Source organism: Mytilus galloprovincialis, chromosome 13 (genome assembly GCF_965363235.1).
Source record: "Mytilus galloprovincialis chromosome 13, xbMytGall1.hap1.1, whole genome shotgun sequence".
Taxonomy (NCBI): Eukaryota; Metazoa; Mollusca; class Bivalvia; order Mytilida; family Mytilidae; genus Mytilus; species Mytilus galloprovincialis.
Window position 1 is genome coordinate 6,048,720 of NC_134850.1, and position 72,089 is coordinate 6,120,808.

The following is a 72,089-nucleotide window of genomic DNA, read 5'->3' on the forward strand; positions in this document are numbered from 1 at the left end:
AGGTTTGGCTAGCCATACAATCAGGTTCAACCCTCCATTTGTTTCTTTAAATGTCTTGTATCAAGTCAGGGATATGGCAGTTATTATCAAATAGTCTATGATTGGTGGCGTTTGTTTTTGTTCAATTCAGTGTTTCTGTTGTTCCGTTGTTTTCCTGTTACAGTTGACGTGTTTCCCTCAGTTTTGGTTTGCTTCCCAGATTTATTTCCCGCTTAATCGAATCAAAGAACCTTAGTGAGCGCGCTCACATACCCCACTTTCCCACATTGTCACTGGAGAAATAAAATTACTGTAAGAAAAAAAAATTGTACAAGAAAAAAAAAATTTAATCATAATTTCCTGTCGATATGCACATCTACATAGTATGTCCTTATTATCTACAACATTTCATGAAATTCTGTTGTGTGGTTTCAGAGGAGTTGCGATGACAAACTGTTGAAGATGTATATTGAAGCAAATAGGTTCAACGGGGCGTAACTCCTAGAAAAAAAAGTGAATCGTAATTTCCTGTCGATATGCACATCTACATAGGCAGTATATTTCCTTATTATCTAAAAGGATTTCATGAAATTCTGTTGAGTGGTTTCAGAGGAGTTGAGATGACAAACTGTTGCAGAAGAATATTGTAACGTTTGTTAGTCACTTTATTTGGTTCATTTATTTCATTATTAGTATTTTTATTTTCCCAGAAAGATTGCTTCAAGTTATTATTATTTTATTACTTTCTGATTTTTTTTCATTCATTAAATTTTAGTGACGTAGCGAACCTCGCATTACCATTAAACATTTTTTTCACTTCTCAACCAATCAGAGAGCTCGATTGAATTCGCGGGGAAAATTTAGCTCGTGTAGATATTGTCTGCTAGAAATCATTCTCAGCCCAGACTACCAGGTGTATAGATGTAAGGTAAAATGGGGAATTTTCAACCATGTGCGTGATATTTTTGGAAGTGGTCTCGGTAGGAATCACGGGCTATTTTATATACTATAATTAGTGTATTGAAGAAAATACAATATTTATAAGTTAAGAAGTCCCCTTTTCCTATGATTTTCATGTATATATTTTAAGTGACTAAAACTGGCTGGTTTTTGATCACGGTTTGCATTGGAGATTTAGCAGAAAACTTTGAATATTTACGTGTTGAGACGTAATTTATTTAGAAAGCGGCTCGCTGGTTAAATTATGAGTTGAGTTTTTGAAATGTTCTTTGAACTGAATAAAAGTTGTCAGTTGGCGAATAACGAGATTCGGTTTCACTGTTCAGCTGTTCAGTTGTTGATAAGGTTAAAGCTATAAATTTTATAACTTGCGGATTAAAGCAAGTAAAAGTTCGGAGTCATTATTTGTTGACATTCACATGAGTGATTCAAATCTATGACTTGAACATAAGGACGGTAAATTTAAGTATTTAAGCGTTAACAAGCGAAATCCACATGCAAGCCCTGATCAGGACGACAGAGTGAGTCGTTAAAGAAAGTTAGATACTGAAAGAATTTATTTTTGGTCTAAGAAATCTATTTATAGACTGCAGAAATAGACCATTGACTCGCAAAACTGTAACTAATTAAATGTGCACCTGATTCAGATGCGTGTTGTTTAATAAAAGTTGTATCTTACTGAATTGTTGTATTACAGAGAAGGTTACAAGAGCGCAATTATTTGCAAGTTTTTTTACCCCAAGATGGTACTCAGAATAGAATCATATAGCTTCTGATTGGATTATACAGGATTGGAAATACATTTAAACGAAAGCATATCCAATTAGGTGTAAAAATTGCCGAAAATCATATTCACAATTTACGAAGTATAGAAAATATCTTCCATTTTTGCACGTCGGAGCCATTAAAAAATATGCCTCTTTCATCATGTTCATAAAGCGAAAAAAATAGACGATCTTTTTCAACTGCATTTTAAGTCAATTTGAGCCGCATGATCCTATATTTTTTTGGGGTTGTAATGCAATACTGGCATTTCTAGTAAGAGGAACGGCTACTCGTTTTTCCCTAGTTTGGGTAGTCTTCGAGAAAAAAAATACGGAACACCAGTGGTACCCTATGGAAAATGCATTACGAATAAATGAGCTCTTGTAACCAGAAACGCCTTGTCCATGGCCTGAATTGATCCTTCGATTAAAACTCATCCTGACTACTCCCCTTGGTATTGGAAACAACCTAGATTTTGACCCTTCCGTGAGTCTGCATTTCATGGTTACCTGATTACAGACTATTTAGTGAAAGCATATTCAAGACAGAACGAGTCTTATGTTGTTTTAGCTTCCCTTTAGGTGTTTATTTTCTGGGTTTATTGCTTGTGTATTTGGTATATAAATCTAATTAAGTGTTTGGAAATCCTGAACTAGTTTTGTTTGAAAAGTCTGTTATATGTGTGGTGTCGTACTTGAAATGACCAAATTTGTTGGGTTGGGCTTTCAACATTTGGTCGGTCGTCCGTCGTCCGTAAACTTTTACAAAAAAATTTCCTCTGAAACTACTGGGCCAAATTTAACCAAACTTAGCCACAATCATTCTTGGGATATCTAGTTTAAAAGTGTGTCCGATGACCTGGCCATCAAACCAAGATGGCCGTCATGGCTAAAAATAGAACACACGGGTAAAATGTATATTTTGGCTTATATCTTTAAAACCAAAGCATTTAGAGAAAATCTGACATGGGGGTAAAATTGTTGATCAGGTCAAGATCTATCTGCCCAGACGAATCGGACAACCTGTTGTTGGGTTGCTGTCCCTGAATTGGTAACTTTTAGGAAATTTTGCAGTTTTTGGTTATTATCTTGAATACTATTATAGATAGAGATGAACTGTAAACAGCAATAATGTTCAACAAAATAAGTCCTACAAATAAGTCAACATGACCAAAATTGTCAGTCAACCCCTTAAGGAGTTACTGCCCTTTATAGTCATTTTTTTTCAACTTTTTCGTCATTTTATATAACTTTTACAAAAATCTTCTTCTCTGAAACTACTGGACCAAATTTAAACTATCTTGTCTACAATCATAATTGTGGTATATAGTTTAAAAAATGTTTCTGATTACCCCATCTACCAAACAAAATGGCCGACATGGCTAAAATTAGAACATAGTGGTAAAATGCAGTTTTTGCTTTATATCTTTGAAACTAAGACATTTAGGGCAAATCTTTCAAGATTTAAATGTCCATCAGAATAAGATCTATCCCCTCACAAATTGTCAGATGAGTCCTTCAACCCGTTGTTGGGTTGCTGCCCTAAAATTGGTAATTTTAAGGACATTTTGCAGTTTTTGGTTATTATCTTGAATACTATTATAGATTGAGATAAACTATAAACAGCAAGAATGTTCAGAAAAGTAAGATATACAAATAAGTCAACAATAAGACCAAAATTGTCAGAGAACCCCTTAAGGAATTATTGTCTTTCATAGTCAATATTGAAAAACTTTTCGTCATTTTTGTAACTTGTACAAAAATCTTCTTTTCTAAAACTATGGGCCAAATTTAACCAAACTTGGCCACAATTATTACTAGGGCATCTATTTAAAAAAAAAGTGTCTAATTACCCCACCTACCAACCAAGATGGCCGACATCAGTAAATACAGTAACAGGTGAGCGACACAGGCTCTTGAGAGCCTCTAGTTATGTGTATATTTTTGTGTTTATTTTCTTAGCCACCGCTGCTACACCACTAATTTTTGTAAACTCCACATAATTATAGATGTTAACATAAGATAAGGTTGATGTCTGCTTGGAATGAAAGAAAAATTAAATTCCCCCTATGATCTTGAATTGGAAAATAGTCGAAGGAATTTGTTTGAGATGATGTATCGACTTGCTTCAACTGAAAATTGGTTGTTTGTATTGATGTCGTATGGTCAAAAATTGCCTTATGTCCATGCTAACACCCAAGTGTTTTTTTTCTTTCTAAAATTAAGAAATAAAAAAAAAAAAATTAAAATAAAAAAGTCCATCCCAAGCAAGACAAGTAATAGAAGTATTAGTGTAATGATGATATATTTTTTTTATTTTTGTTAATTAGATAGTACCTAATGAAGGTTTCAACTGGAAATGTTTTTGTTCTTTTTCTTACTTGGATTCTATGACTGAATCCTATTAAAAGCCAATTTTATAATTCAGATTTACTACAGTTTACTTTGACAAATGTTTTAGTTCTGGTTGATAATATTAATTCAAATAGTTGGAACTTTCATTTATTATATATATTTAATTATAAGTAATAAGGGATAAGGGTTCAACATCTGTTCGTGGTTTACAACGCTGGATAAATGGTGGATCGTGGTGTCTCCATAAACATGTCTGTGCGTCTTATCCAACACTTCCATCGTTTAACATCAAATCAATGAAATAGTACAAGTTAGTGCCTACAATTCAACCGATATTCATACAATATTGTTGCTATAAGCTATTGTAAAGGAAATTGTGTTTGAAAATGTCTGAGTCTATGTGAAATCAGAATTAATATTACTGTAAAATTTATGGTAGAAATTCACTCAATTGGTATGACTGATATTTAAGCATCGCAAGAAAACTACCCAACATTTTGGTGTTCAGTGGTGTTGGAGGATGTAATTGGCACAGATAGATTTTATGAGATATTATCCAGCCTACTCCATGCAGCATGTCCTATTTAGAATTGAACTGTATCCAAGTTATTGAAAATTAATTACTTTGTACAACAAAATACATATTATCAATCGTTTCGGTCTGAAACTGAGGCGATTGTATAAAAGACAAAGTATCCAAACTTACAATACCAAAACCTCTAAAAATCTAAAGAAATGGCTTCAGTTATATATCCAGTATAGAGAACACTCAGAATCAGGTTGATAACTTTATTACGGTCTAAAACCGTGGTAATTGCTAAATTTTAGGGTTGTAAAACCATCAATTATCCTGGGACGGAACATACTGTCTTGGAGAAAAACTGTCATTTGCTGATGTTATACAGAACGTTCGATTATCATCAAAGAAAAATATATCTATTGTTTATCCGTTAAACTTGTGTCATTGGTTTGAAAAATTGACCTACAAATCTTGGAAGTGCCTCATATCTTTCTCATTATTCAACGCTTATACTGATATTGTGTTTGGTGGAGATGAACTTTTTGCGCTAGGAATCAGGTGTTGAACAAGGACATTTCGTTTCTTTTATTTTAAGAAAAACATAATTATAAATAGATATTATTTCGGTTAATCATGACTGATTCAATATTAATATCCCGTTACAATTTATTTTCCAGGGTTAAGTTTCAAAAACCAAAAGTAAAGATATATTAAAATTATATTAGGAAAATAGATTTAAAGATTAAAAATGAATCCCACTGTAGTTACTATGGGACATAGTTATATTCAAAGATTATCTAATTATTGTAGAATGAATAGGATGTCAACCAATTTTGGTATAACTTATATTAATGGTATTATGTATGGTAAAGGTGGTACAAAATTGTGCAATATGATACAAGATTATATCTTTCAAAGATTCAAAGTTTCAATGTCTGTATATGCAGGCAGAAGAGCCCAGATTAATCTGGAACTTGTAAATTTGACCAAAGAGGTTGATATTAAAATTTGTATTGACAACAGATGGTTTCCATTTGAATAAAACCAAAATGATGACTTATTACTAATCCCTAAAGAGAGCTGTTAAGCTTTCTCTTAGACAATAAAAATCAATAGGAGGCCATTTGTTGTCATTTAGTATAGATATATATATATATACATGTTAGTATTAATGTGGAGTGGTTGGTGGTGGCTGAGATATATTTTTCGTAATAATGTGGAGTAAATATTTTTTCAGCTTGTATAATTATTTGTATATTTCAGGAGGGGAGATGTTTTAATCTTAATTGAAAATTAAGATTTCTTGCACTCGAAACCACAAGCTTTGCATAGCAGCGCGTGTTTACTTGCACCTGGATTTTGCCAGATATACGGACATATTTGTTCTGTGGGAAAGGGGGTAATGTAACGTTTGTGGGTCACTTTATTTGGTTCATTTATTTATTTCATTATTAGTATTTTTAATTATTTTCCCAGAAAGACTGCTTATTATTATTTTATAACTTTCTGATTTTTTTTTCATGCATTAAATTTTAGTGACGTCACGAACCTCGCATTAGTATTAAAAACATTTTCCCCTTCTCAACCAATCATAGAGCTCGATTGAATTCGCGGGGCAATTTAGCTCGTGCAGATATTGTCTGCTAGAAATCATTCTCAGCCCAGACTACCAGGTGTATAGATGTAAGGTAAAAAGGGGAATTTTCAACCATGTGCGCGATATTTTTGGAAGTGGTCTCGGTAGGATTCACGGGCTATTTTATATACTATAATTAGTGTTTTGAAGAAAATGTGTTTTATAGTATTTTTAGGTAAGAAGTTCCCCCTCCTATGATTTTCATGTATATATTTTGAGTGACTAAAACTGGCATGTTTTTGATCACGGTTTGCATTGGAGATTTAGCGGAAAACTTTGAATATTTACGTGTTGAGGTGTAATTTATTTAGAAAGCGGTTCGCTGGTTAAATTATATATTGAGTTTTTGAAATGTTCTTTGAACTGAATAAAAGTTGTCAGTTGGCGAATAACTGTTCAGCTGTTCAGTTGTTGATAAGGGTAAAGTTATTAATTTTATAATTTGCGGATTAAAGCAAATAAAAGTTCGGAGTCATTATTTGTTGACATTCACGTGAGTGATTCAAATCTATGACTTGAACACGAGGACGGTAAATTTAAGTATTTAAGCGTTAACAAGCGAAATCCATATGCAAGCCCTGATCAGGACGGCAAAGTGAGTCGTTAAAGAAAGTTAGATACTGAAAGAATTTATTTTTGGTCTAAAAAATCTTTTTATAGACTGCAGAAATAGACCATTGACTCGCAAAACTGTAACTAATTAAATGTGCAGCTGATTTATATGCGTGTTGTTTAATAAAAGTGGTATCTTACTGAATTGTTGTATTACAGAGAAGGTTACAAGAGCGCAATTATTTGTTTACATTTTACCGGCAAGTTTTTTACCCAAAGATGGTACTCAGAATAGAATCATATACGGCTTCTGATTGGATGATACAGAATTGGAATTACATTAAATCGAAAGCTTATCCAATTAGGTATAAAAATTGCCGAAAATCATATTCACATTTTACGAAGTATAGAAAATATCCTCCATTTTTGCACGTCGGAGCCATTTTTATAAAAGTCAATTTGAGCCGCATGACCCTATATATTTTTTTGGTTGTAATGCAACACTGACATTTCTAGTAACAGGAACTGCTACCCGTTTTCCCCTAGTTTGGGTAGTCTTTGAGAAAAAAAAATCGGAACATCAGTGGTACCATATGGAAAATGCATTACGAATAATTGCGCTCTTGTAACCAGAAACGCCTTGTCCCTTGCCTGAATTGATCCTTCGATTAAATCTCATCCTGATTACTTCCCTTGGTATTGGTAAAAACCTAGATTTTGACCCTCCCGTGAGTCTGCGTTTCATGGTTACCTGATTACAGACTATTTAGTGAAAGCATATTCAGGACAGAACGAATCTTATGTTGTTTTAGCTTCCCTTTAGGTGTTTATTTTCTTGTTTTATTGCTTGTGTATTTGGTATATAAATCAAATTACATGTTCGGAAATCCTGAACTAGTTTTGTTTGAAAAGTCTGTTATATTTGTGGTGTCGTACTTGAAACGACCACACTTGTTGGGTCGGGCTATTTACATTTAGTCCGTCGGTCTGTCTGTCCCTTTATGTATTGTTTACCTCTAGGTTTATTGGAAAGGTTTTAGTTTTACTCTAACACATACAGATCTATTATATAGAATTAGCGTGGGACGGTACTTCATATTTGAGCAATAAAAATACATAGACATACTTATAGAGGTGCAGTATATTTCTGGACTACTTCCCAAACTATAGGGTTGGGACTGTGATTTCTCTGGTAAACTGGTATTGCCAGATCCTAGTATATTTGATAACAGTCCAGATTGTCATTTCAGTTGTTCATTTAGTCCTACACTAGGATAGCATGACTGCGGTCAAGGTGAAAGGCTAGGATCTGGTTGGCCCTCGGAGTAGTCTAGACCTTCTTCATTTACCATTGGTGATGGAATCCAGAAGTCACTCTTAACTGAGACTTCGAGAATACTGAACGTCAGACATCTTGTTCCAGAACACATATTTAAATAAATTATAAACTGGTGGCATAGACCGGTAAAAAATATACCTAATAAAACTCTAATATATTCTAGTCGGGCATCACTATAATAGAAGTCCTAGAGCGAAAGCATAGGCCGAACCTACCCTCGAGATAGATTAAATGAAAAGTTGGCTTGCTGTCTAGTTTATATAAAGTTTCGGTTAAGGTCGCATAGACAGTACCCCAGTTTCGTTTCAATATTAAAGCAAATAAGTTCAAAGGGGCGTAACTCCTAGAAAAAAAATTGAACCGTTATTTTCTGTCGATATGCACATCTACATAGTATGTCCTTTTTATCTAAAAAGGTTTCATGAAATTCTGTTTTGTGGTTTGAGAGGAGTTGCGATGACAAGGAACAGGACTGACGGACGGACAGACAGACAGACGGACGGGTCAAATGATCTGCAACTTTGCTGTCTGTTCCAAAAGATTCGAAGAAAACTCGGTTTTTACCATTAAAAGGAACCATATGTAAAATTCATAGTATGAAATACATATGTACATTGGTAGTTTACGAAATTATATGAGAATTTGCATACAAATATTTGTAAGATAAGATTTTCTATTATTAAAATACACTTTTCTATAATTGTGTAAATTTAAGGTGCTGCTTATCAATTTGATTATCTATCAAAATCTTTTTTTTTGCTAAGCCTAATGCTCTTTCTTTTTGACCAGGAACGCTCATATATAGAAGTTAAAATATCAGACACATATTTATAGCAATTCACTTTTTTTAATTTCTCATTTATCTGTTTAGTTCTGTAGTTTGCATTCTGTTTTTGTTAGATATTTAGTCGAAAGTCAAGAATGACAAGATGGAGTTAGAAGGCATGATTGTGTTCAAGCTAGTAAGAAATTTTAATAAGAGATATTTTTGTGTATTATGATGCTATTCACTTTCTTATTATCTTCTTTAATTAATGTCGTTAATTTTTCTAGAGTAAAATTTTTGGAACTGATTTTTATATTGGGTTCCTTAATGCAACTTTTTGTTATTCCATTAGTATTCATATTTTATCTTAATTAAGTATGTTAACCAAACCAGCAATCCACCAGTTTTCTTTTTTTCTTACTGATATGATTTTGAGATGTGCAAACCAACCATAAGCTTGAACAAATATTATTACATTATTATGAACTTTTTAGCATCATTATCTTTATTAACTTTTCGGCCTTTTACAAAAGCAATTATGGGATTATATCTTTGTTATATGTATTTTCTACCAACATAATTGATTTTTTATCACTAAATATCAAAATTTTGTACTGGTTTTATGTTAATGTGAGGCAATCTTTTTTTTTGTTAGTGGTAAAAGATATGATATGACACGAAAGAGGTTTTAATGTGTAGAAGAAACCTTTCTAAGAATTTGGTACGCATGGAAGTTCGTTGGTTTGTTCTGCTTTCTTTTGTAAGTACATGTATAGTACCTTTACAATTCCCTGGTCAAAGTGATTTGTTCAGTAATAAATTTGTTTGAATAAAAAGATAGCTAAATTGGTTTTAAGGGATGAATTAAAAAAGAAAAGAAAAGTGAAACAGATTAGAGAAGCTGTTTTACTTTCCTGTGAACTTTTTTTTTTTTTTATTATTACTTAGTTTATGTTTACTTCCTTTTATGTCTCATATACTTAAATGCCCGTTACATAATTTTTCCTTTATTTTTGTGTAGAGAATACTTTATGTTTCAAAACTATTAAAGTAATTGTTTTGCTTAACCTTGATCTACTTAATGTCTTAATACAATCAAACTCCGAAACAGCGGTGAAATTGCTTTGCTAAAAAGGTCAACGTAGCGAAACAAGAACGACGTTACCAATGGTTCGGAAATTTTAATAGACCGTTCCCTTTCTTTTACATTATGCCACTGTATTAAAATGACTATATGAGTAAAGATACAAAATCTTTATAATTATCTCGTCTGTAGAAAAAAATGGGGGTATTGGTCCTATCTCTTTTACTACACTGATATGAGGCAGGTATTTCATGTGAAGAAGGACGATTCCAGTGATATTTCCATGACCATGTTTGAGGATAGACAATTTTTTGGAATATCATATGCTTATCTATGTGGCAGAACGTTTTGGAATTATTGTTTGATAATTTCTTTTCGGTTTCGTTTTTGATTATGTACTCCAGCTATTTTTATTTGAGTACCACTGATGGGTTTTATGTGCACGACATACGCGTGTATGAATAAGTAAATATATACATTTTTTTAACTTGATTTATCTACTATAATGAGGACGAGTTATATACCCATGGCATTATATATCAGATCTATTCTAAGACATTGTTTCCCAATCCACTATAAATAGATATGTTTAAACTAAACTAAACGGTCATATATATTTTTTCGTTTAAATTAAATCTAACTTTAAATGTGCATCTGGTGCAACAAGATCGGTACCGTGATTTTTTTTCAAACACAAATACGAACTAAATTTAGTTATGCGTTATTTTAGGTGGCATTTTAATACAGTTTGATCTCATTGTCTTTTAGGTCTTCCTTATTAGCGGTGAGTACAAACTTACAGTCATTGTAACATTGTGTGTCTCTAATTATTAGCCGATTTCCAATCTTTTTATTGTCAACATGAGTTCAGTTCAACGGTAGTAAAGTTTACTTGTCGTCATTGGGACAGTCGACATGACTGATAACATCAAATTAAACCCTTAAAAATAAATCTATCTGTTCGCAGAGCAACGAAAAAGAAATATAGAGTTTGCCTACATTTTGCCAAACAAAACAAATAGATAATAATATCCAACCACTGTATTTTGTGCAGATGATATTTGCTCATCCTTGGCAGCTAAATGTCGAAGCGTGACGTTTTACTTGTTTTAAAATTGAAAATTAAATGTCTAGAATAGAGACTTTTATGCCACATTTGATATAATTGTAGAATCCGTTGTTTATTTATAGTTTTGCTATCGCTGAAATACTGATTTGTTAAATTGTGTTAACATCTTAGAGGAACTTAGAGGAAACATCAGAATTCTTTTATTCAAACGCTGATTTTGATTTAGAGAGTAGGGTTATAATTGCGTAACTATTAGTTCATAAATCAAGAAGGTTTTGACTGTTCTCTTTTAAAATGTCTTTGTATTTCGTATATATATATTGTGGCACTCCAAACTTTTGGTCACGAGCGTATCTGATAAAGTTTGTTTAACAACACGTATTATGCGTACCTAAATCATATCACATGTATATGGACGATGTTTATGTTTATATCTGTTTAATCTTTATTCTTGTCATGATTGTCAATTCTTAGTTTCAAATGTAGTGGCAACGGGCAGGTACATATGACCATCAGTGTGTAAGACTAAGTTTCACCATCGATCTTGCATTTGTGATTGACTTCCAAAAGCAAAAACAATTTATAAATAACTTTTACGAGTGCTGGATTTTTTTCGCTACAATTAAAACCTATTGGTGGCATTGGAATGTTTATCTATTCTTTGGTCGGGCTGTTGTGTCTTGAAACATTTCCCGTTTAGCATTCTCAATTTTTTTTGTGATTTTATTGCAAGAAATTTATGTTTATATCTGTATCACTTTTAATTCATCAGGAAAGTACAGACCAGTGTGTAAGACCAAGATCGATCTTGCTTTTCTTATTGACTCCTCCTCAAGTATCGGTTACGACTTCCGAAACCAAATACAATTTGTAAATGACTTTGTCGACTTCCTTGATGTTGGTTCAGGCGCGACTCGTGTTGCTACAGTAACTTTCAGTGATAAGGTGTTCCCCCATTTTGGATTCAATGATTACACAACCAAGATAGATGTGCTTTCTGCTATTAATTATATTGAGATTAATGGTGGGAACACCAGGACAGATCTTGCTTTAAAATACACGCATGAACATATTTACGCTCCTGATAATGGAGAAAGGTCTGATGTGATAGATGTTGTTATTGTCCTGACAGATGGAAAAAGCAACCGGCCAAAAAAGACCCAAAACGAAGCAGCGTTGATCAAAGACAGAGGAGCTTATATATTTGTCATTGGGGTTGGAAGAGAGGTCGATGTCGACGAGCTAAAGAAAATATCCAGCGATCCAGATCAAAAGTTTACCATCCAAGTGTCAAGTTTCTCACAGTTAAATTCAGATGAAGTTAAGGAAATGCTATTAAAACGTGCATGCTTCGGTAAGTAAAGAAAACAAATCCATAAGAAAGACTTTGAAATTAACATGTATAATTTTATTAAAGTTTGAATGATTATAAATAAAAACTGTCAGTACATCCTGTTGTTGTGCGAATATATGTTTTACAATATATGAAAAGAATATTTAATAATTATAGTGCCTATCAATATATTTGTGAGGTAGACGAAATTCATAAAAACGATCGTATCGAATTTTGATGTCCAAAAATAGGCAGATCGGATACATTTTTACTTTATCATGTTTATTTACTGACGGCTTTTGTTTTAGATTAATTGTAATTGTAACAGCATGATGGATCTCAAAAAATGTGATTGTTTGTTGTTAAGATAAACAATAATTTAAGTGTATCTATAAATACTACAATTGCTAACATCTGTAATAACAAAAATCGTGGTTATCGATAAGTGTCATACCAAAAACTGATTCACATGTCCCCGTCTTTCCTCCAACAATACGGCAAGGTCCACGTTTAATGGTCGCACATTTTCCTTAAATTTTGAACTGATATAAATTGAAAAACTAACAGTATCTATTTACTCACATGAAACAAAATGGGATGCGGTATAGAGTACGTAGAGGAAACTTGACGCTATTATATAAGAAGGGCGAAAGATACCAGAGGGACATTCAAACTCATAGATAAAAAAAACCTGACAACACCATGGCTAAAAAAGAAAAGACAAACAATAGTACACAAAGCACAACATAGAAAAATATAGACTAATCAACACGAACCTCACCAAAACGCACCCAAGAACACCGTTATCGTTTTAAAAGACCCCATAAATTCAAAAGTATCATTTTTCAACACCATAAGAAGCACAATCATCCTATTAGATATTTAACAGTTCAACTTTCATAGTAAATAAGCAGCCTGTTGAATCTGATTCAAAGTTTGTACGATCATGGAAAATAATTGAAATAAATTGGATTAAAAAATAACAGACAGTCTATCATTTGGTCTTAATAATAATATCATGGGAATTGGTAATACATTAAGAACCGATTCTGTTAACATTTTGGATATAGTTTTCTAAAACTGTTTATAAAAACCGTTCTCATGGACGTAGAATAAATCACAACAAAAGGGAATTTCGTACCAACAATACAAATATTTCGGACCTAATTTCTATTTCAAAAACCACGACACACATTATCTGTTAACCAAGCTCTGTTTTTCACCTGTTAATAAATTACATCAAATTTTAAAATTGCAGATTTGAAATCTTTCAAATTATAATGGCATATTGTTTTTCTAAACTGTTTCCCAAAATTGATCACAAAAAAACATTTTATTAAAACCAGATATATCAATAAAGGTTTTGATTTTATAAATATTGACGGTATTTTTAATGATCATTCCGTTAAAGAACAAATTGCTGGCTTTTTTTATTCATACTGAATCCCATCTTATTTGTTATGTTTAAAACAGCAACCATAATAACCCTATGTCTCGTATCAAACATAAGCTAAAAGAATTGGCCAAGGAATTTGTTTTTGTCCCTGCTGATAAGGCTGCAAATAGTATCAGTAGTGTTTGTCGTAAGTTTTACATTGAGGAAAGCACGAATTCACCAACATTCCATCTGACTTCATTTTCATAAAATGACATCTGTAACAAACATAAATTAATAGCTACTTCTTAACAGGCAGAACCATATAGAATGATCGTTCCAACCATGAACTGGTTCCCAAAGCTGCACAAAACACCTTACAAATATAGATTTATTTCGGCTTCAAGTCATTGTTCCACTACTAAACTGTCTATTCTACTTACTAGTACACTTGGTACAATAAAAAACGGGTGATAAATTGTTCAAATTAGTTATCAAAGGTACCAAGATTATAATTTAGTACGCCAGACGCACGTTTCGTTTCGTTTAGGCCTTTGAAAATAGTGGAATTAATTTCTTTTGGAGTGTCAAAAATTTGTTGGAAGTACTTGATGAATTACTGCTTATATGGATGATTTCGAATCTGTTCAAAGTTTAATTTTTTCTACCCTATATACAACATTGCATTATAATCTCATTAGGAAAAAAATCTCACACCTAATCAAATAGTCATTTAAAAAGTCAGAATGCGAATATATATGTTTAAACTCCTTTACGTCATTTTAGTGACAACAAACGAAAGAACTATGTCAATTGGACCTGCTTTGATACTAGAACTATCCTTGAGTATTTAGTAGATAACTTTTTTGATTGCTATGGAGATTATGTACATGGTAAAGTTATCGGATTTCCAATGGGGACCAACTGTTCACCACTTATTGTGGACCTGTTTCTATATTGTTATGAGTTACAATTTATTACTAAATTCAACAAAGAGTCATCGAAACAACATCCGATACAAAAATTTAATAACACTTTTAGATATTTGGATGATATATTGGCTCTCAATAATGACGACTTCAGTGAGTACACTAAAGAGATTTATCCGGCTGAACTGACTTTGAATAAAGCTAATACTAACAATGAACACTGTCCTTTCCTAGATCTTGATAATTATATAACGTTAACGGGAAGCATAATACCAAAATGTATGATAAAAGAGATAATTTTTCATTTCCTATTTCTAACTATCCATTTTTAAATGATGACGTTCCCTTGTCACCATCTTATGGTGTTTATGAATCTCAATTTGTTTGATTCGCTCGTGTATGTAACTACGCATTTGAGTTATACGAAAGAAATTTCTGTATTACTGAAAAATTATTACACCAGGGTTATCGATATCACAAACTAGTCAAAACATTTACTAAATTTTTATTTATCATTCGTAAATATAAATTAACATGCAGACATCTTATACGTTCAGGTATTTCACATCAAATCTCTTATGGTAATATTATTTACGAAGCACAGAAATGTCGGCATTCCTATCAAAATCTTACCAAACTTTCAACAGACTTATACAGAAGGGATATAGTTACGATTCTGTTGTCAGGGCATTAAAGATGGTATATTTTGGTATTAATATTGATTAACCCAAAGGGTCTGTGTATCTGAAATAAACACATTTATTCTAAAACCAGTTGTTGGCATGATGAGGGTTATGTTCTTCTCATATATTTTATGATGGTATGATACTAAACCCTAAGGGGAAGGATTGTGCATGATTTTCATATGATGAAGACATAATCTTTCAATCAGTTTAATTGAGGTCTGGAGTTGGCATGTCAGTAACTGCTAGTAGTCCTTTGTTAATTTATGTTTCATTGTCATTTTGCAGGGTTTTCTGTTGTTACCTATTGTGACATCGGACTCGAACTTTTTAAAACTGAGTTTTACTGTGCGTATAGCTGTGTGTTTTTTTTCTTCTACATTGATTAGAGGTATAGGGGGAGGGTTTGAGATCTCATTAAACATTTTAACCCCGCCGCATTTTTGCACCTGTCCAAAGTCAGGAGCCTCTGGCTTTTGTTAGTCTTGTATGATTTTTAATTTTAAAATTGAGAATGGAATTTAGTTCATTTATATGTTTTGTAGTTTAGAATGACGTCCATTGTCCCTGAACTAGTACACAATTTTGTTTAGGGGCCAGCTGGAACCCGTCTCGGGGTGCGGGATATTCTCACTGAGTTGAAGACCCATTAGTGGCCTTCGGCTGTTTTCTTATAATGATTTAATACAATCAAATTGCGTTAGATTCAATAAAAATGACCAGTCCACATACTAATAAGTAATAGAGGTAAACTGGGTAGGGAGAAAATGAAAGATATTTTAAAAGTTTTTGCAGTAACGATTAAAAATGTGTCAACCAAAAGTTTTGCTATAATTTCAAAAACATGTCGTTCTGTATTGGTACATTTTTCGGATATTTCATTTGCGTATTAGTTTCAAAAGTCTACATAATTATTGATTTTATACAGAAAATTCGTCTTTCTAAACATTTAATGTTTCACAAATGATTCATGGATACAAAATAAAATCATTTCCTAAAACACTGCAAAAATCATTATGATTGTGATAGTTGTATTGTCATAAAGTGCTTTGAAATGAACTGTGGTATAACAAACATCGAATTCCCTTACATAATGTTATCATACACCATAAAATGAAATGATGGCGTAAGGACGTAGTGGCTGCCAAATACAAACTTAAACTTTTAAAGGAATTGGTCTCCTGAGTGAAGCCATCTTTTGTTGAATGATACTAAAAAAGTTTGCGTTGTCTAAAGTAATTTTTTTCAGATTCTCTTTTTATATGGGCAATTTTAACAAATACTTAAGCAATGTTAAAACTTGAATGTTATATGTTTTAATATGCGAGGTCCGTACAAGGACATTGGTTTTGAGAATATGGTATGAAAAGTTGGATAAGCGAACACAGCATCCTACATTTGTTTGCAATTGTCATCTAGATCACTATACTTTAAAAAATAATCTTGTGCTAAAAAACCCTTCTTTACAACATTCACCAGCAAATAAACAAGAGATCGCATATCACTTAATCGGTGTTCGATTAACCGCTTTTCTTAATCTTTTTTATTCTATTACCTTTCGTATATATATGATCAAATGAATGAATATGTTTCATTTGACAGTTTACTTAGATGTTACTATCTTAATTTTGATTGAAAGGGTGCTTAAGCACGTAGCATTTAGATGAAAATGCATAGGAGACTAATGGTAGTTAGTAAAATATCATTATTTCCTATGCAACTATGTATATAACTATTTTGTTCATGTTTACAAATAACATTCATTTTCAGTATTAATGAATGATTTATTATGTAAACTGATTTTTATTCAAAATAAAAGAGCAACAACCGAGTTGGTAAGACTAGAAATAGGATGCTAACAACTGTTACTGTACAATACATTAATGTGAAATCATTACTGTTACTGTTCAATACATTAATGTGAAATCATTATTGAGGGGGGGGGGGGGAGGTTTGGACCTTTATCAGGACTCCGGGATCGGGTGTTTTTAAGCTCGGGATTTCGGGATTGATCCTGTCGGGATCCAGGAATTCTTTTTTCGAATTTTGGGATGTCGGGATTTAAATCTTTTTAAATTCTGGACCTCGGGATTTCATGTATTCAAGCCCGGGATTTCGGGATGAGGACCCCTCCGACCCCCCTCCCTCATTATCAATTGGGATTAACACGTGATATTTTCACCAACTGTAAATGATAAGTTTGTTTGGCTTATCATTTTATTTTTATATTTCAGAGACAATGGAATGTCAGACTGGATCAAACTGTCCGCCCGGAAATGGAGCACAAAACGTACATATTTTGGTTTGGACATTTACCCGTACAATTATCGTCAGTTCCGTGTTAATTTATTTCTAAAAAAAAAACCATCCGTCTGAATGCTTTGCTCTTAAACAGATTAGTACACATGCATGTTACATTTCATGTTTGATGTATAAAAATGACGACTTCTTCGATGTCTTGTATTTGTTTAAGGTGGTACCTAACACTACAGGGAGATAACTCTGTAAAGTCAGCTAAACGTTTTAATTACATTGTGTTGTAAAAGAAATATTAAGCTTCTCAATGATCAAAATTGGTGTTTGTCAAATTGCTATATAACCAGTGTATTTTTTCTGACACAACGGTTGGTTCAAAATTTTTTAAATTTTTAAATTTTTATTGAAGTCTCAAAGTAAATACTTTGACAAAATTTTATGAAAATTAAACGAGCCAAATTAATTTTAGTGAAAGTGTTGGGTACCACCTTAACTAACAAAAATAAAACTACTAAACGAAATTGAAAATGTCAATCTTAATGTTCAAGGGCATAAAGGCAATAACAGAGTGTTACACTGAATCATAATAGATTTCTATAGGTTACTAACTTTAAGATATCTTTTTTAAAATAAGGTTTCTATATATACTCAAATAACTTATTAGATACATCCTGTATTATCTAGGGGTAGAACTTTGTATGCATATTAGTATATAATACTTAGAAACACGTGTTGTTTAGGAAGTTTAAAAAATCTTCATCTATGGTGTGAAATTTATTTCTTTATTGTACATGTTATAAATATAAATAGTGGCAGAATATAAAGCATTATACTTTTAATACTTTAAAGTGGTTTGTTTTTGTTGACATTTTACTATAATTGATTTTTATGAAATGAAGTTTTATGACAATATGCTATTATCCATATGCTTATTGGAGGAAATTGAAAATTGTGGCAATTAATGTATCTTCAGTGATGCTGAAGGCCAAGATATGTGAACGTCCATAACCTTATACAAACGTATACGAGCTTATATGATAAAAAAGGAACAAAATTTTTGCAAAACCCGAACAAGGCATGAGATGTAATGTTTCTTTTGATCCCAATTATTTTTTAATTTTCCAACAGCAAATTTCCATGGTACAATATTCCTTTTTTCTTGCTAGTGCAGAAGTATTAGTAATAACATAATTTATACCAATCTCTGTGCCGTTCCATGCTACGCCATACTACACTCAATATCAACCGCAAAAACTGCCTTTATGTTATTTTTTTTTATCTCTAACTTATAGATTGATTTTATTTCGATTCCAATTTTAAATCAAAATAATGAAATCAAAACCAAAAAACCAACATATGTTTTTATAAATTATGATAATTTTCATGAACGCAATCGCCGTTTTTCTGTTCAAGATAAACGTTTATCAAACACGTAAACATTACGGATAGAAACAACTTTGTGGCGTTACGGTCTTTTTCTGTACACACTGACAATTTAATGCTATGCTTATATCATTTTCAACCAATATTAATGCTAAATAATTGGTTGCAAATTTGCCTCTTCTTGAAGGAAGTATAATCTAAAAAGTCATTACGAATACTCGGTCACATATAACATGTATACGTGAAGTATTGCGAAGAACTATGTGCCGAAAATTAACATATTGTGTATAATGTTACTTAGTATAGAACGGAACGGATATAAAATGTGGTCCGGAGATTGTCAAATTTACTGTACCAGATGTGCATTCCGCACTATGAATATAAACATAAATGCATTACATGATGAAGATTTTGAAAATGTACTTGTGTTATAAAAGGGAGGCGTAAGATGCAAAGAGGTCGAGAACACAAGTTGATGGAAGCTGACAACACCATAGCAAACAACGAAAACAAAACTTCTCAAAACGCTACATAAGCAACATGAAACCCACCAAATGGTGGAGACAATCTCAGGTGCTCCGAAAGGGTAAACAGTTCCTGCCAAACTAGTGTTATCATCAGAAGTACAACTGTGGTGAAGAATCTAATTCGGTTATGTCACAATCAAACAAAGAATAACGGGACTGGTTATGTGAATTGAAACATATCCTTAGTAATCTTTGACACTGATATTCATAGCCGTCAACCACCTTATGGCGAAATGATTTCAACATTACCATCATCTTAATCTTTCAGGACTGAGTTGCACAAAACCTTAAATAAACTTATCTTTTGGTTTAATCCCATTATCCTCTGAATTAATATAACCGACCAAAATCAACCGACTTACTTTTTATCCATTTGATAAATACACTTATTGCTGCAAGATTGATCTATAATGTTGACTGACGACCCGACACGACAAGTATGATGACATGGAATTTAGGGATAGATTTAGATTTACAAAAGAAAATGTGGTATGTATAACTGATATTATTGAACTAGACTTGTGCGACCAACTCAATGACCGTATGTAGAAACAAAGTTCAATTGGCCTTGGTTTATTTGCAACTGGTAGCTCGTTGGTGATACAATGGGTTTTCATATATTCTGTGTATCTAGAGCAACCAGAAATGCCTTCAGTTCTCTTTTCAAAATTGTTTTCCATTCCATCCAAAGCGTTCCACTGGTCAGAATAAACAGTATCACGGAGGGTTTTTACGAGGTTTCCAATTTTCCTGGTGTTAAAGGAGCAACTGATGGCACACATATCAATATTCAAGTACCATCCAGTGGAAGTGAATTTGCTAATGTCAATAAGAAATGCACATTCCTTTAACTTTTTGTAAATTGTTTTCACTAGAAATTTTGAAAACGTTATACTGCGTCTGATGAGCATTTATCTTTCCAAAGATACAATGAATTAAAAATGTACATATATATTATTTATTTTGTAATAATATTTCCTTTCTCCATTTAAACTGTATACCTAACAACTAAATTATTTTCATTTACCTGTGTATAATATTATTAGATCTTTCCACTTTTCCGTGGAAAGACCTATTGGATTTCTTCTGATTATTAGGTCTTTCCACTTTTCCGTGGAAAGGCCTATTGATTTTCTTCTGATTATTATTTTTTTTTCTTCCGCCTAATTTTGTTTCCTTTGCTGTTTTTTGTTTCGCAAGATGTCGCTTAGATAAATGAAATATGATATCGAACAGTTTTTGAAACTGACCCTGCTAAACCGAATACTTTCCCATATAAGAGTTATCTCCCCGAACACTGTTTTTCTTGTTATTGGTTAATCTTCGCAACCGTATAAGAAACCGACAAATTCATTTTACCAAATTGCTCGTTAATTCCTCAGGATGATTTGATTTTTTTTGACCGAAGCTATCCGGAGACTCCATATGAGAGTTATTTCCCCTTTTATATTTGATATAAGTGATATGCATTTTAACTGGAAAACCATAAGTGATAGATGCCTAGGGTCTTTTGATTTGAGGTCCTTGGTCCAAGAAAATGAAAATGAGGTCAAGGTCACAGGTCAAGGTTATGATTAAAATTTTACCCTTGTGAACTCTTATTTTCAAAAATCATTTAAAATATCGACAAAATATTTTCACAAAATTGTTAGTTACGACATGTCGTAACACATACATTTTAGTCGAAAGGGTACGTAGACACTTGACCCGAGTTTTCCCCCCTTTTTATATCTAATATCATACGTATGGTAATATAACTCATTAACAATATAAAGTAGAGGACTAGAGTCTTTTGATTTGAGGTCCTTGGTTTATGACCTTGAAATTGAGCTCAAGGTCATATGCTAATTAAACGTTCTAGATTTTGACGTTTGCTTTTACCTCATAATGTACACATCATAAAGCCGTCTTTACTCAAACTGATCAATGCCGCGTTCTCATCGGAGAAACAGCAAATATCAATATAAAAGTCTTTGTTTAGACACGGCCGGGATTCGAGCACATGACCTCACGCACTCGAGGCAAACAACGAGATCATCGAGGCACTATAATTTTCTATGTTCAGTGGACTGTGAGATTGGGGTCATAATCTAATTTGGCAATTAAATTAGAAAGATCATATCATAGGAAACATGTGTACTAAGTTTCAAGCTAATTGAACTTCAACTTCATCAATCACTACCTTGACCAAAAACTTTCACCTGAAGCAGGACGGACGAACGGACGAACTGATCCACAAACTAGAAAACATACTGCCCCTCCACTATCGTAGGTGGGACATAAAAAAGCAACACCAGCCTGCATTTTTAGCACTGAGATATTCAAATATACATATTTAATTATAAATGTTATCTAAAATTTAATCTGTCACTTAGTGAATAAACAATAAATAGCAGTTTTGACACATCGCATTCTATAAAACGATCAATATATAAAATTACAATGGTCATTCAAATTCAGTTCACTTTCAGTCTTGAACGTAGGCATAGCAAAAAGTGGCATTACCAGTCAACAACGAACAAATCAAGAGTCGGACTTATTTCTACTAATTCCAACATTTTGCTTTTACATGTCTGCCTGACAATCTGCAATGAAAACAATAACAGTTTTGAAATATCTTCATTATCAATATAATTCCAAAGGGTGACTGGGGAATAGAAATATGGCGTCTGTTTGGCTGTGCGGGATGTACAAGTACGCAGCCACGTATGGTCAGAATGGGGGCGTTTAAGCCAATGCCTTTTGTGACGAGAGTGCCACACTATCTACACGTCAAGAACCCGTGTAAAACTCTTCGTGGGTCTGCAGATAGCATGATACAAGGCTTTATTTCTGTCCCTTTACAATATACCCAAATTTTTCAGTGGCACTCTAAATTTCTCCGACCTCATCCCGGCCGACTTTTGTTACAGGACATACCTTCTGTATCTATTTTCAATTTGTCCGTAATCTTTGTCACTAGACTTTATGCTACCAACAATATATACATCAACATTATCAATATATAATATATGTATATATGGTTTTCCTGTTTGAATATTTTTCGCATGTCATTTTTGGGGCCCTTTATAGTAGCTGTTCGGTGTGAACCAACTTGAAGACTCCGTATTGAAGACCATACTTTCTGCTATGATGGTTTTCTTTTAAAAAGAGGTACGAAAGATACCAGAGGGACAGTCAAACTCATAGATTGACTTACTTAGATGAAGAGTTGTCTCATTGGCAATCATACCACATCTTCTTATATACACGTAACAACATGAAAAAGCTATACTTTGTAGATCCAACAGAATGATCTATTACATACACTTCGTTTACAATTACACAAACCGGTATTTTTCTGCACAACTAAAACAAACACAAACAAACAGCAACGAACAAGTATGCTCCAGATATCCTGACTGATTATTTGAAAAAATGTGTTTAACCTGATATTCAGATGTTGTCGTTTGTTGATGTGGTTCATAAATGTTTCTCATTTTTTTTATATAGATTAGACCGTTGATTTTACTGTTTTGATAATAACGATTCATAACTATGTTTTTTATGTTTATATTTGTAATTCTTCACTATGTGTATCAGATATGTTTGTATTTTTGTTTGCTTGACCCATATGGGTGTATTTTGCAAATACAAATTATTATCTAATATATATATATATATATAAGAAGATGTGGTATGAATGCCAACGAGACAACTCTCCATCCAAGTAGTAAACCATTATAGGTCAAATTACAGTCTTCAATACGGAGTTTTGTCTCTCCCCAAACGGCATGCTATAAAGGCCACAAATGACCCCAATAAGGCTCCGTATTGAAGACCGTACTTTGACTTATAATGGTTAACTACTTGGATGGAGAGTTGTCTCATTCGCACTCATACCACATCTTCTTATATCTATTAAATACTAATTTTCTTTGCAAAATACACCCATATGGGTCGAGCAAACAAAAATACAAACACATAAAATACAGAATTACAAATACAAACATAAAAATAGTTCTAAATGGTAATTATTAATATTTAAAATGACATACCATAATTGTTCCCTTTGGTGTACACTCTAAAAAGATGGCTGTTCCGTCACCGTTGGCTGTTCCCGTTGTAAACGTAGAGACGGGTGTGTACTTTGGAATTGATTTACAGTTGCTATATATCTGTCACAGAAGAAGAAGAAAAAAAAAAATAAACACGAATATAATGTATGTAAGTTGACTAAATGATATAACCATATCTTTCGGAATTTGTGGTCCTCTATGCACTTCAACTTCGTTCGCTGTGTGGTCTTTATCCATTTTTAGTCGAGAATTACTAATAATAAGAGAGTCTTTTGCAGACGGAACGCTATGAAGAAAGGGTTTTACGTTGATATTGAATCTACGCCTGCTTTCTGAAGTAGGCGATATACAGAGAAGGGATGTCAGTTAGTCTATCTGTCATTGAGTTTCGTTTCGTTAGTCTTTCCATTGTTCCATTGTCAATCTGTTTCACGTTTTTAGCCACAGCTTGCCACAAATTGGTGGACAAAACTTCTATAGACTCTTACTCATATGATGAACTTTAACACACACTATTCAAATAATTTAAGGGGTTAACTTGACGTTTCATGTCGTACAATAAAAATTCTCAAGTGTATATACATATTCTTGTTCGTTTACATTATGAAAAGTCTTTTCTGAACATTTTGTTTTTTCTTACCTGTTTTCCAGGTATCCAGTTCTGAGGCTCCGGGGCAGAACAATATTTAGCTGCTCTCAATCTCCCATACAGACAGAGTTGTCGTCCATATTGAGGAGGAAAGGACGACAACTCTGTTTGTATGGGACATTGATATGTTCGAATTCTTACCTGTTTTCCAGGTATCCAGTTCTTGGGCTCCGGGGCAGAACAATATTTAGCTGCCGTGACTTCATCAGCCGCTACACCATTTGATGAACAGGAGCGAGATAGATGGTAAAATATAGACTGCTTCTTCTGGACGTCGGTTTCAACGTCAGGTCCAAAACACCTTGCTTTAACAAAAACAAAAAATCATCTTATCACTTTTAACATGAATTGATAATTTATTACATTTTTAGACGATCTTATCATTATTTTCTTGTGTAACATTTAATGTAATATGTTTGATGGATTTTATTGAAAAAATTACTTTTTTTTTGAAATGATGGGAAACTCCGAATCCCGACTAACATTCTTATAAAAGGATAGTTGTCTCATTCATTTGTCATAACTCGTTAAATAGACATTTCTGAACTGATTCTTATATTTCGTTCTTGTGTTGTACTGTTACACCTCTGTCCAAGGTTTCGGGAGAGTTGGGATCCCGCTGACATGTTTAACCCCACCACATTCTGTATGTATGTGCCTGTCCCAAGTCAGGAGCCTGTAATTCAGTGGTTGTCGTCTGTTGGTGTGTTGCATATTTGTTTTTCGTTCATTTTTGTACATAAATGAGACCGTCAGTTTCTCGTTTGATTGTTTTACTTTTGTCATTTCGGGCCCTTTTATAGCTGACTATGCGATATGGGCTTTGCTCATTGTTGAAGGCCATACGGTGACCTATAGTTGTTAATTTTTGTGTCATTTGGTCTCTTGTGGAGAATTGTCTCATTGGCAATCATACCACATCTTCATTTATATACTATATGTAAATATTAATTGCTGGTTGCTATCAGTAAATTTGTGCCTCGGGGTACCTATATCCGGTGGTGATGCTTCACAGTGGTGAAGAATTGAGAGTTGACACATTATAATAATGGATAATCTCAAAAGTATTACAAACAGGAGTACCTATATCCGGTGGTGATGCTTCACAGTGGGTAACCAATGAGAGTTGACACATTTAAATAATGGATCATCTCAAAGGTATTACAAACTTGCTTACCACTACTATTACCCTTCCCTCCAACATGTTGCCAGACTGGTGTAGGTCTATGTGGATATGTTATTTTGAGCCATTGTAACTTTGTTGTGGATGGAGCTGGTTGAGTTGGTCGAGGTGTTCTCGGCTTATTAGGAATTTTAATCCAGCTGGTTTTTAGAGGACTAGAAGTAGTTGTAGTTGGTACGGTAACGGGACCAGCATTCTGGTTTCCAGTCACGCTCAATCCTAGAAACCAAAGACAAACATAAATACATGACAGATAGAATCCCGTAAATAATTGTTATACTTCAATATTTATGTAAATCTTTCAGAAATTAAACCACAAAAATACCAACAAAAGAAATTTCTATACTTCTTGTTATAGTTTGGTTACTACCCAAATGACATTTACCTCTAACCCCCACCCGATTTATTTATATCTATTTAAGAACAATGTGTATAAAATGTTCTCTGTTATCTCTCATATATCATGTTATAAAATTAAACAGGATAAATACTCATTAAAACATATACTTTAAAGTATAAAACTATAAGTATGATTTGGCCTAAGATTACATGTCATTTAAGTTTCCATTTGAGATTGGAATACACATACATGTGCGAATCTATAAAATATCGTTCGTTTATAGAATGGCTGACAACGGTAAAATGACGCACAATGTATGTGGCATTGCAGTAAACTGCACCAACCACTTAAAGCCTGCTACAGACTCTTACTGTCAAATACAACCTGTCAAATGCAATACGTCACGTGATTGAACTGGTTACATGAAGGTGGCTAACTTTCTTGGCTGATACGCATAAAACCATTTAAGTGAAGATATCTGATCGTTGAACTAATTTATCGTAGGATATGTAAAAAAATCTGTCCGGTCGGTACAAATCTTAATTTAATTAGTTTTGTCATATTGGCCCAGGTTACTTATGAATCATATAATTATACATTTATACCTATATATCTACACAATAATGTCGTATACGTTTAACACAGAGTATACAACGTACACAATGGAACTTTATCATATGTTTAGTACAAAATACAGCAATTTTGTATATTTAATAAAGGTTCTTTTTTCCAGTCTGTATCATCTACCCTGTATCGCATACCCCGTATCGCATGGCTAAACCCGTATCGCATACCCCGTATCGCATGGCAAACCCCGTATCGCATACCTGGCATCACGTCAACGTTTGACATGTGACGTTCAGTTGCTGCATTTCCTGGCATAGGAAAAAAATGAGTTCCGATTAAAAAAAAATGTCCTATCATTTCCAAAAATCATTACCCAGCAACTTTACGAACGATTTTTACATATAAAAAAGACACAATAAGATATAGAAATATATGAAGTTTTATTGTTTATTTGGTCATAATTTTGGTGAAGTTTGTTTTCATTACCTGATGGATTAAACACAAATGCAAATTATTACGGTTTAAATTTTGATTAGAATACATGTAGATAGCAATTTTTTCAAGAAATATTTGTCTTGCTGTTCAACTCTTCAGCAAATTAAAATGATCATGAATGATATCATCGCCAAATAAACAATAAAACTTTTACAGCAGATTCCAACGAGCATGAAGCTACAGGTAGATTCTTTGGTTAGCTTCCTTGTTAGCTCAACCATGAAATGATTATTACCTCAAAATTGGGCGGAGCATTGCACCAATTCATCATCCAATGAAAACACTCATATCAATGGCCTGTTTATAATATGTATGTTTCATACAAACAGGTTTCCCGAAACAACTTTGCAAATTAAATTTCATTTCTTATAGTTTTTGATTGAATTAAAAAATTCTATGTATTACAATAAATTAGAAACGGTTTATGTTTTGCACTTTCATAGTTTAAACAAATATATATATGGACCAATTCAAGTACATCTTCTAGGGTGCGCTCGAATTTCGTGACTTCAGACGATTTTTTTTAATTTACATTAACGGTTGTCTAGGACTTTTTGATAACAATAAACGCTCGCACATCATAGAAAATCAAGTGGGTAATCTATGCTTAAAATTTTATAACAAAAATATCTGTGGATTTTCTACAAAAATCTTGGTTTATTTGCCACAAAATCCGGTTTAACTTTTAAATGCAATAAAACTACAAATAATAATGCTTGATCGAAGTTTCCTCATTGTAAATGTACAAAATGGCCCATCTCTATTATTCATTATCTTTGCTGTTTTTATATAATGGCAGTTTGAAACATTCGTAATTCAAAGGCTACAGAAGGGGTCATTAACCTTATACATACACGGTCATACACATAACTGAATTTATAAATGAACTGAGTAATTGATTGAAATAAAATTGGCAAATCAAACACACCTACAACATGCTTGTGAATTAGCTTATACTTTAAACTGACTTGTAAAACAAGTTTTACAATGTTTAAATTCTGTCACTAGTTCTGATTGGTTCTCTGTTTAACTATTGATTCCACCCAAAGGCTTGTGTACCTTACCTAATAATGATTTCATGGTTGAGCTAGCAAGGAAACTAACCAAAGAAACTACATTTAGCTTCATACTCGTTGGAATCTGCTCTAACATTTCTACATTTTATATTTATTTGATAAATATTAATTTTAGTTGAAATAATAGGACAGTATCGTCAGTGGATGCCTTTTAATACATGGTCTTCAACATATATTGAGAATGTAATAAGATTATAGGGGGCATTAGGATGTGGGTATTAAGCAAATAAGGATGTCTATAAAAAAAAAACAAGTAAGCTGGAAAAATACAGGAAAATCATAATAGAATTGAGAATGGTAATGAGGAATGTGTCAAATAGACAACAACTCGACCATAGAGCAGACAACAGCTGAGGTCCACCACTGGGTCTTTGCTAACTTATAATTTCAGACGATTTAAAACCAAAAAATAAATATCCCATAAATCTGATTCTATGAAAATATATGATAAACAGAATAATACATGGCAAAATCCGTATCGCATGCTGTATCACCACTCGACCAATATCAGCCCTCGGGACCTTCGGCCCTCGGGACTGATATTGGTTTCTCGTGGTGATACTGCATGCGATACGGATTTTGCCATGTATTATTCTATATATAACGAACCAGTATCACGCTTCGTTGTCAGTATAATGGAATTTGATGCGACTGTCATACAAGTGAGAGGTTTAGCTAGCTATAAAACCTGAATCAATCCACCATACATAAAATATACCGGTACCAAACCAGGAATAAGACAGTTGTAATCCATTCGTTTGATGTGTTTGAGCTTTTGATTTTGCCATTTGATCAGGGACTTTCCATTTTGAATTTTCCTCTGAGATCGGTATTTTTGTAATTTCCTTTTTGAAAACAGAAAACAACAAATTTCAATAATGTCAACGACAAATATCTGATGATGTGTGCAGCATTAAAATTCTTTAAAAGTAAAAACAAATGAATTGAAAACTTCCGACCACCAACGCTTTTGGCAATGCATGTAACGTATTTTATACCAGGGCCTCTGTGGTCGAGTGGTCTAAGTAGTGTACTACTACTGTAATCACTAGCCAGTCAACACTGAGTTTGTGAGTTCTACCTCCGGTTGTGCGTATGCACTGGACTACAATTTTAATAGACTAGGATTGTCAGATTTTCAATTGAAGGTCTGTCAACTGGCCGCCACAAAATTGCCCAAAGGCAGTGCTTAAAAGGAGCGTTAAAAACACAAAAAAAATCAAAATCAAATTCATTCTCTCTACATATATACATACCTGGAGTGTTAATTATGTGGTGTTGACATATAGGAGACTTTATTAGTGAATCTAAGAAAAAGTAAACAAAAACCTTTAATATACATCTACAATAAAAAAAAATAGTCATGTTTTTGTTTGAAATTATAAACTGCTGAAAGATATTGCCAGGCTTTTATTGTTTATGATGTTTTATAGGAAGCAGTAGATTTTGGGTTTGTCTGAGTTTATACGAGTTCTTGCTTGTTCTACTGCTGTATGTACATTTACCTTAGAGAAATGAAGGAAATGGGCCTCACTGTGACTTTGAAATGAAGAACAGCAATAAATGCACTATACCTTTGCTCTTTGTGTGTGTGTGTGTTTTTTTTTTTGCTGTGCACGTACTGATTTTGTGTCATTGATGGATAACCCATATCCTCTTGTTTACTATTTCTTTGGTTAAAAAATGTTGCACTCATTATTTCCCATTTTTAAGTTATAATTATATTATCATAAAGGTTTAACTACCATACTGATTCATCAAGTTAATTTTTGTTAATATCTATAATACTAAAATTACGAGGTCCAATTTGTCAGACGTCATCACGTAAAAACGACGAATCAAAGAATTCAACTTTATATACAACTAATATAGTACAAAGGTGTAGATTAAAAATTACACCACTCCATGCCCTTTTGTTTTCCACGTAATTAATATTGCCAATAATTAGGAAGTTCCGGGTCGAGTCTGATACCGATACCAATAGTATAATCACCTGTTACCTATAACCTTATCTGTACATTCCGCATCTGACAGGCGCACCACCAAACGGTGTATTCAGGATTAATATGCTATATACACGGGTCATAATCACAGGGTTGACACTACTAAATTGTCAAATTGTTACCTATTGTAGTATTTTAATCCGTAAGACTTTCTAAGATAACAATACGAATACTAAAAATCTGGACTAAAAATAAGTTTCAATTTGTTAGCGGGAATGACGTAAAACAGCGAATCAAAGAATTCAACTTTATTTATAACTAATATAGGACATTGCTGTTGATTAAAACATACTCCATTCCAGGACCTTTTGTTTTCCAAATAATTAATATTACCAATAATTGATAAGTTCCAGTTCGACGGGTTCAAACAGAAAGATTTGAAAGCAGAGAAAATTGTGTATCTTATAATCGGCATGACTTTATCAGATGACAGTACTAATACTAAAATAAGGCTTGCTCATAGTTATATACTTTAATTCAGTCACGGACCCGCGATATCACGGGTGTGTTCTAGTATAATTTATAATTATTGGACCGTTTGTTGACCTCTACACGTAGATCTATGAGGAAATACATGTATTGTAAACTGGAGATATGAAGTTGTAAACGGGAGATCTCGGGACTGCCCGGGCCCCCAGGCCCCCCTGGATGTGCCTATGTGTAACATGTCCATTGTTCGTAATATATATTGCGCTTCTTACATAATTTCATTACTTTTTGAAATATATTTTCATAGTCTCCTAGATCCATTGATGTTTTAATTAATAAGATCAAGTTATGTGTAAATTAAATTTCATCATACATTTCAATTAATAAAATTGAGAATGGAAATGGGGAATATGTCAAACAGACAACAACCCGACCAAAGAGCAGATAACTGTCGATGGCCACCAATGGGTCTTCAATATAGCGAGAAAATCCCGTATCTGGAGGTGTGCATCAACTGGTAAGTATATAAGACCATCTGATAAACTCACTTGGACTAAAAGTCAACATTCCAGGACATTTCATTTGTGTAAAACCAGCATCTTTATTCAAATAACCAAGCTGAAATATAATACTTAGAGGTAGGTTATATTCTATAGTATAAATAGTCTGCATACAACTATTTTTAACTCACCAAAATGTCTTAACTACAGAATTTTTAAATATAATCATGGTTTAGAATTTTATTTACTTAATTTACCAGATGATTTGAAAAAAGCCTTATGCAATTTTAGATGTCTAAATCATCGACTCCCTATTGAAAGGGGTCGCTTTTGGGGTATAGAACGTGACGACAGAATTTGTGACATATGTAACAAAAAACAATTAGGTGATGAATATCATTATTTATTTAATTGTACTTTTTCAATAATGAAAGGAAATCTTTATTACCTTGTAATCTTATTACCAATCATAATACTGCCAAATTTTATGAATTATTTAATTCTGACTCTTACAATGTTGTTCTTAAAATTGCAAAACTTTGTAAAATTGTACTAGCTGTTGTTAATTAAACTAATATTGTTTCAACCATTAATATGTCCATTTGAAGTTTACTGTCTTCCTTTAAATGCATTACTTTTTCAAATGTATATATGTTAATGAATGTTTATAATGTTCACTGCATTACTTTGATACTTTGTTATTTGTTATATTATGAATACTTATGTAGTATTTGTTATTGTTCACATACCCCTGTTGGGGTCTTTGAGAAATAAAAAAACTTGAAACTTGAAACTTGCAATTTCCACAATAAATAAACCGTGTGCTATGACCAGAGAGTTGAAGTATTGGTTGTTATTATAAAAAAGAAGATGTGGTATGATTGCCAAAGAGACAATTCGCCACAAGAGATGTCTTCCTATGAAAGGTCATGTTCAATAACATTCCACAGAATCATAATATAGCAAAACGAACTGTGAGCTACGATTTCTCATTAATGATACCAGCAATATAAATGCTCGATAAATTGGAGGGTTTTGATGAGCAATTGATGTGAAAACTTTTTACAGAGTATAGCATACTGCCTTGAAGCATGTTACTAAATTTAAGGTGCTCTGTTAAGTTCCCGAAAAAAAATGCGACGAAAACTTTATTGGATGGTCGAATGTGTACTGACAATAATATGAGGTTTCCTCAAACCAATTTTTACTTTATATACTTTAAACAAATATCATTTTCACCTTCACACACATTTATATCCAAGTGGTGAATATTAAAATTAAAACAAACGACAACACGAATTTTTATGTTTTGTCTTTGAAATACAATTGAAAAATTTGAAAGCTTCCTTAATGTCATATGGTTGCAAAAGTGTTGACCGCGTGCGTCTTCCAACATGTTTTTCTGCCCTTTACTCTTATTAAACTACAAAATAATAACTTATATAAAATTAAGGGAATGTGGTATAAAATTGAGAAAGGAAATGGAGAATGTGTCAAAGCGACAACAACCCGACCATAGAGCAGACAACAGCCGAAGGCCACCAATGGGTCTTCTATGTAGCGAGAAACTCCAGCACCAGGAGGCGTCCTTTAGCTGGCCCCTTAAATATTTTGAATACAAGTACAGTGATAATGGACGTCATACTAAACTCCGAATTATACACAAGAAACTAAAATTAAAAACATGTTTAATATGTATTAAATATGTTTGCATGCCAATGAGACAACTATCACCAAAGTTAAAACGATGTAAGCAATTATAAGCAACTGTACGGCCTTCAACAATGAGAAAATACCATACTATAAAGTTCTTTTGAATATACACTTGCAATTGCATTTTCAAATTATTTGTTACGAGAGAAACAAACTTATCTTACCTTGCCCTTGGTATAAACTGGAACCCATGTTCCTTGTGGTTGTATGTTGACCAGTAAAGGCACACAAAATGGCGACTGTAAATCTACATCCCTGTATATGATATCATGCATTGGTAACCGTAAGGCTGCTATCGGAAATCCTTGTCCATTTGGACAGTTAAATATCAAGGCTTCAGGGTGGTTCAGGTTGCAGTAACAATCAAATCCCGCGTGACATTTTACCAGATTCAAAACACCAAGTATGAAAAATAATTGAAAAATCTGTAAAAAAAGAATATTATTTCAACAAATAAATACAAAAGTTGATTTTTTACAATAATGAGCTAAAATGAATAAATGAATTAAACTACCAGCAATATCTATATGAATTCATTTACATTTTACAAAACTATGAATTTATATAAAGGTACTACTTGTTCTCAAAGTTTTTTAGATGATAAAAGCTTTATAGGTTTCTACGTCTCATCGCGTTTATACAGAAATAAAAATTGATGTTTTGCACTAAAAGCGCTCGATGTTTTGCGCGGTGGATATACTTTTTCGACAGGTGAATATGCTGTTTTATTCAAAATCCAATTCATATATTTAAAAAAAGCTTAAATAAAGTTCTGTCAATACGGAATAATGATGATTATTGATACTAATCTACTAAATTATTGAAATATTTAATTTAACAGTCAACTGAATGATTATTTTTTTCGAGGACGAAATATTTAAAGAAAACTTTTAAATTAATTGCATAATAAAGTTTGTTTATCCGAAGACTTACCATTTTTGTATGCATGACTTCTTTACTAATCAGTCGAAGACTACTTCATAAAGAAAATGACTATGTTCTATATTTCTCAATCTGAACTGTTTGATCGTACAAAAATATAAGCAAACCTCGAAAATGATTTGTTTCAATGTAGTTGAACGACCTAAACCAAAAAGATATTTATTGCATAGTTAAAGTTACATTAACCACAACGATTTTCTTTCAACTTAGTAACGTTTGAAAGTATCAGTAAAAAGATAAACAAATGTCCCGATATACAACAGTTACTACGAGAGAATAAAATTTACCGTCAGATAATTAAAACCTTGGATAACAAAGTGCGAGTAAACATGGAAGAGTTTTGTGACATGTAGATATCACTTTTGTATCCACTTCCTTCTTTGTGAAATTTTCCATGTACCCGCTGTACTTGGTGTTTCGGACCAGTAGGCCCTACGTTAGTGAAAGGACTACCTACAAAATTGACAAAAAGTTAGAGGGCGCCAATGAAGACAACAAAAAACATAAGTTGAAGAGCACAGACAACGCTATGGCAAACATTAAACAAGTTGCTTTTATAAAAAAAATAAAAGAAAAGCAGTACGTGAACCCGAGACCGCTCAATGGTCACAAAAATTGTTGCTGAATTGTTTTTGCTTTAGAATATTTTGAAAAGGATTTCATAATATCGTAACACCTTTATTGAAAATATAAGTCATTAAACTTTTTAGATTCTTGCACAAGTCAGTTTTCAGCACTGTTGGACTTTAACTGTAAATAGAAGAAGCGTAAACAGCTACCGTTGTATTTTACCTTTTAAGGGTTCACTATTTTATTTGTTCATTACTTGGAGTTTATCATCGTTTTCATACGGCCGTTTACGGGACGTATTATGGTATACCGTTGTCCGTCCGTCCGTCGTCAACATGTCGGACAATAACTCAGAAACGCTTAAACCAATTTGCATGAAACTTTGGTGAATTGTTTATATCTATTGACGTGAGCTCCTTTACGATTTTATAAATTTTGGATTTTACGTTTCTGAATTACGGGGTTTTATTCATTGAAAAGGGGGGATTTTCCAGTTTTCGAACAATAACTCAAAAGTTCTTTGAGCAGTTTTCATGAAACTTTGGTGACTGGTTTATATCTATTAAAATAAAATCCCTTTAGTTTTTTTTTTATAAATTTCTGAATTGACATTGAGGAGTTATGAAACTTTATTCTTTGAAAAAGCGACGGGGTATCATGCGCTCAATTATTCCTTCATCTATACATCAATGGGAATTTTAACATTCAAGTGCTAGCTCAACTAATATGTTTGGTAACCTAGTGTAAGGAGCCTGTAATTCAGTAGTTTTCGTTTGATGTGGTATATCATATTTGTTTTTCCTTCATTGGTAGGTTAAGTATTTATGCTTCTATAAAGAAGAGTAATGTGCGTTATGAACTGGTACAATATTTTTAAATTTCACAAGTGACGAAAGTCAAGTTATTACAAGAGAGACTGCGTAGAAATACATTCCCAATGAATAGCAATGACCGATTTGAACTGGTATAATACTAAAACTTCAAATTTGACAAGTAATTACAACAGAGGCTGCATATTTATATACATCCCTAATGAATAGCACTGTTAGATTTGAACTGGTATAATTTTAAAATTTCTTAGTTTGAAAACGGTTAAATAATTACAACGTGGCTGCGTACTTATACACCCCAAACGAATAGCACCGTGCGATTTAAATTGGTATAATTCTAGATTTTAGAGTTAACGAAGGTAAAGGAATTACACCAAAAACTGCGTCGTAATACAATCCAAATGAAAAGCACTGCACGATTAGAACTTCACCTTTTCATTGATCCAATTTGGTGCCAACGTTTTAATTTTCTTATCCAAAATCTTTCCCGAGCGAGTCTGTCCTCCCTAGACCAAGCAGTGATGTGGTCTATGATGGTATAATAGTCAGTCGATTGAGATCTGTTTACATTATTTACACTGTAGAAGATACACAGCATTTGTAGTCTTGCAATTAACATGGCAAAATATGGTAAATTCCGTACCAGTGGAGTGACTGTTAAAAGTCTAGGTATTCAGTATTTGCTTGCAAGTCAGACATTGTTTGTTTCCCTTGCAACATCCCAATGAGGAAGAGCTTGATTTAGAGGATGAATCAGCATTCGTCAGCAAGTCTTTAAGGCCTTTTGGGCCTACGGTAAGCCAGGACGGGTGCCTTGGGGAAGTCGATCTTTTTTTTTTCTGTAGCCCTGATTTTGTAGGACTGGTGACAGCGAAGTTCTTGTAATCGCCTTTTGCAGTATCATTGGTTGAGCAAACCCGATTTATTCGGATGGCCTGGTGCAATGTTTAGGATGACAACTCTTGGGAGAAAGATATTGACATCTGTCTGTTGGCTTGCAATACAGATCTGTTATATGAATTTATCCTTCACATGCATAGCAATGTCAAGAAATGTAATCTTGGAGGCAGATATTTCATAAGTGAATTTTATCGAGGGATGAGCGTTGTTGGCATGTTGAATGAACACATTGAGTTCTTGTTCAGTATTAACCCACTTCATGTCACTATCGTTGATGAATCGGAACCAAAATAGAGAGGTTGATAAAGAGAAAAATTGAGAATTTGCTGTTCTAATGTGACCATAAAAATATTTGCATAAGACGGGACCATCTTTGTTCCCATGGCTGTTCCATTGCTGTTCCAGTAATCTGGAGATAGTGTTCACCATTGACTTTAAAGTTATTGCATTTCAATATCAAAGTTAGAAGCTGGACTAGACATTCAGTTGGAGGGTGTAAGGTGCGATGTGAGTCCAAGATCTTCATCGGGGATATTAGTGTAGAGAGAGGTAACGTCAAGCGAGACAAAGATGTATATTTAAAGTGCCTAGAAAATCAACCTAACAATGTTAGAGTAGATCTGATTTTTAACTTCCTCCCCGACTGGTGCTGGAACCTGTACGTTTCACTTCTCACTTCTACGACAACACCGCCTAGCATTGCACAGACGCAATGAGTCATTGAAACGAGAAATGAATGCTTCCAAGTTTTGAGCTCGAGAATACACATTTTTTGAAATACAACTATGCATTTTACAATATAGAAGTAATTAAATCTTGAACCAGTAAATCGCCTATTAATACAATTATTTACAGCGAGGTTGAGATGTGATGTTAAAACGTTGAACAACAACGCAAGTACGGTTTCTCTGATATTATATGAATATAAACACCTTTATTGGAAGGAAGATATATCCTATATTTATAAACGATTTTATAACCATATTAAACTACAAAAAGAAGCATTCAATTTTAAAACAATGTTTTATATTTAATGTGAATACAGCGGTTACAAATCAAATCAAATCAAATCAAATATTTTATTGTAATATAAACTTTACAGTTTGTGACCAACATATATTAACACAATAAACACAATAAACATACATATTAAACATACACAATAACAACAGCATCAAATTTTTTTTTTAACAACAAACAAGTTGTTAAGAGTCCCCTGTCCTCAGTTCTAATGACTTTTTCAAGAAGGATCCTAACTTATTTGTTTGTAAAGGCGATGATGGATTTAGTAAATATTGAATATTTTCTTCTTCATTTAAATTATTAAAGTTATTATTTTCAGTACATATGTGATGAAAAAAATCATTTCTTAGAGTTTTATTATACTCACAATAGAGTAAAAAATGTTTCTCATCCTCTAGTATTTTATATTTATGGCATAGTCGTTCCTCTCTTGGGATTTGAAAATATCTCCCCTTTTCAATCAAAAGGGAGTGATCACTTATTCTAAATTTAGTGATTAATCTCCTTATCTGAAAATTAGATGTATTAAGATAAGATTCTAGTTTGTAATCTTTTTAAATTTTTTTATAAAGAAAAAATTTACTTTTATCATCAATGTTTTGAAATTTATTTTGAATTAAATCTTCATATCTATTTTTCATTTTTAACTTTATATCGTTTTTTATTTTATTTACATCTTTTATGTCCTTACAAGTAGAAAGAATATTAAGGTCAACATTAGTCTCTTTAACAATATTTTTTGCATATGTATATCATGAGTAAGTTCCTGTCAAATCTAGAGACTGTGCTAGAGAAAAAGCTTCCTTTATCAATGGATTAATATTATTATTATATAGTCTAGCTAAATATAAAAGGGTTTGTGTTTTAATAAAACATTCGATAGGCAATCTCCCTAGTTCAGCTCTTGCTCCTAAATTGGATGCATTTTTTCTTATTCCTAGAGTAGATTTACAAAATTTAAGATGCATATTTTCAATGGGGGTTTTATCTATAAAATCAAGTTGATTAATTTCTTTTCCTGAAGATAAGGCTCTGTTATTGGCTCGATGAAAAGAAATATATGTATCCAAATATGTTACTTCTGAATTATAGGTCATAATTGGTTTTACTAAAGAATCAAAAAGATTATTTGCTACTTTTATAAAGAATTTTAAAACAGACATGACTTGTCTAATTAGAAACACTTTATACATTAGAATACAAACCAGACGCCGAATGACCTGCTTTTGAATATGGATTGGATTTTGTCTTACCTCCTGTACATTTCTAGGAATATGATTCTTGGAGACCGTGTATATTTCATATGGGGTTACAACTAGTAGGCGTGGTTTATTTCATTACACGATTGGTAGTGGTGTTACGACCCTTTGTAAAAAAACAACACGGCGTTGAGAAAAATCTGAATGGTTTTAACAGACGAAGAAATTGATGATGCACGATTGAAATACATGCAGAAAATACATTAAGAGCTGTTATTGTTGGCAATTGTTTTTGTATAGACCAATGGAAGCAGGTTCTTGATATTGAAGACTTGATCACTTTGATAGGCCGCTTGTCTAAATTCCACATGTTGAGATAGTCGGTAAGATAGATTCGTTACACAGTGTACTGGCGACCTAATACGATATATGGGTCATTTTCAAAAAATGTGGATATTTCAGTTGTGAAATAACAATATAAAAAAATATTCAATTTTCAACTTTAATATATGAAATTGAATAGTTTAACAACAATACAACCAGAAATAAAAATATACAATCTTAAATGCTACTACAAAAATATTTTAAAAAATAACATAGAAACAAGTATGGGACATATGTCAACTACATAACGGATTTAGTTTCGGTCCCTAATTTTTTTTTAATAATATTTACATTTTGCTTGATATATATTTCCATAAAAATCATCACACTTTTTTCGAAACAGTTAACATGGTTAAAATAACACTTTTTAGAAACATATTTTAAAGTGAATTTAATTCAGCATTGTCAACTTCATAACGCTTTTTCTCAACTACATAACGATTCACTGCGTTATGTAGTTGACCGTTATGTAGTTGACCTATTTGTGGTTTTTGGATGTTTTTCTTGACCCTAATACTACCAGATAAATGGTTTTTATTGAATTAGAGTCAGTATTATAGACTTTGAATGATTTATGTAAAAAAAAATATTTATGCCAAAATTTATCAATGTTTTTGCCGTTACAAAGTTGACATAGAATAAAATTACGGAGTAATTTGTACTCACCAAAACTAATCTATAATGAAATGAATCAATGATGTCATCCTGTAACTTTAAGGGCATACGATACAGTTACAGGGGAGGTAATGACGTTGCTAACGTAAAATGTTATTTTCGCGACGTCAAACTATGACATATCGGGAAAAGATGCATTTTTCGATTGATTTTTATCATTCAAACTGATTTAATTTGAAAACGAGTGCATGGACCCCTCTTTTTTAAAACGGCAATTTGTTTTATTTTGCAAGGAGATTATGTGACCCAAATTTTATAAAACTGTAAATAGAGGAATTTTTTTAATTTTGATAAACATGCAGCAAAAAATGACGTTTGTTCCTCTATTCATGAACATTTGATAAATATGAGTTATTTCTGAATAAAAATTGCATAATTTTTAATGATACTTATAAAATACAGAAATTACCGATTATTTAACAAAAAAAACATTTGTGTTTATCTTTTAAAACAAAAAAGTTATGTCTTTCTTTCGAAAAAGAAAATAGGGACACAAATCTGAATTTTGAGCAAATATACAAAATTTCGACCTCATTTTACTCAAAAAGTAGCACATGAAGGTATATTTTTTATTCTAATATGACGTGCTTCTTTCGCTTTGTAAACAACACCGTGCTAAAATTCTTGATATATCTATACTTAGCGCAGACTCCAAGATGTACACAAATCGCTGTTTAAATATGCCTCCCACGTAAATCCACATGTATCGTAACCTATGTGTAAACGGTTGTGGATTTCGCTGTGTTAACAATTACAATTGAATAAAACCCTAGAGAACATTTATTCTGATTCTGATGCATAACAAAAAGAATTTACACATTAGAGAACGGAAAAATGGACAAAAACAAAATAAATTAAAATTCTGCGAAATTCCAGTAATGATTTTTGCGCATTAACGTCGTTTCAAAACATGACGTCATACGAATGAAAACGTCAAAGCTGAAGGTTTTTCTATTGCGTTTACCTTCTAAACTCGGATACAATTGCATTTAAATAAAGTATTGAGGTAGGTGTTGCTTGTTTTCTGTTCTATTGCAATATTCGCACATTTACTGATTTCAGCAAGTCAACATGGCGGCTCCTTGGTTACAACATGTCAACAGTGAATTTGACGGTAGCTTACGATAAAAAAAATCTAAAATTGCAAATGTTGGGTTTACTGAGAAGTAAAAAAAGTAATCACATTTTTTTTCTAGCGGTTAGTTAAGAAATCATTCATGCAGGTTTATTAGATTTGTTTCACAATTATCGAACAGTGGGTAAAATAGAACAGCCACACACACGGTATACCCATCATCGCTTCAGTTTTTTAATGATCGTATTTGTCCTATTAGAATCGAAATAATTCATGGAAGCCATAGATTTGTTGTAAATTTACACATGGCCTGGGCCGTGATATTCGTTAATTTTATCCCTCGCTAATGCTCAGGATAAAATTCGAATATCACGGCCCAGGCCATGTGTAAATTTCCAACAAATCTATGGCTTCCATGAATTATTTCTTAATTACATATTTGATTTAATCAGGTAGAAAATAGCCTATATGCAAATTTTCATCAACTTGTAAATACAGGTTCAAAACTGTATCGTATGCCCTTAAGCACGTCATCAGAGGATGAAGAGTAAGTAGAGAGCACTTCTTTAGTTACAAGGGATATAATCAGTTGTTTATTGGCAACATTATTTCATTTGTGTTATGTAGTTGACATTTTTTTAAGTACGAAATGAAAAGTAAAAAAAAATGCTAATAAAATCTAATAATTCCCTGTATTTGTGTATACATACCTGCAGTCATACCTATATATTTATAATAACAAAATAAAAATAAAAATTTCCGCTGGGTATTAAAACCAGCATTTAAAAAAGACTAGTTTTTCAATTTCGTACAAGCAATTTTGGGGTTTTTGGAGCCTTTGAAACCCACTGGAAGCAATTTCTGTAGCTAAATTTCATATTGAATTTGCTGGAACTTGTTACACACACCAAAAACTAAATGGTGTATCTAAAAATTGGATAAAAATATTTACACTTTTTTTTAGAAATATTGATTGTACAAGAAAATCCACATTTTTTGAAAAAGGCCCATATATGGAGTCAGTAAATTCCATATGAGGTTGGGGCTTCGCTCTCACTCCATATGGAATTTACTGACCCCATATATATCGTTTACTGTCACTAGGACACTATGTAACTAATCGTACAATAAAATTGTGAATATATTATATTATGTGTATGGGTTATTTCTCTTTAACCGGCTCGAGAAAAACTTTCAGTCATTGGATGGAAATGTTTAACAGGATTGTAAATTTATAATAAAGGTATATTGCAAAAGACATAAAAATCGGAGAAAAACAGAAATTATAATTTAGTTTACGAAAAATAAATTTTGATATATGTGCTAAAGATATATAACAGTCACCGTTAAAACATTGTTGTGACGTCATTCTATTGTTGTACCCATTCTTTATTTCAGTGTTTGGACTATCGTTTAAACCATTATGTTACCTTTAACTGTCCAATATTTTAAAGAATTATCCTGCTCTTTCTTAAAAGTATTGGACAGCTGGAGGTAGCATAATTGATTCTTACGGGTAAATGATAGATCAAGGACTGAAATAAATCCATCAATTCACACAATTTGTTTCTTTATTTTGAAAAAAATTCAACTAAACAACAAATAACAATTGCACAATTTTTTCTTCATTAAGGCCACCTTCCAATACAATTATTTCGTCACTCATCAAGACGGTTTCTTGAAAAACCACTTTTAAATTAATTTTAACACTGCCAGCGTCAATAGTATTTTTCTCATGTTTTGGGTTGTCTCCTTTAGCACCAATTTGGTTGACAATGCTCGTCGTAAGTTTTGATTTTGGTAATTTTAGGTATTTCATTTTGCACAAGATTTTTGTCCGTCTTTTGGGTATAAAAATTGACATCTGTGTTAGATAGCAATATACAGTGTGGAGTTTAGTTCGCATTTTGGGGAGTTTTTTAAATATGAAAGTTTTTGTGCAATAAAATGGATTTTTAGATAGCTGAAGAATAATATAACCTTCAAAGTGGGTTTATATATTTTTATTTTTGGCATTTCACAAGTCATTTCTTCGACTGTTCATGACGTTAAAATACCTAATCCCTGGGGTGTGTATTAGTTGATTTTAGTCTCTGATGCATGATTTTTTATTATTAATAGTTTTTGGCTTTTAACTAGCTTTTAGTAACTGCGAGTACTCTCAAATCTTGTTAATTTGACCTGTTGATACAATTTGTAATGCTTTTTTTGTTATTTAATGTTTACTTATTTAGGGTTATATCTCGTATCTCTATTTTTAATATATACCAGCTTTGATAAGTGTTTGGTATGACTATAAATTTTCACTTCTGTTCTCGTACTATGAACAAAAAATAATTTTGTAAAAAACATTTCTGTTCTCCATTTATACTGTATACCTTACAACAAAATTATTTTCATTTACCTGTGTACATTTGTATTTGGCGGCATTTTGTTTAAGGTTATGGTTGTTTTTCTGAAATTGTTTAACATATAACCCCTTATTTTATTGAATTTGTATTTACATTGTGTCATAGATCAAATTTATTCGATCAGTGTATTTTCACTTGTGTAAATATGAGTTAAGCCATTTCAATTGATATTTTATAGTGTGTCCTTCTATGTTGTGATGTTACACTATTATTCCAGATAAGGGTGAAGGTTGGTACCTATTAAAACGTTTAAATCCGCTGCATTTGTTTGCACCTGTCCTAAGTCAGGAATCTGATGATCAGTAGTTTTCGTTTGTTGATGTGGTGTCTTGTTTCTCGTTTTTTATATAGATTAGACCGTTGGTTTTCCCGTTTGAAGGGTTTTACACTAGTTATTTTTGGGGCTCTTTATAGCTTGCTGTTCGGTGTGAACCTAGGCTCCGTGTTGAAGACCGTACTTTGACATATAATGGTTTACTTTTACAAATTGTGACTTGGATGGAAAGTTGTCTCATTGGCACTCATACCACATCTTCTTATATATATTATATGAACATCCGTACCGCCCAGAGGTCCAGATATCATTTTAGTGTTTTTCAAGAAATATTTGACCGTCGAACTTTTCAATTCAATTTTATGGAAAAACGAGGTGAAATGCATATGATTGTTTTGGACCTCTTGATAGATAAATGTCAATGGTTTCAGAAAAGATATCACTCTAATGGATTTAAATTCTACTTTAGAACACAATTTTGGGGACTTTTGTGACAATTTCACCTCCCTTTTTGTGATATGTTGTATCAAATAATTGCAGGTTGTTGCCATGGTTACACCAAAAAGAGGTTATATTTCACCATTTTAACTATTGGAAATCAAATCTTTGGAAGATGCTGATTCCATACATATGCACATACATAATACAGACAGTAAGCCTTATTTGTTAGAAAGCAAGGGAAAGAGGTTGGATAACAATTATGAGTGTCAATTTGTGGGTTTTTTTCTAACTGTGTAATGCTACCTTACTCTCATTCTCCCTAACATCAGTTTCGGCTACAATATGAAAAATAAAGCCTCTAACACTTGATAGATGATGCCGCAATACGAGGACCACAAAGAAATAACCTTATTATCTTAATTAGGAGAAATCATTCATCTGATGTAGATGTGTTTTACCAAGTGTTGATGTGCAAGTCCCAGATTTTTCTTTTTGGCAAAATAGCAAATTAAGAATTTGATTAACAACCTAAAACTCAACCTGTGTACTGATTGCAAAATCGAGATTTTGCTTCATGAAATAGGAGCTACAACAGTTTTTTTTTTATACTTTTGAGGTGTCGGCGTTGATTTTCAAGTTTTTGTTTTAAAAATCTGATATTATTGCCTGTACATAGGAATATAATTCAAAACTTCGCTTATCAACGACGATGAATATAAGGATCAGAAAAACGGAACACGTTACCGCAAGTTAAAGAAATCATTCGTGTGTCTGATTCGCACTTTGTTCGTAGTGATAGTTTTTTCCCCCTTTTTTTAAAGTGTGTAGTCTCTTGAAATTAAATATAAACGTAGGTGCTAGATTTAATCATATGTTTGTTAAATATTATAAGTTTTTAGACAGTTTGTAATTATGGCATATGAATTTGAACATAAAACCCTTTCCTGCATTGAATTGATTGAAAAAGGGGAGTTACTAATAAAGGTAGTGTTACTATATATAACGTCAAAATACGAACTTCATTTGTTTCTTTTCAATGTATTTATGAACAGTTTCAAACACTTTAGATCTCAAAAGTAAAATTGATTGAATGCAATAATTATACCTTAATCACAAACACAAGGGTATGTACACTTACATGCTTTGTTTTGAAAGAAAAAAAAGAAGGCGTTGTTTGTAAAGGGAAATCAAGGGACAGAAAATATGTTTCGGTAACATGAAAAACAAAACACCAAAAAGAACAGCAATACGCTAAAAGACTAAAAAATGAAATGAGCGACACGAACCTTGCAGAAAAACCGGTGAAAAGGGGATTTAGGTTGTCTGCTTAGGGTAAACAATAACTATATCTTGCAAGACAACCGCCGAGTCAAGTTTAATTTCTGGAAACGAGGAAGAAAAAAGGGGGCCTTCGTCATACGGAAAAATTGTGAATCAAATATTTTGTTTCCATGTATATAGTAGGTGAATACGTCTGATCGATTTCTTGATCTCCGAATATTTCATGGCGATGAATTTAGATTTGATAACTATATTTATTCATTTTTGCAGGTAAAAGATATAATACACGGCCGACACTCGGCTAACCGAGAGTTTGGTCGGTTAATCTATATTGAGTATGCGGCTATATCGGCGGTTGGTCTGTTAATCGGGTTGGCTAAAGTCTGTTAATCAGGTGTTATCGAGAAAAGCATTGCAAGGTCAGTATGTTTCATTGTATAACTTTTTAATTATATTTATATCATAAAAACTATTCATGACTGACAAAACGATTTGGAGTACTGAATCCAGTGGTGTAATTATTTTTTTTCTAGCTTCAATAAACGATCTATAAAATGAAAAGGCGAGTTACTCATCAGTAAATTTATACACATTTTACACACACAAAATGTACACAAAAATGACAAGTTGGTTGAGTTTACTTGCATGCAATATTTTGAACATCGAAAAAAGACAGGCATTATGTTTGTTTACCATATTAACATCAATATGTAAAAAATCTACACGAAAAACTGTATTTTGGTGACATAAATCAATTTTTGATAAAAATGTGGTCTGTTAATGGGTCGGATGTATAAAACTCGGTCTGTTAATTGGTCTGTTAAGAGTTATGAATGACATTACAAGCATAATTTAATTGCTATATGGGGTGTTATCTGAATAAAAGGATAGACTCAAGATTAGTGGCTAGAATATATGGAAACAACACATGAACAATAAAACATAAGTTTAGACAATGGAATCTGAAAATTGATAGAAATGGTTTCAAAAAGTGTAATATCAAAGTAATATTAATTTCAAAAGACAATACATACCGGAAATAAACTCCTCATAGATACCAGGATTGAAATTTTATATTTACGCCTTATATTTACGCCAGACACGCGTTTCGTCTACGAAAAACTCATCAGTGACGAAAAAAATGTTTAAAAGGCCAAATAAAATACGAAGTTGAAAAGCATTGAGACAGCTAATACCGGCGTCACACATCAGCGTATAGCACTGGCGTGTTCAAAATCATTTACACTGCCAAAACGCTAGTAATTTTGGATGCATTTAACCTGTCAATCATATTTGTAACGTGTGCAAAACGAGCTTTAAGCGTGTATTTGGCGTACTAGAAACGTATGTTGGCGTATGTTGTATGTTTTTTTATGCTGCATACAAATTTCCTGGGATTGTAGCGTTCATCAAGCGTATTTACTTTCCTTCATTGGCTAGAGGAATAGGGGGAGGGTTGATATCTCATAAACATGTTTATCCCCGCCGCAATTTTGCGCCTGTCCCAAGTCAGGAGCCCCTGGCCTTTGTTAGTCCTGTGTGATCTAGTATACATATTTTTTAAGGGGCCAGCTGAAGGACGCCTACGGGTGCGGGAGTTTCTCTCTACATTGAAGACCCATTGGTTGCCTTGGTCTGCTCTATGGTCGGGTTGTTGTTGCTTTGAAACATTCCCCATTTCCTTTCTCAATTTTACCTTTGTATTTCGACGTACTACAAACTTATGCAACGCGCTTTGAACGATTGCTAAGCGTTCCTATGGCATGCAACTAACGTATACCGACTTTGTCAATTTTTCTCTACGTTTGGTGGACGCCGGTCTATACGCCAATGTGTGACGCCGGCATAAGGTAATCTATTCCTGAGGTAGAAAAGCCTTAGTATTTCAAAGAAAACGCATGGAATTTAACCAGCTGTATTGCAACACATGACAGATTCATAGATGTTACAGACTTTGAACAGACAAAAAAAAAAATAAGGCTGATTGATAACTTGGCGTAAATAATAAATTCGTGCGAATTCGAGCGGCCAATCAGTCCATATAACGCTATATTGAAGTGACACACCCTTCAATGAAATGCAAAGAAATAAAATTAAAATAAAAGTTCTCTTTCTATAAGGATACTGTTGCACCGTATTGTAATTTTTTCGTCACAAGGACATCTCATATTTTCAATGTGAAAATATGAACTAAAGGTAGTAAGACTATTGTCGTGGCTAAATAACTCTTAACTGACACGATTTAAATTGTCCAACCCATTAACAGACTGTATTCCCCTAATATTCATTAAAATGTGGTATTACTCAATTTATATAATAATTATGAAATATTTATCAATGACAATTATTTTTTTAGAACCAAAGTACTATTTTGTGTCCTTTAAATCATATATAAAAATGTTTTTTAGCCTTTTATCCAAAATATTGCTATGCGTACAAGCATAAAAACCACATACTTGCGAGACGCCTTTTCGTTTTACTTAAAACTGCGCAGGCTATGCATTTTTTTTACTGGTGGAAAATGTTCTATGATAGATATCATTTTGTCAGACACTTTTCTTTTTTTTTTTTGATGTGGTTCTCATAATATGGCAAAAATCTGTATATTTAACAGAGTTTAACATTAGATTGTGAGTTTTACTCTTAACAGACGTATAACCAACCCGATTAACAGACCAACCGCCGATATAGCCGCATACTCAATATAGATTAACCGACCAAACTCTCGGTTAGCCGAGTGTCGGCCGTGTAATATTTGGATCATAATTCTGTTAAAATTCATTGCTATAATTTACACACTTGATGAAAATAAATCTTAACAAAAGGTTGTATTTGTTTGCTCTTTTCACCTTCTTTGACTAGTTAAACAGTGTTTTAAGTAAGATATAAGCTTGTAACAGTTAATTCTGTAAAATAATGAACAGGTCTGAGGCCGCAAACCTGTCCAATATTTTACAGAATGGACTAGCTATTATCGGCTTATATCCTTTACGTAATAAATGAGTAAAAATAGGTGAAAGAATAACGTATATAGGACAGTATAAGGGAAGTTATAAAATACGTTTTCCCCCGCTAAGATGTAAACAATTTTATTTCTTATGCAGCAAAAATACTGCAATCTGATTGGTTAATTACCCCGGTGTAAATAACACCCCACCCTTGTTTACCCCGGGATAAAAAAAACCAAACCAAATGTAAAAAAAAAAAAATCAAAAAAAAATCAAAAAATATAAAAAAAATCAAAACTTAATAAATTTGAGGATAAAAATTTGAAAAATTTGAAAAAAAAGAAAATTCCCGAAAATTCAAAAGAACAATTTTTTTTCTGAACCCCCCCCCCCCCTCTTAAAAAAAACCCCAACAATTTACAGCAAAAAATTGTTACACTGAAATTTCCATAGGCATTTTTCAATTTTATATCCCGGTTTAAAAATAGTAAAGTAGTAAAGGAATTGTTTCATTCGTCTCAACTCGGCCGATTCCAAGGAGAGTAGCAGATTATACCGAGGAATGGCGTATGGGAATTGTTTATAAGAAATAAATTCGTTATCTTGGTGTAATCAGGGGTGTGCGGAATTTTACACCGTTGTTGAAAATTCATACACCCATTCGGCTGCGCCTCAGGGTGTATGCATTTTCAACAACGGTGTAAAATTCTGTACACCCCTGATTACACCAAGATAACTTATAATATATTGTGTTTTTTTTTTTTAAATAAAAAGCAACCGTGATATGTTGTCAACTCAACTTGACAACATGTTATTTCGAATTTTGTACCAAGCAGGACAACACAAATTTAGGGAAATATAGGCGGCAGATATATTACTAGTACGAATGAAATAGATGTATTCTAATGTATGGTGCTTTCAGGAATATGACAGCTGTTTTCCATTCGTTTGATTTTGCCAATTGTTAAGGGAATTTCCGCTTTGAATTTTCCGTGGAGTTCGGAATTTGTTGTTATACTTTTTTCAGGCTTGCCAGTTTTCCAATCTACCAAGAATCACATGTCCTGAACGGTAAAATTGAAATAGTCAATATCCAACTTGACCTGAATTATATCATCGGTAACTACAAAGTTAAAATTCTAAACGCATGGGTTGCAACGGTTCATTATATAATGCACATAAACGACAACAAAGTGCCAATTTCCAATCTATCAATGGCCATAAGTCTTAAACGGTAGAAGTGGAAATTGTCAATATCAAAATTGGCCTTCATTTTGTCATCAGTAACAGCATAGTTAAAATTTGGAAAGCTGTGATTGAACAGTTCATAAAATATTGCACGGAAAAGACATAAAGCACAGTGTTATTTTCCAATCTATCAAGCCTCTTAGGACCAAAACTTCTGAAAGGTATGAACGAAAATCGTCTATTTCGAACGTGAACCCCATTTTGTCATTAGTAACATCATATTTACATTTGAAAAGCATTGGTTTAACTGTTCATAAGTTATTGCACGGAAAGTGTAGGCAACTGTCCGCCCGTACGTCCACCATACCAAACTCCGTACATTGACCGATTCCGTTCCAAAACTATTTTCATTTAGGTGGCACGGTAGTATTAACAATCCGGAATTTAGGTTGCTCTTTAGTCAATTCAATGTATCTGAACACTGTGATTGGACAAAAGTACAGTATCTACTATACATATTTCCAATGCTGACAGATGAATCAGGTGTAGAAAATACACTGGTGAAAATGAACTTTTGAAAAAAAAGAAAACAAAAATTGTATTCACTGCATGATTAAAGACCTAGGATAAAAGGCACTAATGGTCCTAGGTTTAAAAAAGGTAGCAGAAAGAGTAAACGGTCATCATACATATTCAAATTTATTTCTGAAAATTATAATGAAAGTACTTCAGTCAATTGTGTATGCTTGTTCTTGGGCAGTGTTAGAAAGTGGTGAAAATTCTAAAGAGGCTATCATTATCCCTATGGACCAGGAAATACTACCGTGACACCTTTAATACATCAATTTTAGAGTTGCAAGCGGAGCGGATCTGGAACTGCCGAGGAGGTCGCTCCCATATTTCACCCTTCAAATAACCAGATTTTCCTTCGAAAAAATAAAACCGACTAAAAAGTAACAACTAACGTAAACAAAATTGAGAATGGAAATGGGGAATGTGTCAAAGAGACAGAAAACAGCCAAGTGCCACCAACGGGTCTTCAACACAGCGAGAAAATCCAGGACCCGGAGGCGGGCTTCAGCTGGCCCCTAAACAAAAATGTGTACTAGTTAGTTAAGTGAAAATGAACGTCACACTAGACTCCGAAATATATAAATGAACTTAAATTCAAAAAAATACAAGACTAACAAAGGCCAGAGGCTCCAAACTTGGGACTAGCGCAAACATGCGTCGGGGTTAAAGATGTTTTGTGAGATCTCAATCCTCCCCCTATATCTCTAGCCAATGTAGAATTAAAAAAAAACCCACAACAATACGCACAGAAAAAACTCAGTTTAAAAAAGTCCGAGTCCGATGTCAGAATAGGAAACAGAAGAAACTAAGCAAAATGACAATGATATACATACATTCACAAAGGACTTCTAGCAGTTACTGACATGCCAGCTCCAGACCTCAATTAAACTGATTGAACGTGTATCCTTTGGTGTCTGGTGTAGCCGGTATGTCTTCATTTTGGCATACATTTAACTTTTCCAGCCTAATTTTACTCATTTGTTGGTATAAATTCAGGTCACTGTGAAGGTATACAAATCAGGCAAAATCGTGAAAGGCAAGTTTGATATCTAACGGGATTCAAATACAAGTACTTTCATTTTTATTCGTGGGAGTCCAAATTTCGAGGGAATAGGAAAACAACGAATATAATTGTTCAACGAAGTACATATTTTCTAAAGGCTTACATACAAACTTTGACAAATTCACAAATTCAAATATCCACAAAGTACAAGTATTTCTCAATCCACAAAAGTTGGTATCCACGAAAATAAATGAATCCAAAGTATTTGATATTTACTGATCGGTTAAACAGGTATACATATGACTTCTGATCTCTATTAAAGATTGATATTGACTATGTTTTGTAAGGATTGTTTTATTGTAATGTTATTGTAGAAGATGGATCACATATGCGTTTTAGCGGTACCAGAGTTTCAAAGTTTATTTTTATATAATTGTCAAATATTGGTATTTCTATTTTCCGATCTTACTGTAGTGAGATTTGTTAAAAAAACTGCTCTAATATTAAAAAAAATCACAACTTTTGTTATTCGACTTTTTAATTTATGCGTGTACTACTGTCGTTTCGTTTTCATCTGGAACATTTTTGTATGACAATATCTAATATGTTTTGTGTTTACTTTCATCGTTACAAAATGCGACAGAAACTTGTCAAAAAATATCATTATAAAGGTAGAATACATTTTTGTGGTTTGAAGTTTTTCTTAAAAGTGCACAATTGTAAATATATAACAATGGATTGACTAACAATACCTTTTTTAAATTTTGTACTTGCAATTGCACTTTGATAATCACTTCTTTTGTCGTTTTAACAACATGCAGCTAATTACCAACATAACAGCATTTATTGCCAGCGGAACACGACGTAAATCATTGGTTTAGACCTGCACGAGACTAAAACAATATAAACGTCTATTAATGGTGGTCTAATCGAAATTAAAATCTCTCAATTAGACAGTTTTAGCTTTATAAATTGCACTTTGATTTTGATTATCTTCTAAACACATAATAAATAGAAAGTGCGTGAATTGAACAGCTAAGGGCTAAATCCTACTGAAGCGAAATCACCCATTGTAAATGACTGTATAAAGGTAATGGTGTAGAAATCGTTTTTCTGCCAAGTTAACTCATTAAAAGGTTATAAAAACATGTTAGATATTTGACTAATACTTCAGTAGTTTGACATCAACATATAAAGGTTTGTTACATTCTAATTGAAACAATTAATTTTCTCTAGATAACTCATACACGCATCATGTTACAAGTCAATAACCTTGGAAATGGCAAAGACCTTGTAATAATAAGATTGGTTCAAAATAAAGTCACATTTACTCTGCCATAGAAGAGGGTATGTATGGAGGTCCTTCATGTGTGTATTCTTTACAGCGGATTCCATACACCTTATCGCTATTTAGTCCATTCCGGGAAAAACAGTCATTTATACAACTTCCTGTTTTGGGTCACTGGCCGAAAAATGGAGGTCATCAGTAGTGAGCTGAGGGAGAAAAAACTTTAGAAAGTGATCATCAAGAAACTTTGATATAGTATGATCCACTTTTTTCGAAATTAAAATTAGAGTAAAAAAATATTTTGTTTGAAGTGTTTACGGTAGTTAACACAGGTCTCATTAAAAAGTATCATGCATGGTGCATTGTTTAAACAGGGTCCCAGATAGCTTCAACTGGATGAAAAAGTTGTGTAATTTTAGAACTTATCCGGAATGGAATAAATAGCGATTAGGTGTATTGAGTGTGTAGCTAAAGGTAATATAGTTAGCTTGCTTGTTAATTGAACCGTGAAGTCATTATTAGGTCAGGTATACTACCCTACACTAAGAATAGACAAGTCTGATAGATAACTAATCTATCTGTCTGTTGGACCATGCTACTTTGAAAGGAGGGTAGTATACCTGACCTACTAATGACTTCACGGTTCAACAAATAAGCAAGCTAACCAAAGATATTACCTACACACTCAATGGAATCTGCTGTAATTTTTCGCTCGTTATTCTTCATCTTTAACCGTGATGGTTCTTCTTTTACTTCTTGATAGCTGTATTCTGGACATTGTTCTTGTCTTTAACCGCGATGGCTCTTCTTTTACTTCTTGATAGCTGTATTCTGGACATTGTTCTTGTCTTTAACCGTGATGGTTCTTCTTTTACTTCTTGATAGCTGTTTTCTGGACATTGTTCTTGTCTTTAACCGTGATGGCTCTTCTTTTACTTCTTGATAGCTGTATTCTGGACATTGTTCTTGTCTTTAACCGTGATGGCTCTTCTTTTACTTCTTGATAGCTGTATTCTGGACATTGTTCTTGTCTTTAATCGTGATGGCTCTTCTTTTACTTCTTGATAGCTGTATTCTGGACATTGTTCTTGTCTTTAACCGTGATGGTTCTTCTTTTACTTCTTGATAGCTGTATTCTGGACATTGTTCTTGTCTTTAACCGTGATGGCTCTTCTTTTACTTCTTGATAGCTGTATTCTGGACATTGTTCTTGTCTTTAACCGTGATGGCTCTTCTTTTACTTCTTGATAGCTGTATTCTGGACATTGTTCTTGTCTTTAATCGTGATGGCTTTTTACTTCTTGATAGCTGTATTCTGGACATTGATCTTGTCTTTAATCGTGATGGCTCTTCTTTTACTTCTTGATAGCTGTATTCTGGACATTGTTCTTGTCTTTAACCGTGATGGCTCTTTTTTTACTTCTTGATAGCTGTATTCTGGACATTGTTCTTGTCTTTAACCGTGATGGCTCTTCTTTTACTTCTTGATAGCTGTATTCTGGACATTGTTCTTGTCTTTAATCGTGATGGCTCTTCTTTTACTTCTTGATAGCTGTATTCTGGACATTGTTCTTGTCTTTAACCGTGATGGCTCTTCTTTTACTTCTTGATAGCTGTATTCTGGACATTGTTCTTGTCTTTAACCGTGATGGCTCTTCTTTTACTTCTTGATAGCTGTATTCTGGACATTGTTCTTGTCTTTAACCGTGATGGCTCTTCTTTTACTTCTTGATAGCTGTATTCTGGACATTGTTCTTGTCTTTAACCGTGATGGCTCTTCTTTTACTTCTTGATAGCTGTATTCTGGACATTGTTCTTGTCTTTAACCGTGATGGCTCTTCTTTTACTTCTTGATAGCTGTTTTCTGGACATTGTTCTTGTCTTTAACCGTGATGGCTCTTCTTTTACTTCTTGATAGCTGTATTCTGGACATTGTTCTTGTCTTTAACCGTGATGGCTCTTCTTTTACTTCTTGATAGCTGTATTCTGGACATTGTTCTTGTCTTTAACCGTGATGGTTCTTCTTTTACTTCTTGATAGCTGTATTCTGGACATTGTTCTTGTCTTTAACCGTGATGGCTCTTCTTTTACTTCTTGATAGCTGTATTCTGGACATTGTTCTTGTCTTTAACCGTGATGGCTCTTCTTTTACTTCTTGATAGCTGTATTCTGGACATTGTTCTTGTCTTTAACCGTGATGGCTCTTCTTTTACTTCTTGATAGCTGTATTCTGGACATTGTTCTTGTCTTTAACCGTGATGGCTCTTCTTTTACTTCTTGATAGCTGTATTCTGGACATTGTTCTTGTCTTTAACCGTGATGGCTCTTCTTTTACTTCTTGATAGCTGTATTCTGGACATTGTTCTTGTCTTTAACCGTGATGGCTCTTCTTTTACTTCTTGATAGCTGTATTCTGGACATTGTTCTTGTCTTTAACCGTGATGGCTCTTCTTTTACTTCTTGATAGCTGTATTCTGGACATTGTTCTTGTCTTTAACCGTGATGGCTCTTCTTTTACTTCTTGATAGCTGTATTCTGGACATTGTTCTTGTCTTTAACCGTGATGGCTCTTCTTTTACTTCTTGATAGCTGTATTCTGGACATTGTTCTTGTCTTTAACCGTGATGGCTCTTCTTTTACTTCTTGATAGCTGTATTCTGGACATTGTTCTTGTCTTTAACCGTGATGGCTCTTCTTTTACTTCTTGATAGCTGTATTCTGGACATTGTTCTTGTCTTTAACCGTGATGGCTCTTCTTTTACTTTTTGATAGCTGTATTCTGGACATTGTTCTTGTCTTTAACCGTGATGGCTCTTCTTTTACTTCTTGATAGCTGTATTCTGGACATTGTTCTTGTCTTTAACCGTGATGGCTCTTCTTTTACTTCTTGATAGCTGTTTTCTGGACATTGTTCTTGTCTTTAATCAGTATATTTCTACCAAATTATTTACCTTTTGCAGTTAATATGCCACACATACGATATTAGAGGGGCATTATGTTTCCTGGTATGTGCGTCCGTTCATCAGACCATCTGTCTGTCCCGCTTCAGGTTAAAGATTGTGATCAAAGTAGTTTTGGATGAAGTTGAAGTCCAATCAACTTGAAACTCAGTTCACATGTTCCCGTTGATATGATCTTTCTAATTTATTTTTTACCTAAATTTAATGGTCCACTGAAACATAGAAAATGATAGCGCGAGTGGGGTATCCGTGTACTATGGACACATTCTTGTTCTTTATATTTAGCACCCCTTTATTCTCTATTTTATATTCTATTAAAACACAAAAGGCTTTTTTTGCTTTATTCTCTATTTTATATTTTATTATAACACAATGCTTTTTTTGCTGCTCTTCATCTCAAAGTCAATTTCTACATGTAAGTCAAATAAGAGACAGGTTTGTGCCCTGTATTTCAAGATAAATGATATAGATGTTCATTCACAGCAAAGTAAACAAAAACAAAGAAGTAAGGAAACAGGGCTTTTATTGCTTTTCTTCATGTCAAATTCCCAGTAAGTTTTCAACACAGGGTAACAAACCCAACGTGTTACTTCAATGCAAGTGTGAGACGGCTTTGAACGGAAATCCTGTTTTTTCTCTGTCAGTATAGTGTCCATAAAACGTCCAAGTTAGCCAACTTTACACAGTCTTGTTTATTTCATTTTTTTTTAATTTGTTCTCCTAAATGATAATGAAATGTTTGCCACTGTTCACTATTTAAATAACACTAACGTCATTTAAATGATTTCACGTTGGCGTTAGTTGGAATATACCGATACATTATTGACAAAAGTGTATATATTTTCATTTTATCAAATCAATCGAACATCTAATCTATATAGAAAACTAATGTTCATATGTGACGCCAAGTCCCGACAACCTGACATGTAAATGATTAAACATTGTAACGTGTTGAAAGATCAAGTAATGTTTTTGAATCCAAATTTGAACATATTGAAGTCTGTAAAGAAATTTACTGTAGGAATTTCAGTGGCTAAGGAGAAAAAAACAGTATATTATAGTCTAATAGTATAGTGAGTTAGTGTTTTCTATCAGTTCATATTTGCTTGTCCCCTTGGAACAACAAATAGGCAGTATAAAAAAATATTATAATATTTGAAGCTGTATTCATTTATTTACTTGTAGATTGCAATTGAAATGCTATCACAGTTGTATTTATCCGATATAACTTCTATCAACAAAACAAACAGATACATTATTTATCTCCCAGAACATCCAAGAGCAACTACTACATGTAGTAACAGACTTTCGACCAATATTGGATTAATTAAAAACAACATACGACAATAACTCCGCAACGCAAAGTTGATTTTAAAAAAATAGAAGTCAATACTTGAAAGGTTCATTGTAGATACTGTCTGTTTTCGGGATGTTGTCTCTTTGACATATCCCTCATTTCCATTCTGAATTTTATTTATAATATTATACAATCGGAAAAGGTCAATCATAAACGATTGAAAGAAAAATCAAATTAGATTTCAGTTATGAATAAACATACCGCAGCTATACTTAAATAAGATTGTATTTCTCCCGTGGAGAGTCATTGATCTGATCGAAATAATGTTATGATTGACTTAAAGTGATTGATAGCCTACAAAGCACAGCTGCTGTGAAATGCATTGCACTTGTCGAAACTGTGACGTAATAAGATGTATGACCATAATATTTTGTCCAGTTTTTTTCCATATAAAGTCAAAATGATCGTGTTGTTTTCGACGAAGCAACACTTTTACATTATTTAATATACATCCACAAGGCAATTATATTACACATAGTCATAATCTTTTAGTCAAACATGTCATGGAGCATTATTATGGGACAACATATATTTATGTTTACAATTTGAGAAATCTGTTTTGATACCTACATAATATGTAATTGCGGTTGACAAATAAAAACCTCTTGTGTATAATTAGATACTTCAGGGACTTTCTATAGTTAGTATAGAAAGTCCCTGGATACTTCAAGGAAGTTCCTAAACAATTTCATTTTATTTTTGGTTAGTTTCATTGATCAATAAAATCTATTATTTTGTCTTCTTCAGATGAGGGGCCAGACGGGTTATTTTCGTTCTTCGTGATCTGCGCATTTTCGCTATCGTGATCCGTTTTTCGTGAATCGTGATTGACAAAAAAATCAACTCGTGAATCGTGATGAGACCACCCCCCTCATCAGCCCTCTCTCAGATGGCCTCTTGTACTTGCGAATTCAGAGTATAGTTGATGTTTTAATATTTAACCCATTCGTCATCACCAAGCTAGTGAAATTAACTCTGAAAATGTTTAAGTGTTTTCTCACATCGGCTTTGCTTAAAATTAAATCTTTTTTTTCTATTAAAAAATGTCACGGATTTTCGTGCCCTAAATTTGTTTTCAAAATTCGACCATATTCATTTTCTTTTAGTTAAATTATTGTATAAAGGTGAGCTAGTTGGTTGTTATTTCCGTGACCCAATCATATTTGGTTGTTATTTCCGTGACCCAATCATATTTGGTTGTTATTTCCGTGACCCAATCATGTTTTGTTGTAATTCGGTGACCCAATCATATTTTGTTGTTATTTTCGTGATCCAATCATATTTGGTTGTTATTTTCGTGGTCCAATCATATTTGGTTGTTATTTCCGTCACCCAATAAAACTGTGTGAAGGTTAATTAGTTGGTTTTTATTTGCGTGACCAAATCATAAAATGAGCCAAAGTAAGGTGGTTATTTGTCCTTTTTTTAAATTTCAACCAAGTAAAAGTTACCAACATTGATATTTTAAATGCTTGTGTAAGTTGTAGTGACGACATCTATTTGTGTGACATTCACTTGTTTTGACGAGATCTATTTGTCTAACATTCACTAGTATGGCCGTATCTTGTTGTCTTACTATCTTTATTTCTTACGATATCTAGTTGTCTGACATAAACTTGTTTTGACGATATTTAGTTGTCTGCCATAAACTTGTTTTGACGATATTTAGTTGTCTGCCATAAACTTGTTTTGACGATATCTAGTTGTCTGACATAAACTTGTTGATACGATGTCTAGTTGTCTGACATAAACTTGTTTTGACGATATCTAGTTGTCTGACATAAATTTGTTTTGACGATATCTAGTTGTCTGACATAAACTTGTTGATACGATGTCTAGTTGTCTGCCATAAACTTGTTTTGACGATATTTAGTTGTCTGCCATAAACTTGTTTTGACGATATCTAGTTGTCTGACATAAACTTGTTGATACGATGTCTAGTTGTCTGACATAAACTTGTTTTGACGATATCTAGTTGTCTGACATAAATTTGTTTTGACGATATCTAGTTGTCTGACATAAACTTGTTGATACGATGTCTAGTTGTCTGCCATAAACTTGTTTTGACGATATTTAGTTGTCTGCCATAAACTTGTTTTGACGATATCTAGTTGTCTGACATAAACTTGTTGATACGATATCTAGTTGTCTGACATAAACTTGTTGATACGATATCTAGTTGTCTGACATAAACTTGTTGATACGATGTCTAGTTGTCTGACATAAACTTGTTGATACGATATCTAGTTGTCTGACATAAACTTGTTGATACGATATCTAGTTGTCTGACATAAACTTGTTGATACGATGTCTAGTTGTCTGCCATAAACTTGTTTTGACGATATTTAGTTGTCTGCCATAAACTTGTTTTGACGATATCTAGTTGTCTGACATAAACTTGTTGATACGATATCTAGTTGTCTGACATAAACTTGTTGATACGATGTCTAGTTGTGTGGTACTCACTTGTTTTGACGAGATCTATTTGTCTGGCATTCACTAGTAATGGCCATATCTAGTTGTCCTACTATCTTTATTTTTTAAGAGAACTAGTTGTCGAACCTTAAGTTGTAGTGAGGATATTTAGATGTCTGACATTACAATGCAGTGATGAATGATTGATAGTTTGTTGCTTAACGTCCAGTGGCAAATATTTCATGCATCGTAGCGAGGGATTTCTTTGATCTTGATACGGCTGTTTGGTATGAGCCAAGGCAAACAATATGTTGTGAGGATCACGTGGTTGCTTGCATTACAGTGTGTAGTAAAGACATCGATGTTTCAGCCAGTATTACAGGGTTTAGTGAAGACAACGATGTTTCTGACAGTATTACAGTGTTTAGTGAAGACAACGATGTTTCTGACAGTATTACAGGGTTTAGTGAAGAAAACGATGTTTCTGACAGTATTACAGGGTTTAGTTTAGACAACGATAATCCTGACAGTATAACAGGGTTTAGTGAAGACAACGATGTTTCTGACAGTATAACAGGGTTTAGTGAAGACAACGATGTTTCTGACAGTATTACAGGGTTTAGTGAAGACAGCGATGTTTCTGACAGTATAACAGTGTTTAGTGAAGACAACGATGTTTCTATGTTTCTGATAGTATTACAGGGTTTAGTGAAGACAATGATGTTCCTGACAGTATTACAGGGTTTAGTGAAGACAACGATGTTTCTGACAGTATTACAGGATTTAGTGAAGACAACGATGTTTCTGACAGTATTACAGTGTTTAGTGAAGACAACGATGTTTCTGACAGTATTACAGGGTTTAGTGAAGACAACGATGTTTCTGACAGTATTACAGGGTTAAGTGAAGACAACGATGTTTCTGACAGTATTACAGTGTTTAGTGAAGACAACGATGTTTCTATGTTTCTGATAGTATTACAGGGTTTAGTGAAGACAATGATGTTCCTGACAGTATTACAGGGTTTAGTGAAGACAACGATGTTTCTGACAGTATTACAGGGTTTAGTGAAGACAACGATGTTCCTGACAGTATTACAGGGTTTAGTGAAGAAAACGATGTTTCTGATAGTATTACAGGGTTTAGTGAAGACAATGATGTTCCTGACAGTATTACAGGGTTTAGTGAAGACAACGATGTTTCTGACAGTATTACAGGGTTTAGTGAAGAAAACGATGTTTCTGATAGTATTACAGGGTTTAGTGAAGACAATGATGTTCCTGACAGTATTACAGGGTTTAGTGAAGACAACGATGTTTCTGACAGTATTACAGGGTTTAGTGAAGACAACGATGTTTCTGACAGTATTACAGTGTTTAGTGAAGACAACGATGTTTCTGACAGTATTACAGGGTTTAATGAAGACAACGATGTTTCTGACAGTATTACAGGGTTTAATGAAGACAACGATGTTTCTGACAGTATAATAGGGTTTAGTGCATTTAAAACGAGTTCTGAAGCTTCCTGTTCTTATTCGTTTTAAATGTACTTTAATCTTAAATATATCACTAGTATGTCAACAAAAGTGCAAAGAAGTCCTATGAAGTTTTATGGTTAGGTGTGGAATCATATAATCCAACAATCACTAATCTTGATAAAAAATGAAAGTATTAAAACCATCATAATTCATCGCATCTTTCATCAGTGTTTGAGAAAATAGTACTGCATGACAGTCTTCCGGCATTATTAGGTAGATTAGAAGTATTTATCTAGTTGACTAGCCCTCACGCAAATTAAATGACAACCAAATCCTAAATATAATTCAATACGCTTTGTGAACCTAATAATTTTGTTATTTTTTCCTTCGGCGTTCCAATATCGACATCAAAAGCTCAATTTTAAACCTATTACGTCGGAAATGTCTGGCTTTTGACGGCAATTTATAGAAAAGCGTAATAAATTTGTTAGAAATATTTCTGTCATTGGATTATTGACCTCGCATCAAGAAAATAATATTTATATGCTGTTTGTAGCCTTTTATCCCGTATATCAGTTTTTGATCTGAAAAATATTACGAGTGTCTATAATAAAATATATATAGCCATAATTGAAAGGTTTTCATTTTCGATACGAGAACCACAAACGTTGCTAGTTAATTAAATCTGTATTGCATTTGTCTGAAACAAAGATAGAGATTTTTATTTATATACCTATTGTCGTAATTAATGTCTCTAGATGGTTAAATACAACTTTCAACCTTTATCCAATTCCAATTTGTCAATTTCGACGCTGAATTTATTCGAAAAAATTGCTGGTACATTCGAACTTGATAACTCTGAAATACTAAAAGTGCACTTCTAGAAAAGATTTCATGCATTATCAATTTGAATCATAATAATACCGAAGTACTGACATATGAATGGTAGTACCCATGCAAGCGACTGATAGTAAAAAAATAGCTATATATATACAGAACAAGATTCGAAAATGGTCTTCTTTGACCATGTTCTTTTTTTAACGTTCTCTTCGTATATTAACTTCAAATATCATCATTATTGTGCAAATCTTAAAATAAAGCTTCCCATTTGATTTTTATTTCAAAGTCATAGAAAAAATAATACAATATTAAAGTAGGTAGTTCTCAACCAATGATATTAAAAATACAACGGTTACGTCACGAAAACACCTCTCCTACGCGGTTCCGGGAAAACAATATAGATTCCGGTCAATTTTGAAATAGTTGTATTGCAATTACCCGAAAACATAGAGTTATAATTATATAATTATACTAGAAAACACCTGCGAAATCGTGGATCCGTGACTGAATTCAAGTAACAACGCCTTATTTTAAGCCTGGAATCAGTTTCACATGAACACTTACGACTAAGATTGATCGTAATTAAGCCATGAACATTTCAGTATACTCACTCTTAGTCGTAAGTTTCTTTGTGAAACCGATTCCTGGATTGTAAGCAATCGTATTGTCATCTTATAAAGTCGTGCTGATTAAAAGGGGCATAGTTTTCTTTGCTTTCAATTTCTTTATTTGAACCTGATATTTGATATTATCAATCCCTGTATAATTAAGAAGTTCATGTGTGGTAATGACCCGTAGCAAATCCCAAATACACTATTCGGTGGTGCTGCTGACAAGAATGGAATGTACAGATTAAGTACAGGAGACAAGTATATAAATATTATCGGATTTGAACCGGTACTTGTTAATTACTGGTAATATTAATGATGTGAAAAACAAACAGGCCTTGAAAGATGTGATTTTAATCAACACCATTGTCCTATCATGCCTATATAAATTATATATATATAAATTTGAAATGTTTGATTCGTCATAATATGTTATACCGGCTAACAAAGTTGACCTCGTTATTTTGATATTATAGATAAGAACCACAATGTTTGCTAATATTTTTATGGTACTTTAATATCCTCAATATTTTCCACTTCAAATTATAAATTTTATGTATAAAATTGCTAAAATTATCACACCAACTAGGGTTTTTGTTATTACAAACTAGTCAAAACATTTACTAAATTTAATCATTGGTACAAGGAATTCATTCGTGAATATAAGTCACCATGCAGACATCTTACACGTTCAGGTATTGGCACCCAATCTTTTAAGGTAATAATCTATACAATGCACAAAATGTTGTCATTCATCTCAAAAGCTTTTTACCCACTGGCGGTCACCGTCAATGTCCCAGAAGAGCTATAGTTACGATACTGTTGTCAGGTAATTAAAGATAGCATATTTTGGAATTTATATTGATTCACTCATAGGGTCTTTGCACAGGGAATGAAAGGTCATATATAATGTTGAAAGGTCATATATAATGTTCATAGGGTCTTTGCACAGGGAATGAAAAATTCAGCCATAGAAAACATGTATTCTAAAACTAGTTGTTGGTATGAAACGGATTATGTTATAAATTATGGTATGATACTAAACCCTAATGGAAGTGATTGTACTTGAGTTTCATTTGATAAAGACATAATCTTTCTATGAGTTAAAAGGTTTTGAGCTGTCATGTTAGTAACTGATATAGTAGTCCTTTGTTTTTTTATCATTGTCATTTTCCTTAGTTTCTTCTGTTACTTATTCTGACATCGGACTCGAACTTTTAAAACTGGGTATAACTGTGCATTTTGCTGTGTGTTTGTTTATTCTATTGGCTAAATAAATAAGGGAAGGTATGATATTTTTCAATTTTTTGGACTCTCATATCTGTATGCTCCTCAGAAAAGGAAGACACTTTCATTTTTCAACATTTTCTAGTTTAAAACAACGATATACTGGGTCGATGCCACTACTGGGTATCAACAGCCCAGTAGTTAGCACTTCTGTGTTTACTTGAGTTATCATTGATATGTTCATAATTATAAATTAACTGTTCACAAAACTTTGAATATTTGAAAAACTAAGGCTATTCTACCTCAGGAATAGATTACCTTAGCTGTATTTGGCAAAATATCTAGAAATGTTTGTTCCTTAATGCTCTTCAACTTTGTACTCTATTTGGCTCTTTATACATTTTTTGATTCGAGTGCCACTGATGAGTGTTTTGTAGAAGAAACGCGCATCTGGCATAAATATAAAGTTTTGATCTTGGTAACTATGATGAGTTTATCTGCTGTGAATTGACATTTGCATTGAGTAATGTTCCCCAGTATAGTTGACCGTAAACCGACCCAGACTATTCCTTTATATGCTAATGGGTATTTATCATGTATGATTTCTATATAGATTATATATTCTGATAACAAGAACACGGAAATATTTACAGGCGGACACAACTAGAAAATTTGTAACACCGTTTTGGTATATAAAATATTATTTTATTCTGATTTAATAATAAAAGCGTTATTTTCACCAGTACATAATAAACATGTGTAGTAAACACAATTAAAATCGGACTAATAGGTGCAGTCATTAATGATACGAGGATTGCAAGTCAAAGGCGCGATTTTTCTTCAAAAAGACTCATCAATGACGTTCGATTAAAAAAAAATAATGAAAGGTCAGATAAAGTTCGAAGTTGAAGAACACTAAATTAAGACAGGTTTGACTAAATTCAGCCATAGTATTCGAGGTTTTGTAAACCGATAATTTATAATTATAACCATACCAACGATAAGTCATGTCAACTCTACTGTGTTGACTGACTACTGGGCTTCTGATAAAAACCAAGGAAACTTCATGTATCTTTTAATAGAAAGGATTAAGTTATCGATCTTGAAAAAATAAATTTCACAAACGTCTGTTAAAAGTCTGGCAGATTAATTGAACACAATGCTGACATGTTTGTTTTGTCACGAACAAAATTATCTTCAGCATCATTTTTTTAATTTAACGCATGATTGAACATATAAGTATATCTTAATACCAAAATAATCCGATTGAAATTGTCTTCAAACTGCGATAAATAGTCTATATCTATTGGTTGCTGATTGATGAGAGATGGGATGAGTATTGGCGAAGTGGTTTGTAGGAAGACATATTGAAAGGTCATATATAATGTTCAATTCGAGGCTATGGCAAACATTAATCAAAACAAGGCAGACATTTCCCGTTACACAGACTTTTTACTTTAGGACGTTCAATTATATATATACTTTATTAACAATCAGTAGAATAACTATTGCATTAATATAACAGAACATTTCGTTCACATTTACATCATGTTTTATAGAAAGACATTGGAAATAATCCAAAGAATGAATTATTCTTTTTCCAAGTACATCTGGTCTATTAGTTAAAAAGCATTGGATCAGGACTTACTATTAATGTGTGTAGGTTATTGAATACATTGATAGCGATGATGTCATATACAATCAAACAGTCAGAAAAACTAAAAGCATCAGAACATAAATTCGCTGTACATAGTTAGAAATGAATTGTTAGATGCTTTACCGCGTCACCACAATGCAAAACACACATTACCAGTGTTTTTTTGTTTATATTTTCTGTCTCTTCCTCAAACACTCACCCTCTCTGTCCTTTCTTTCTATAGACCTTGGTCGATATTATGTGTAATATGTTATTCGGGATCTTCACAAGAGAAATTGGCCAATCTTTGCCAGTGTTTAATATCTCCAGGGCCGCTATGCGAAAGGGATATCACATATGAATCCGAATAACAATTATATCATACCGGAGTGTCCTGATTCCAACATTAAATGCTATTCTAATTTTCGTTCTATGTTTTATACCCTATAAAGATTACAAATCAAACCGTAGGATTAATCGGAATATTTAACTTCAGTAGGATTCATACTGACATAACTGTGTTGTTGTCCAATCACAAAACTCGACACATTTGTTGTTTCTTATTTATTATTTATAACTGTTGATGTAAATGTTTATTGGTTTTGTGAGTCTTTGTTGAATCTTTAGTTTTGATTGTTATTGCCTTGCAATAGTATCAGCTTAGGTGATATTAAACACTGACAGGAAATGTGTGTCCATACCTCAAACAAACCAAACAAATAATAACAAAAACTCAGTAGAACTTAAATGCAATTAATCTTCATGTCTACGCATCTTCAGCTTCATTTGTTAAAATAGTTTATGAAGTCGACTAAAGCAGTCATGACTTGATCAATGAAGTATTTTTTTAAAAAGCCTACTATGCCGAGTAGTCATGGGCATTGGGATTATTAAAGGTGTTGTATACCAACACAAAGGTTCAAATTCCTCTACAACCTCTTCTTAGTTTTGTAAAAGTCAGTTATGTGTTGCCTTTTACAATCCTTTTTTTATATTCTCTGCGACAATTCATTGTTCTTTGCCTCTGTCAATTTTGATCAGAATATAACGAATGTATTTGATTGGTTGAATTTGTTATTTCCATTTAGTCTGTCCCGAAATCTAATTTCAATAATCACGTTAATAGCAACCTCCGCGGTTAAGATTTATTCTTAAGTAATATCTTGTTACGAAAACTCCTAATCTAATCCTTATGACTGCTTTTTTTCTTTTTATCGAATTAATTTCTATTAGTTATAGCTCACCAAGTGATTTTTGAGCAAAAGAAGATCTTTCATTATGTCGTTAACGAAATAGTTAAGTAGATATATCTTATTATAGCATTTCAAAAAAAATAATGCTCCTTCTTTTGATATCTGTTATACGCAATATTTAATGAGTTTGTTTATGAGCAAAATATGATAGAGATTAAATTCTTTTCTACATGTTAAACAGACATCAATCAATCAGACTACTCCTTCCGAGCACCAGAAGACTACTTTGTATTAACATGAATATACAAATGTAGCTAAAAACTGTTAAACAATAGTTATATATTGGAAAACACAATAATTTTCAGAATTTAAAAACAAACTTTTGATACGAATTGACTTATTATCTCAGAAAGTTCATTGTGCAAATATATGTTTCCATGATTTGAATGAGCTACACAGACTACTCTTTTATAGTCTTTAATGCACTTCATCTGGCATTTTGATCCTGGTCTACATGCGGCACCCGGCGTATTGATCATACAAGTAAAGATCTAGTAATCCAATCTAGGTCACAGAAAATGAGAACGGGATTGTGGTTGCCTCGAAACATATATATATCCGTCGTGATCACCCTTCGTCAAACAAAAAATATGTCAAAGTACAGATACCAATAATACCTTTTTATGGTTTAAAAAAATGAAGTGTGAACGTAAATCACAAGTTTTGAAAAAATGTACTTGTATACAAGTCATCACTTAATACAGCTAAGCTTAGAATAATTTGTTGAACATTGACAATAGCAATGACTCTATATGTAGTAGAGCCTTTTCTTGATTTAAACTTTACGTTTTATATTTAAGGTTGAAACTGTACATTTTATACCAATATCTGTATTTTGAAATATGCTCCTAGTATATCTATAGTACAGTTTCAAATAATTTGTTAAAATATTGGCAACAAAATTGTGCGATCATATTATAATATGCATTTGCAGCCATTTGGGGACATTTTAAAATGTTTACTTTTCAATATCTTGTTAATAAAATTAAAAATGGAAACGGGGAATGCGTCAAAGAGACAACTACCGACCAAAGAACAGAAGCTGCTTAAGATAACCAATGGTTCTTCAACACAGTGAGACAATACAAAACCCAGAGGCGGCATTCAGCTTGCCCTTGAACAATAACAATAGTAGTTCAGCGACAATGAACGTCATACTTTCCCCCAAACATATAAATGAAAAAAAAATGTACAAGGCTAACAAAAGCCAGAGGTACCTGACTTGGGATAGGAGCACAATGTATCGCTGAACTTAACATGATTTGTCAGATCTCAACACTCCTATATACCTTTAGTCAATGTTGAATAAACAAAACAGACATCAATTCAGTTTAAAAAGATATTCGAATCAGAGTTTGAAATATGTAACAAAAAAATTATAAATAAGCAAAATGTCAATAACCTACATAGATTAAAAAAGAACTTCTAGCATTTACTGTTATGCAGCTCCAGACCTTAATTAAATTGATTGAAAGATTATGTCTTCATCATATTCAAATCAAGCACATTCCTTCCAGTTAGATGTTTAGTATCATACCATCATTTAAAAAAAACGAAAAAAAACATAACCCTTTCATGGCAACAACTGGTTTAAGAATAAATCTGTTTATTTCCAATGCAAAGACCCTATGGGTGAATCAATATTAATTCCAAAAATGTCGTCTTTTTAGCCGTTTTTTAAGTAAATGTCCAAAGTAAGACCAACTTGGACAGATTATTCCGCCAGCCCTTGATCTACATAAAGTTGTATGCGAAGTAAGCAGCGGCGATTTAAGATTTTTAATAAATATCTTTGGTTTGAACTGTCTCAGATAAACTAGCATTAGAAGATGTTATCTTGTAACTATGATCTTATGTTTAATCAGTAAATGCTGATATCCTTTATAAATAGGTCAAAGAAAATCTGATCTCGAATAACATGGTCCAGTATGCATGAAACCACTGAAATTCAGAAATCCAATTGTTGTACTAATTTATCTTTGAATATGTAGAGAAACCCGTCCGTTCGGAACAAATCTTATCCTAAGTAGCATCATGCATACGGGCCTTGACCCAAAGGGCCCAGTGAGCTTTTTATCTCCTGTGTTCGGTCGTCGTCGTCGTCGTTGCCGTCCTCCATCAAATTCCAAAATTTCTTCTCCCGTGAATATACCTGACTAAAATTTAATCATACTTGGCCACAATCATTATATGGATATCTAAATAATGTGTTCGATAACCACGTCTGTCAACCCACACGGCTCACATAGCTTGAAATTCTTTGCAAATTGTGTCGATCATCTTGAAAACATCTATAAATAGAGAAAACGTAACAGGACAGATTTATTCAGAATGTTGAGATCTACATACCCGGTATTTACATAAAAAAATTCGGCTTACTTCATATAGAAAATATGTAAAATGACGAATTTGAACCGATTTTTTTTTCCCATTTTTTTGCATATTGTCTTGAATCTATAATAGGTAGATATTCTTGAAGTGACGAAAATAATCAGCTAGACATGAAATATTATAAACCAACTTATTTTCGCGGATACTTTATTTGGCGGTTTACCCCGTCCTAGTCCACTTCGCGGCTATTTAGTTTCACGATTTTCAAATTTATATGATGTAGTTTTAAGAAGGAAAGATGTAAGTTTTGCATTTCGACGATTTTTATTCGCGTAGTTTTTCTACTCGCGAAAGTCGAGAAAATAAATCGCTCGCAAAAATAAGTTGGTTTACAGTATAGTCTACAAAGTCGTATAGCGCCCATATGTGTTAAAGCCTCTAGTTTGTTTTGTGATTTAAAAATAGTGTAATCCTCTTTTTGAAATAGAAAAATACGATTCCCCTATAAATTCCCATAACATTTTGACTTGATTAAAAAATTTTCAATAAGAAAAAAGATAGGTGCAACCACCTTTTTATTTCAATAAAGAATATTGTATCTCTAAGTTAATATGATGTAATTTAAAAATAAAAAAAAATAAATACCCAGACATGCCATAATCTGTATATAAAGTATAAAACATCATACCTGTAAAACACGCAGGTAAACAATAAAATTGATTTTTAACTGTTTCTGAACACCCAATTCTCCCGTGATAATTCGTAATTCAAGCCTAGTTAGCAATTTTTTGTTGACATACAATATACATGAAATGTTTATTATCTGTTGGGGAGGACGCATGATATGTGCCGGTATTTGGATTCTGCAATTACAGTAAAATTTACGACAAACAGTTTTGTGTGTACTATTAATGCATTCTTTTTTTTATATAATTGTTCACAGTTTTGTACACATAATATCCTTTACTGTCTATTTTTAAGCTATACAAATATTTAAATGTAGACTTCCATTCATGTATAACCTTCACAGTTTATTGCACTTCCGTATGCATAGCAAACAATGAATTAACGACAACTGCAGACCTAACTGTTTTATAACCTTCAAACAAATCGTCAGCGGGTATTTAAAGTAAGTTTCTTGTTTTGATATAAATTCAAATTCGAATTTACGCCATACATGTCTAACAGTAAGTTGTACCAAGTACAAATACAAGAACACTTTAATACACCTAATAAAATAACAAATTATATTGGTTAATTTTTAGAATGCATTGAACGGAATTAGTCAATTATCTCCCTTATATTTGAAAAGGAGATACAAAGAAACAATATATGTTCACCGTGTATCATCAGTACTAACCAAGCGGGCGCGATCGATTTTTACCTCACACGGTAACGAAAATCTTTGTTTTGTTGACTAAATAACAAGATGTACCTCAATCTAAACATAATTGCTGAAATGATTTGGTCGTAGGCTGATGATTAGAGATGTCTCATTATTTTCCCAAAACAAGAACGATTACTAAAACATGTGCAAATACTTGTCAAAGAAGTTGGCACTCGTCTCATCCGATATAATTCTATATTTATTTCAACTCTTTTTCTGATAGAAGGTCACTCTGCGTGTGTAGTAAGTATAGTTGACTTGTATCAATAATTGGCATTGAAATCTTTCATGCATGTTTTTTTCCGATATTTTATTCCGAAAAGAAGCGTTGTGTACGGTGTTAACTGACCACATAAATCCTTCTGTACGGTGCATAGTTAAGTTGATGTACAACCATACACAACAACAAAATTTTCATACTCGTTTATTACCCCAAAAGATTCAAGGAATGAGTAATCACAGATAGTTTTATGATTGGTAACTTTTACTTTTGCCCTGTATTAGTTTTTTTCAGGTAAAACATAAATGTCTCGACAATTGTATCGAAATTGGAAGTTGGTGTTGACATTCACAACTATTTGCGCATTTACAATTTAATTGTTCTTATTATAATATAAAAGTTGTCTTATGAATAGGAAAAAATCGATGCGAAAATTATTTTGGAGCAGGAATTTCAGATATTGCGAAAAATTACAGTGAATGTTGATAAAACAAAACAAAGAATTTCGTTACCGTGTCAGTTCAAAATCGATCATGCCCGCTTGGTTAGTACCTATATCCGCTGTACGATGATACATGGTGATGTTTGTAAGGGTGAAAAGTTTTGTAAAACAGAACAAAGTTTGACGAAAGCTGCGATATATTATTTATTTTTTTTCTCATTTGAAATCAGATAGATTCATTTCTAAAAAACTCAAGATTTATTCTAGTTTACATGTAAATAATTGTTCCCTAAACGAACGATAGAGAACTATTTTTCATTATACGTGTTTTTACTTAGTTTGTTACTTGTTTGTTATACTTTGTCACAGACCTTATTATATGTTTTATATGATAGGTTAGAAATCTTGTATGGTGGTTTATATATGACAATACTATTTTGAATTTTGAATATTTTAAAGATCTAACGAAAAATCTAATGTCAGCTGTTGATGCCGTTTAGTTACTTTCAGTGGATCCCTTACAAAACCCCGTTTTACTGAAAACGGCATATCTATAATATATTTACTGAAAAGCATGCAGGATATGTGCATCGGCTACGATTTCGTGTGTATTGAAAGCTCATTCAGCCGATTGGATTTATTGATTTGTTGTTTATTGTAAAACTCATGTCTATATTGTGGCTGCCAGTTTTTAATCATGAAGGTATCATAGTTATATCCGCGTTTAATGTATTTTTCTTGTTCTCGCTGCTCCACAGAAAGCATTATTTTATCAACGGAAAGCATAAAAAATAACACTTAAATATTTAATAAAATGTTAATGTTTATTATCGAAGTTACATGTAAAAAGTGTGATTTCCCCTTTTTATTGTTTGACATGCCTGGTATGTTAGGGTTACTCATTAACCACAAGTCGCAGGCGTCTAAAAAGGTTTTTGATGTAATGAAGACCGGACTTGGCCTTTCTTAAAACCTAGATTATCAATATGTGTTTTGAAAGACCTTCAATTGCTCTCTGAAAAAGTAAAATAACAAAAATACCGAACTCCAAAGAAAATTCAGATAGAACAGTTTATAATCAAATCGCAAAATCAAAAGCTCAAACACATCAAACGGATAACAACTGTCATACTTTTGACTTCGAACCGGCATTTTCTTATGTAGAAAATGGTGTATTAAACCTGGTTTTAAAGCTAGCTAAACCTCTCACCTGTATGACAGTCGTGACAGACTTAGAACCATCTTTATAGGAAACAGCAAATTTGCAATGTTTAACATATCAAAATTAAAAGCCAAAACAAATTAAAAAATTATCCCTACATATTCCGTATTTATCTGTTTGATTAAAAAGAAGACAGGTTACGATCATGAATTATTCAAAGACAAATTGTAAGATAAATGACTTTATACACTTATTTGACCATGAACTAAATTTTTGAAAATGTTAATAAAATCTACATTTTCATGTATGTCGTAACTACAATACCCTCCCCTATTTACGCATGTGACCGACCGAATTATACTATTTATCGCATTTGTAAAAACATAAGTAACACGACGGGTGCCACATGTGGAGCAGTTTCTGCTTACCCTTCTGGAGCACCTTAAATCATCCCGGTTTTTGGTTGGGTTTGTGTTGTTTTGTCTTTTTAGTTTTCTGTGTTGTGTCGTGTGTACTATTAATTGAATTGTTTGTTTATTTTTTAGCCATGGCGTTGGCAGTTTATTTTCAATCTACGAGTTTGACGGTACCTCTGGTATCTTTCGCCTCTTTTTCGTCTTTCTACTGTGCACATTTATAACAGATGTAGTCAGATGAATGGTCAAATTATTGTCGTTATAAAGATATCCAGTGTTTAGGGAATAGGAACTATTTTTTACATGACTTAATCCTAATTTATATTAACTATTGAGTTAACTCGGAATTTTAAGCCTACCTCAAAATTTAACTCGAACATTACCTATGACCCGGCGGTGAGCTCTAGATCTTAATACAACTTAATCTTTAGTTGATATTTGTACAAACCAATTTATGAAAGAACTCAATATTTCAGATTTTCAGATGGCAAATGAGATGTCTGATGATGAATGCGACAAAACAAGAGACCCACTATGGAAATGGAAACTAAATTTGATCAAAGACATAAGAGAATCCGTTGGAACTGTGGAATCTGGCAAAAACATATTAAATGTTGCAGTAATAGGTAATAAAGGCTGTGGGAAAAGTTCGTTCATTAACACACTACTTACAAGCTTCAGGAAAGATAAATGGCAGCTGTATGCACAAGTTGGAATGAACAACGGGAATATATCCAGCATTACAAGACATTTGAAAAGGTAAGATAAACGTAGATTCCCTAATCAAGGTATCGAATGAGCAGCATTCATCAGGAGTTTGATTCATAAAA

General features: G+C 32.9%; 2 protein-coding genes and 1 long non-coding RNA gene across 3 annotated transcripts in view; 2 read left to right on the forward strand and 1 right to left on the reverse strand.

The window, feature by feature from the left end:
• Positions 1-9,528: 9,528 nt before the first annotated feature.
• Positions 9,529-12,372, forward strand: LOC143055865 (uncharacterized). Its single transcript, XR_012972151.1, has 3 exons — positions 9,529-9,631; positions 10,724-10,739; positions 11,797-12,372. It is a non-coding gene; the product is annotated as an uncharacterized LOC143055865 (long non-coding RNA).
• A 9,528-nt stretch (positions 12,373-21,900) lies between these two features.
• LOC143057942 (uncharacterized) lies at positions 21,901-33,615 on the reverse strand. The gene is made up of 8 exons (XM_076231406.1): positions 33,457-33,615; positions 32,688-32,948; positions 30,859-30,928; positions 29,135-29,185; positions 25,395-25,619; positions 24,359-24,522; positions 23,548-23,667; positions 21,901-22,095 (listed from the first exon to the last, which is right to left on the reverse strand). Exons 1-8 carry the CDS (start codon positions 33,469-33,471, stop codon positions 22,012-22,014), a joined length of 990 nt encoding a protein of 329 aa, XP_076087521.1. The 5' UTR covers positions 33,472-33,615; the 3' UTR covers positions 21,901-22,011.
• Positions 33,616-71,741: 38,126 nt separating this feature from the next.
• LOC143056547 (uncharacterized) overlaps positions 71,742-72,089 on the forward strand; it is a 5,157-nt gene continuing 4,809 nt past the window's right edge. Inside the window, exon 1 of the mRNA XM_076229638.1 lies at positions 71,742-72,018. Coding sequence (XP_076085753.1) covers positions 71,744-72,018 — 275 coding nt within the window. The 5' untranslated portion in view covers positions 71,742-71,743. The remainder of the gene's footprint in view (positions 72,019-72,089) is intronic.

Bases quoted from the DNA above. Each gene is read 5' to 3' on its own strand.
- LOC143057942 (XM_076231406.1), bottom strand. The intron at 29,186-30,858 runs GTGAGTTTATCA...ACTTTTTCTTAG, and splicing joins AATGTTGACTTTTAGTCCAA to ATTCACTAATAAAGTCTCCT. The intron at 24,523-25,394 runs GTAAGCAAGTTT...TTTTTGTTAAAG, and splicing joins AGGGAAGGGTAATAGTAGTG to CAAGGTGTTTTGGACCTGAC.